The sequence below is a fragment of the Oryzias latipes genome, chromosome 4 (genome assembly GCF_002234675.1).
Source record: "Oryzias latipes chromosome 4, ASM223467v1".
Classification (NCBI taxonomy): domain Eukaryota; kingdom Metazoa; phylum Chordata; class Actinopteri; order Beloniformes; family Adrianichthyidae; genus Oryzias; species Oryzias latipes.
Window position 1 is genome coordinate 18475975 of NC_019862.2, and position 72089 is coordinate 18548063.

The window sequence follows — 72089 nt, forward strand, 5'->3', positions numbered from 1 at the left end:
GAGCTGATGAGCAGGACCTGGGTCATACCCGCTACACACCTGACTCTGAGAAAAGGGGCGGTGCCTAACAGGCTGGGGCACAAAACAAGCAAGCCGTAAGTGAGAGCAATATATTTAACTTTTGGTAGATTAGGATTTTTTATCCATTTAAAAAAAAACTAACAAAAAACTTGTATCTCTGACTAAAATAGTATCTTTGTTTTTCCTGGGACACCAGTGTGCAAAGTTGTGCTTACAGTTGTCATTTTAACAAGACAAAGTGATAGATAGAAAACAACACTGAGTAGAAATCACTGTTTTGGTAATACCACTGTAAATTGCCAGTGTCTCAACCCCCGACTCTCCCTATCTGACCAAGTGAATGTGAGCCACACCTTAGATCAACCTCCTAATGCCTCTAACTCTCCCTGTCGGCTCTGCAAACTGTTTTCCTGTTGCAAGAGCCAACCTGCCCCTCACACTTTGTTTTTCTCGCAGCCCGTGTGTTTCGATGTGTGTGAAAAGCATTGCTCGGTTAGGGCGTTGCTCTGGCTAGTTTACTCACAGAGCAAACAAATTTTTGGTGTGTTTTTTTAACCCAGAGAGCTGTGGCTGACACAGTGTCAACATGAGACTGGAAAACAAGCTTTTTCCTTTCTCGTTTATTGTGCTCCCCATTTCACTGTCTTAGTCTTTTCATAGAGGTCTTTGATTTGCAGCCAGCTTTTGTACGCATTCAACTCTTCCAGTTCCTCCCTCAACTTTACTTTTTGCTGTTTTTATACCAACCACAATCCTCTCTTTTCTTCCGACCTTTCAAGAATTAAGAAAGGAGTAACCACAGAAAGTTGCATTTAAAGGAAGTGACTGAGCCCAGCTTTACATAACTGTTAGCTGATTCTTGCTACCAATTAGTATCTGTAAGTCTTAAAGGATCCTGTTTGTGGGTTTGTTTGAGCCTGGCCAGGTGTGCTGGGTTTGAGCCAAAATCACAGGTTCAAACCACCAATCCCATTTCCTGTGTTACATTTTATTGTTATCATTTGCTTTGATGTATTTATCTTTCACTAGAATTGACCTTTCAATTTGCACAGTCTGCAAACACCATAGGGCTGATGCTACATAAAACGCTGAATACATGTTACCTAGGGCTACAAAATTAGAATAAAAACTTGAAATGTGATTTTGTGGTGTGTCTCTACAATCGTGAGCAAAACCCATAAAAAAACACATTAAAAAATGATATTATCACTTCATTCAAATAACGGAAAGGCACCTTTTAAAGAGCGGTATAATAAATTAACCGTTTTGGATGTCAACTATGGCTTTTGTGAACACTTTGCCATAACTTTCACTCTCTGTACAAAGATATACTTGACTCCAGGCCTTTCCTGTTATTTTGTCTCAATTTAAATTTCAGTGAAGTGACTTTTGATTTAGGAAGCAGCATAAACTTAATTGAGGCATAATATACACAGTGTGTGAAAAAAAAAGGTTTGCAATATGACAGTCCCTGCAGAAAACACACAAATGAGCACATGATCCTCCTTGAGAGTACTATTTTAAAACATATTTGATACATGAGTCAAAACAACATATACTTTGAGGGAAAATTAATAAAGAGAATATACCACAAGCCTTCTACCACCATAAAAATAATAATAAAATGTTGCAGGTTCTGTACTCACACAATAAATAAAACTACCTTCTAAACTGAGTTATAGGCTGGTGACCAAGTAAAACAGAGATGGAACAGTAGAGATGCAGGATGGGAAAGCTTTTCTTCTGGCATTTTTTTTCCAATGAGGCTGAGACACGTAAAATAAAAAAATAAAAAAAAAAGAAATAAGGATGAGTTTTAGAAAATTTCTGGAGTATTTCATAGAAAATGATAGGTTTCCTCTTTTTAAAATAAAGGTTGGACATGCAACATATACACTAGCATGATAACCACAGTGAAGGACTGTGTTTTTTGGACTTTGTATTTAATTTTTTGCAACTTCTCAGTTCTCATTCATTCAAAAATACAACTGATCTGCACTATGTACTCACACAGACTTCTCCTTTATGGTGCTGAAGTGAAAGGACACGCAATGGGACTAAAACACCGACAGACTCCTCAAAATAATTTAAATGGAACTAAATATATATATATAACAAGCGTTCACGGTTTGGCCTACCTCACCTACTGCTCATTTACAGTTTGCATGTTTTGTTTTGTTTTTTTCATTAATGCTATCTGGACTGTTTAAGTTCAAAAGCCAGCTGGGATACTATAGAAATGTATTTCAGATGTTGTACTGACTCTACCCTCTGCTATAAAAAGATATTACATTACAATCACATATACATCACATATACACATATACATCAGATAAGCATTTGGTTCGCTTTCCCTACATATTCCCTCTCCTTAATTATGCCATCACTATCCCCTTTGTAAAGTTTGAAAGGATGTTAGCTACAGTGTGCTTTTGTTTTGAAAAATTCCTTATACGACTGCAACATAGAGAATAGAAAACATGCATGTGCAATGAAGAGTTTGTTTCTGTACATGTTCATGCTCAATATTGTTGCACATTCCTGACATTTTCACCTATTCTTTAAGCAAAATCTTCTCAAATACAAAAAAAAAAAAATCTATTAATTTCTTTAAGGTGCCTTTGTTTGCCAGAGAAAAAGGTTTTAAATTTGGTTTAAATTACCATATTAAGACTTAAATGTTAGCATTTAATTTAATATTTTACTCAGCTGAAGTACTTTTACTGATCTGATGGTGTAACATTGCAGAATTGTGTTGTTTAAGAAAGAAAAAAGCCACAAAAGAAAGCAACTTTAAATTTATTTTGGGTTAGCAACAAAAACTTGTATTTTGCAAACTGGAACCAATAATTTAATAATTTGTGTCTCAGAGTGACAAATTAAAGTCGGAAAACTACGTTAATCCCCAGCAATATTTTGTAATTGCAGTGCAATAATTATATCCACTCTCTTTTTCCCCCGTAAAGATTTAAATTGAAATATGCAAGTAGAAATCCATTTGCCTCAACAAAGTGGCTGTTTCCCCCCCAAACCCCTCTGCACACTTAATGCAGGCTTAGACCCTAAATAGTGGTATGTTAAAACCTTGTTTAAGTGTTATGAGTTTCTGAATCATACCCTCACTACACACATGCTTGCACACACAGATTCTGGTGTTTTGACTGGTATGTCAGAGTTAAGAGATCAGTGAAGACCACCCTAGAAGAAGGGATAAGAAAGGAAAGTATTTGAGATATGTAGATTGAAAAGTGCATTTTTTCCAACATGCCCTACAAATAAGTTTTATAAACATTCAAAAGGTATAGAAATGAGAAAATAATGCATATTCATGATTTCAAACAAAATGCGTAAAAGGTTATATAAATATGTGAAAGCCATAAAAAGGTTCAGAAAGCCAAGGTCTTTCTACCTGTGGAATTTTAAAGAGTATTTTCCTTCTATAGAGCTCAGCTGATGTGATGAATGCGTTATTGAAAAAGTGGACATTAGAGATCAGGAGTGAGAGTTACCGAAGTGGAATAATAAAAGTAGAATCTTCCTTGACCTCCTCACCCTCCTGGAATAACATAAATCAGCTTTGAATATGTTTGTATTGTTCAAACCTTTAACTTTAGCTGTGAAAAGCAGCTTCATGTAAACCCGATTGTAAAATTCAGAGGATGTCTTTCACGTGAAGAAGTTTCCATGTTGAAGATATAAGTTCTGCTGTAAAGACAGAGGTTTTCTGGATCATCGATAAAGAATGTGCTAGACTTCCATAGAAAACAGCATGTGATGTTTTTTGTTTTGTTTCACCTGAGCTATCTTAAGCCTACTTCTGACATGCGCTCTCCTCTGTTTAGTCTCGACAAAGCTCGTCCTCGATCTGGTCAGGTGCCTTCCGGAAAACGTCCGCCCCTCCTTAAAACCACTTCAATGCGTGCACACACACAATCAAAGGGCTTGAAAAGGCTGGGATGCACTCAAGCATGGGCACACACTTGTTTGCATGATTCGGACGTGTTTATGTGCTCAGCTTCAGATAGTAACTAAAACATAAAGAAGGAAAAAGAAACCCCTCTTAGTTCATATGCCTGCAAATGTAGGGCTAAAAGCTAAAAAAAAAAAGTAGATGAGAATTCAAAAAACACTTTTTAATCAGGGTATTGAAAGTATAAAAAAACTTGTGGTACATTTAACTTCTCATTAGGTAACTCAAACATTCAAATATAAACTTTTACAGCTACATTTTCTTCATAGCTTGAAAGAACCTCTGTGAATAAAAGACAGGAATAAATACCAACGAAGTAGCGAATAAAATAAAATTAAAAATCAAAACACCTCTATGAGTTTTATTGCTTTGGGAATATCTTATGACCTGAATGTTCCAACATGAGACTTTTTGAGGACTGTGTGGCTCCATGTCAATAACATTTCAGTGTGATGTAGAATTGATTGAAGATCAATTCAATTTATTTTTTAAAGCACTTTTCAACCATCCATTTTCTTAAACCCACTATGTCCCTTTCGGGGTCACTGGGTTGCCGAAGTCTGTCCCAGCAGCTGCTCGGCGAAGGCGAGAAAAACCCCAGACAGGTTGCCAGTGTGTCGCAGGGCAGATTTAAAACAATGAAAAATAAATTTGTAAAACACGCAGGTTGCCATCAACCCTCCCGACCCCTTGCACCCAACAAAAAGAAAGATAAAATAACATGTAATTCAAAGTGTGAATAAAAATAAAAACCAATGTGGAAACCTGGCTTGAGGCTGATGTGAGGAAGCGATATTTTGGGGAACTGTCCACGCCAGTGACGGACCCAATTGTTATCACAGAGGACGTCACCGTGGGATACCACCTGATCAAGGCAAGCAACCATACCCGGAGTATCTCACTGCAACAACCCTGTTTCTTGAGAATGGTCGATGTGTGGTGGATTTACCTGAGAACAATACTGGAGTTAAAGCAGCTAAAGAGAGTAAAATACAGAAAAAGTAAGGTAGAAATAAACAAATAAGTAAATAGACAAACCCTAATAGAAAGATTAAAATAGATAGTCACAAAACAGCAAAAAAGAAGTAAAAAGAGATAAAATTGTTTAATTATGAAAAAAATGTTTCTATACTCTAGTTAAAAGTCAAATTAAAAAGGTAGATCTTGAGCCTTTTACAAACATTAATAGTCTCTGTGGCCCTGAGGCTTTTTGGGAGGCTGTTCCACAGGCGAGGTTCATAATAACTGAATGAGGCCTCGCCATCACTAGCTGCGGTCACATGTGCAAAATATCTTCGGATCAAAGATCGGATTAGAATTAAACTGTGTATATGGGCCCAGAAAAACTTCTTACGATTATAACAAACGTTTACATACGCCACTGTCGGTCGGAATAAATCATTTGGACATCCGCAGAACTCTATAAAATACTGGAAACAACTGTAGAAGAAGAAATATTGAGTTCCGTTGTAAACAAAGAAACCTGCAGCATAGAGCGAGATGATCTTCTAAAGAAGATTTTGTTATTGTTATGATTATTTTTAAGCGCCTGTTCGCTCATGCATTTTTTTTAAATCTGTGTGGTCAGTGCTTTTTTCGCGGCAGAGTAGGTTAACACGTGGTAACAATATTTAGCCTTGGATGAACTTAAAATCCATTAGGTCAATGCCGCAATGTGCATCTTGGTTGCACGAGGATGTGTGAGAATAACATCAGCCTTTATTTTGTCTGGACACCACTGGTAATACAAATCTATGGTATTGTTAACACGGTTTCTAAGCCAGCATTTCTGCTTTGACAATCCGCCTCCATTAGCTCACACAGCATCCCAGAGTCGCTCCTCTGCTCGCAGACAGAGTTCTACCGGGAGACAAGGTTCTTCTGAGTATCGCTCACACAGAGCAGCCGAACGGACTGCGGTCCAAAGCCTCCCCCAGAGCCCCCAGACCCCCTCCCCTGCCCGCAAACACGAAGCTACTAGTCCGGCTGCTGTGCTCCCGGACACAGGAGCAGCCAGTCCTGTTTGCACTCCAAAGCTTTCTCTGGAACGCCACACCGTCTATGCATGACATAAAACCAGAGCAGTAGTGACCCACGATCGGAATAAACTGTTTACATGCACCACGATCGGAATAACAATCGGCATAATACACCTATCTCGATCGGAAAGAAATTTTGATCCGAATGAGTCTGATCTGGGCAGAATATTCCGAACGGCGTGTTTACATGACGCATTTTTGTTCTGATCAGGTGTTCATTTCGATTGCTTTTGTCCATGTAACCGCAGCTATTGTTAGTTCTAACTTTAAGAAGAACAAAGGGACAGAGGACCTCAGGGTCCGCGAGGTCTCATACTGGAAAATTATATAAGATAGAAATGATGACCCAAAACAACAAAAACATTTATGAATCAAAAAAACAACAACTTTAAAACCAATCCTGGAAATTGGTCTAAGCCTATGACCAAGATAAATTATTAAATTATAGTAAAAACAATCTAATTCTTCCTTTGCAATCATTGTATCAAAACATCTGATCTTTTTTGCATTCATGTTCTTTTGCAACTATGTTAACTTTCAAATGCAAAAAGGGGCATGTGTAATCATGTCATATAATTGTCATCCAACCTAATCCCTGAAACCCTGCTTTGTTCAGTACCAGGTCACAGGGATGCTGTACCCTACCCCAGCAGTTGTATGGCAAAAGTGGGGTACACCCTAGACATCCATCACTAGGCAATTGACAACCACACACTCACATCCACACCTAATGGACAATAAGTTGGTAATTCACCTAAAAAGCCTGTTTTTGGACCACTGGATAAAAATCGAAAAGCTCGGACAAAACCGGCTCATGCAAAGGAGGAACATGTAAACTCCACACATAAAGAACCCAACCAGGATTTGAACCAGGGCCTGAAACGCTAACCACAACACCAACATGCACCCCCTAATCTCTTATTTTTTTTTATTTTTTACCATGTTCCACATTAAAAGACAACAGTTTTTTACAGAGCAATCCAAGAAAGATGATTTAAAAACAAGAAAATTATTTTAAATTTTACCTCATAAAAATAAATATAAAAACTCCTTATCTAAACTGTTTTGAGAAGAAAGATGACAAAATTGCAAAATTTTCTGCTCATTCTTTGCACCTGGCACTCCACTGTGTTAGCCTCAGTTTCCGGACGGAAAGATTTAGCTGTAAAATAACTGTAATAAAGTTAAACCTTTTCTTTTGAGACAAGTTACTTGAAAAGCTTATTGACAAGCACAAACACATGCATGCAAACACGCAGCTACACACACACAAGATCGAAATAGAAATGGGACAAAGAGAAAGTGCGGAATGTGTTTACGTGCTTTACAACAGATCTTAATGTTTGGGTAAACATCACAGATCTCTCCAACACCCCTCATCAACCTGCCAGTTTTCTCACACACAAACACACACACACATTCACACTTTCCAACTAGACCGCACGGAATGAGCCTCGTCAGGTGCAGAGTGTTGACAGTGGCCCTGGTGACAGATAGGGCTTTACACTCACATCCGTCTAGACTGACAGCTCTGACCTTATCCCTGACCCTGTGTATCAAAACAGACTCACGAGCATTTGTCTGTGAGCTGAGCTACAACTATTTGAGCAACTGGTTTCTGTGGATGAAGTGTTTCCCTCAAAGAGGCTACACCTTTACATACAGTAAGCATTCAAACATTCCCAACAATATTATGTCGGGGCAGTCGTTCCTTGTTTGAAATATCTAAATATCAGAATCAATAAGCTGCCTATTAGCCTTAGTCACAGCTGCCCTTACGGGTGGATTTGGGTTGTCTGCGAGTAAAAAATAGACAAATCTGTGCAGAGCCTGTAGGTGATCCCATGAGATGAAATTGTTCACGCACAATTTTTCCATGAGCATTCTCCAAGCATCAGGTTGTAGTGAACACTTAATCAACACCTTAGGCTAAGTAAGGGGGAAGTAGTGAGACACAGAAATGTCCTACAAATCCTCATTTTTTTCAGCCCAAAAGTGCTGTTCAAATGATAGCTGCACATTCTTTGGGCATGCCTAGCGTGCAGCCTGACTGTTAGAAAGATGGGCATCCTACAAGTTAAGGGCATCTTACTACACTGTACGACAGCATCCCCCATACGTCATAAGTGCTTGTAACTTCCATTATCCTTATGAATACTTCACAATACACTTACCATATGCACAACAATCGTAAGTTTCATTTTCATGACGTCGCTTAAGGGGGCTGCACAAGCCTCAAGGGAACTGCAAGACACAGCTGTTCTCCCTTTAACATGGGCCGCTCCTGTCTAAAACCCCCCACGGGCCCGGACAACCCAAAAAACCTGCAGCAACTATACAAGTCAACCTCTGTACAGATGCATGTGTCTAATGCTTTAGGTGTGAATTGGGGGTAAGGCATTGCCTACATTGTAGAGCGTTAAAGCTGAAGTGATGGAAAAAGTGTATGGTGTTGCCTTCTGTGATTTTTAATGCAAATCTTGCAGATACCCATGTTTTGTTGGATGTCCCCTCCTCTGAACAAAATTATTCAACTCTTAATTTGCTCCAATCTTTAAAAACACATAAATTAGCTTAATGTCCATGTTTTTGCTCACTGAAAGATTATGATGGAACATTTCATACACATGTGCCAGGGCTGCACAATATGAGGAAAACTCATAAATTGTGATATTACTGATCAACATTGCAATGACGATATAACTTGCGATACATGAACAAATAGTAAAATAACCAAAAACATAATTTCCATTTCATTGCAACAGTTGAATTTAAATAGGAGTCAACATAGCTTAAATTACACTCCAAATGACCTTCGTCTACATACAGTAGGAGGCGAGCATCTAACACAGAAGGGTCCATCCAATTGGTCAACAACGTGAAGGCGTCCATCCGATTGGACAAATGCATAAAGGGATTTATTTGATTTGTTAAATACTTTTTAAAAAAGTAAAATTTCGGCGTCTTTTGCAATATGCGTTTTGCACAGCTTGGTATCGCGATAACCATAAATTTGGGATTTATTGTGCAGGCCTAACATATACATATACAATTGTACCTAATGCCATTGCTCCATTCAAAAAATAAAGAATAAAAAAGTAAAAGAAACTCACTGGTGTTAAAATCTGCCTTTTTTTCTAACTGTTTTGTTTGCATGAAATGATGAAAGATTGACACATTTTGCTGTAATTATTCTAGTTTTTCTTGTTTCTCGATTGGAAATGTCAACTGTGCTGGGGGCATTTTCTGGTCTGTCTGTTGTGACAGCAATCAGTCAAACCACAAATGGTAAAGATAATGAGTGTGTGAGTACTGCTAAGCCTCTGCTATAAGGCAACAACCTACAGTATAGAAAACTCAAAGGCCTGCTTCAAGACACTTTGTCTCCAAAGTCAAAGCGCCTGTCATGCTTAGACTGTTTAGAGTTGTTGCCTGATTTCCAGCTTCTGTTTCCTGTTTTTGTTCCTTAGAGTAGTAACCTGAAGTGGTTGATCAACTTTAGGGAAGCCACCTCATAGTTTTCTGTCATCTTTGACCCCGAGGCAACTGTCAAACTTAGGGTGTGTCAGGATTGGGCGTTTTGAACTAGGATTAAAGGCTAAAATTAGGCCGAGCATACAGCGGACAGTTACAAGTCAGACTGAAGCTCAACTAAAACAATTATCCTTTCCTGTTTGGGTTCCATGCAGTATCATTTTGAATGAGTTGCCTTAAATGGAATGCCCACTTAGCAAAAAAAAAACCTTTAAAGGCAGATTTGAATGGAATGCACTGTTAACTGAAAGGATTAAAAAAAGATTTGCCTTTAACGGTTGGATGACAAGAAGAGAGCGCAGGAATGACTCGTCCAGGAGATTCTTCCGAGGCAAAGTGTTGCTCGCACACGAAATGTATGAGCATGAAGGTGCCCAACCTTGCCAGCTCTCTCTTCTCCCTTCTCTTTTCAGTTGCACACAAATGCACAACCCTGACTTCCTCCTGTTGTTGTGTGTTTTTTGTCAGTCTAATCTCTGCTCTAATCCTCACACTGCTGCCAGACAGACAGGCCCACCCAGGTGAATGAGACTGAACTCAGCTCCTAAGTGTGAGTGCGTGATTATGCATGTTTGTGCCGAAGACACAGCTGGTGAATGTCAAGGGATGTGACTCGATCACACTCAGGACATCAGTGTTCAAAATGAATTCATGACCAGTTACCCACCTTTGACATTACGACAGAGTGAACAGGATTATGTCGTGACCAACGTTAGTTTTGTTTTCCCACGCTTACTATGTCCACTCGTGTGTGACTCCTACATGGTGTAAATGTTATCACCTCTGATATTGCGTGTGGAGATGTCCCCCATTCAGAAACTAACACAGGAAGCACTAAGCAAAATGTCAAGGCTTGTTGTTTTTCGCATCTTGCTTACTAGGATTTGTGCATCTCAGCTGAAAAATACTTTCGACAGAAATATCACGGATGAAAAGTAAACAGTCGTATGCAGGGGAGCTCCAGAATCATCCCCTTGTAGACTAGCAGTAGCATGTTCCCAGCAGGATTGCGTGTCAGTGGTTGGTGACTACATCATCAAGCCTCCAGGATCAAAGATTTCAAAAAGACACATGGATTTATTTGTTTTTATATGACCAGACCTTAACTTTGATAAATACATGCTGAATTGCTGTAGGTGGTCTGGTGTGTTTGAATAAAACCAGGTTTTGTGTACTTAAGAGCATATCAGTGGAAGTCTTAACCTGAAAAGGTGCTGGATGAAGACAAGGAATAACGGGTATAACAGGGAGAGTTTTGTAAAAAAAATAAAAAATAAGCTTAATTCTCACTGACAACACAAAAAATGAAAGTCATATAAAATTAAAAAAAAAACTGCTTTTTATATAATCATTTTAAATACATTTAAACAATGCAATAATATCACAGGAACTAAATGGAATAAAACATAGTAAAAGTTTCCACAAAACAGAAAAAAGTACACGTTTTTGTTGATGTGGTGGCTAATCCTGTAACTTTGTTTTAGGTGTTTAGATTGAGCCTTCTAGAATTATTTGCTGAAATATAGAAATATGAAAAACAAATAACTTTTGCACATTTTGCACAACCTTTTAACAATTATTTCTGGGTATATTAATGGCATATACTTTTTTAGCGCTTTTCTTCTTTGAAGGCCTAAAGTGCTTTACAGTCAATATACATGGTGCAGACTGGTCAAGAAGTTTAAAAGCATCTAATCGGTCTGATTTCCTGCAGCACTAACTGGCTGCCACCTGCTTTAGCTGCTTGTTGCACCGTGGATCTTGTATGCTCTTTAAGACATCCTAAGAAATTACATACCTAATTATACCATGTCATGTGGTTATCTGGTGGTTTAGCATCCACTTTCATTTTAAAAACTGCACTATAAAATATAACTTTGAAGATTTTTCCCAATTTAATCCATGTTCTAGTCATTCCTAACTGACATTCAAAGCTAAGTTGCATTTTATGTTCAACTAAGACCTTCCGCTTTTATTCTATACACCGCATATGAAAAACCACTAATCCTTATTTATGCCCTGCCAAGCCTGTCATGTTCTAAGCTGCACTTGCATTATGGCCAGTGGCAGGTAAAGTGCAGTAAGCCTGACTGGATGTGGCAGCAATCAGAGACACTGATGGTTAAGAGTGTACTTCCAAAAAAGTAGGATAGGCCTACCTACTCTTACAAAATTACTGTTGACAGAAAAAAAACTTTATAAGGGGGCAGCAAAGAAGTTATCGTGAGAGTGGGGGTTATGTTGGCAGTAGTGGAGCTGAAGCAATTTTATTTATTTATATACACAGTACAGACCAAAAGTTTGGACAAACCTTCTCATTCAAAGAGTTGTCTTTATTTTCATGACTATGAAAATTGTAGTCACACTGAAGGCACCAAAACTGTGAATTAACACATGTGGAATTATATACATAACAAAAATGTGTGAAACAACTGAAAATATATCATATTCTAGGTTCTTCAACTGCTTTGCACACTCTTGATGAGTTTCAAGAGGTAGTCACCTGAAATATCTATCTATCTATCTATCTATCTATCTATCTATCTATCTATCTATCTATCTATCTATCTATCTATCTATCTATCTATCTATCTATCTATCTATCTATCTATCTATCTATCTATCTATCTATCTATCTATCTATCTATCTATCTATCTATCTATCTATCTATCTATCTATCTATATTATGCTAGCCGCAAGGAAGGAGGCCGAGGACTAGTGAGCGTAGAAGCCACTATCCAGGATGAAACATCCAAGATGCATGAGTACATCAAGCTCAAGGCCCCAACTGACATATACACACATACATACATAGTGGCTGGGAAGCTCAGAGTAGAGCCGCTGCTCCACCACATTGAGAGGAGCTAGTAGAGGTGGCTTGGGCATCTGGTTTAGACATTACCTGGACGCTTCCATGGGGAGGTGTTTTGGGCATGTCCCACTAGGTGAATGACCCGGGGAAGACCCAGGACAATTTTTAAGCAGCCAATTTTACTATTTTTATCATTTTGTTTTGTATTTATTTATCAATTTTTATCTTGTTTTATGAATTTATGATAGATTATTAATCATTTATATTAATATTCCTTATTTCAATGTTTAATTGTTTATTGTTTTTATCAATATGTTTACTTTTTAATTTTCATTTTTATCTTAATTTTTCCGGTGCTTCCTCAGTTGGATCCTCTCCCTCTTTGTCGGCTACTGTTCAGGCGCTGCAGCTCTAGATGGGGACCTGCATTGCCACTTAGCTGTGTTGAGGCTGGTCCCTACCTGCAATGCTGCATTTGGCTGGCTATGCAGCTATTCACAGAGAGGGAGGTTCCAAATATTAGCGTTTCCAACAACCAACATTTTCTTTTCGTGCTCAGCCTATTTCCCATTGTCTATCCCCATCACTTAGGCGGTGGGAGGTGGAAAAGGGGTTGGGGTTTCTATTTTAAATTTCGTGCTGGTTTTTATATTATTTATTTTGCTTCGTCATACTGTAAAGCACTTTGTGTTATGTTTTTATAGGAAAAGTGCTGTATAAATAAAGTTTGATATGATTGATTTGATTTGATGCTGGAGGGACTATGTCTCTCAGCTGGCCTAGGAATGTCTTTGGGTCCTCCCAAAGGAGCTGGAGGAAGTGGCCAGGGAGAGGGAAGTCTACTGCCTACCCATAAGGAAACAATAAAACACGTCATGCCTGCTTAAACGTTGCCTGGCCAAACAAGGTCTGTGTCAGGTGCTGGGGAACCAGAGCACCCTGATGGAAAGTGGGCTACTGGAACAAGAGACACTGGACTAGATGTGAGAATAAGGTTCTGTTGGAATGCTACTACACAAGTAATCCTATTCAGAGAGGTTACATGCAGAGAATGTGGAGTGAATGTATTCGAAACCCACAATCATGCCCAGAACACTAGGTCAGAGAGAAAGCTATACCACACTTGGGAACACAGCCCCAAAAACTACCGTTATGCTGAGCGAAGGTAGCAACTGACCTGAAAGACAAGATCATGTCTACAATTGACTGACAGGTTAGCAGTACAAGCCTGTGCTTCATAAAAATGAGTAAAAGCCACACCATGCATCAGAAATTCAGATAGCGAACAAGTTAGTAAGTCAACATTTTTCCGCCAGGAAAATTACTTAAGATTTTGTCAAAGGTACTTTATAGTATTTCAGAGAATCTCTGTGATTATTCACAAATAGAGAAAACTTACAAACTAAGAGAGACTGTCCATAGTAGATTATCTTTTATACAGTTTTTATGTTTTGCCTTTCTGGTTTTATGGCACTTATTTTCTTTTTCAGGCGTTAACAGCTTAAAATTTTGCAACCCTTGTGTAAAACTCTGGCCATGTGCATAATGAGGTGCACTTTGAAGTGCAGGGCGTTGGTCTTAAAAAGAAAAAGAAAAAAAAGAACAGAGGTGGAGAGAAAAGATTCAAAATAGAAAGAGGAAGAAGGAAAAAGATCTGGTGGAAGTTAAGGAACCCAGGAGAAAGATGAAGACAAGAAGAGGCAAAGTTTATAAAATAAAAATGATAGACAGGGAAAAGAGCATGAATTGGTGATGACAGAGAAGTTGAACTTTAAAGCCTCATATTTAAACATAAAAGCCTGAGAGAGAGGAGACGCTTCTGTTTGTAGGAGTGTGTTTGTGCGTGTGCTAGTATCAGGGGCAGACGGGGCAGGCGGGCTGCATGGTCTAACTTGCTGAAAAAGCACCTGAAGAAACAACACAAGGCTGGCATGATAACATCTACCCTGCCTGCCCGTCAAGGCCCGTGTGTGCGCAAGTTTGGGAGTGTATTCAAGCTTGACATGTTGTTTTGTCGTATACTGCATATTTGTAACATCTGGAACCCAGACGTTCTTTGAAATGTTGTCTTTTTGTATCTATACCGTGAACAAAATAAAGTACTAACACGCACTGAAAATAAACTCTGTGTTGCTTGTTGAAAAATTGCACACTTTTTTCCATGTCTTTTACAATATGTGCATAAATTGCACATTTTAATGATCTATTTCCAGAAGCGTAAGGATCACTGATGTAGTAGCGTAAACTGATTTTTAAGAGAATCTTAAATCTATCTACCATTATGGTATTTGCAATTGATCAATAATTTTAAACACTATCACCTACACCCTTGTCTCATGGAATCTTCAAAAGTAATATTACAAAATTTAAAGTTACAAGGTTAAAGTCGAAGTGAGCATACCGTCCAGCAAGTGAACGCCACGTGCAGCAGCAGTAGAGGAGACCGACTAATCTCAGTTTAAACTGTCTTGGATTTGAACAGGTAAACTGAATGTTTATCCATAACATTGCACGTTTGGAAGCTTTTTTGTTTGATTTATATGATAAAGTTATTAATTCTTCATTTATCGGTATCCGTGCAGCTGTCCACCTCCAATCCTTTTCACTGGCCCTAATACTCTGTCGTACCATTACTTTCTGAAAATCATATTTTTTTTTAGGATTGTCAGCAGAATGTTCATTTTTCACTTACAAAAACATACTTTGTGGGAATATTTTTCCTGCCAACATGCATTTCCAAATGCATTTTCTCATCCTTAGCTTCCATGAGCATAAATTATATCATCTATTTAAAAGAAAAAACACCAAAAAACAGCCTTAACCAAATACCTTCATAATTACAACCTAATTGTTTTCATTATTTGTTTTGAAAACCATTTCAACATTGAGCCACAAAAACAAACGCCATGCAACTTTTACACATCTGGTTTGTGCTTCTGTCATAGAACTTTAAAAAGTCATAAATCAAGAATGGTAATACAGAAAATATGAGTGATTTGTGTAATAAAGTGTACTTTCTAAAAAAGGTTTTACAAAAACTTTACTGAATCATTTGATTCAGTAAGTTAAGAAAGAAATGATAAAGTTTGGCCAGTAGAACAGATGTTACAGTGGACAATGTGATTTTTCGGTACGTGTTAGTTGATAGTACAGCTATCTGTTTGCAATATGCAGAGTAGTGTCAAACTGTCTGTAAAAAAAAATCAACTCTTTGCCACTTACTTGTATACTTGTATACTCAATACTTGTTCAGACTCTAAACGGCTGGACTAACAGTTTCTGCACAATAACACTCCTGCAACCAAAAAGTATGTCCAATCAATGGATTTTGGAAGCATAACTGTCTCAGAGCTAAGTCCTTTTATTTATATTCAGATGTTAATTTGTCTGTTTACAGATGGTTAAATAAAGGATGTATAGAATCAGTGCCAATTCAAAAGCAACACATTGTTTTTTCTCAGGATTTGGATCCAAGATGACAGATTTAATTAAAAGAAATGTCAGGAAGAATGTGGAAGTGTTTTTTTACTCTAGAAATCAAGCAGATGAAAAAGTAAAGCAGATAATCTTTGTATTTTGGTTTCTGGTTTTTGCTTTCTATGTCAGACACCAACAATAGGCAAAAAAAATCTTGACATGTTTCAAACAGAAGTTTTTATAGCATTTATTTTGACTTCCATAAGCAAAATCACCTAATTGCTGATTAAGAGAGTCGATCAGCAGTAGATTTTTGTCAACAAAACTCAAAAGTTAAACTGTCAATCTACTTAGTTGTACTTCATAACAATTAAATACAGTATTCTGTAAAAATAAAGCTCGATTGTCTTATTAGCATGATAAAGCACAGCCTTTTTATGTTGTCTCACAACAGGACAGCAAGAATATAGCTGAAGCAGGAGTTTTCACAGTTCACAGCCTTTTAAAATCCAGCTATTTGTTAAAAATGATTCCTGTTAAGCAATTGGTTCTGCCTCCATTGATTTAATGAAAAGACCCACATCATTTTACAAGCACATATTTATGGAAAATGTTGCTCAACAAAAGATTCTTGCTTTGTGTCTCCAATAACAATTGGATTTCTTGGGTCAACAATTCTTCACAATATTATTTCTGTGTTAATCAAACTTTTGGATTCACTAATACTAAATTAAAATTATTCATCAAAACTGGTAGAAATAAAGCCACTGTGGCTCATAAAAGAAAATAGACAAAATCTAAGCAAAAATCTTGAGGAAAAAAAGAAAGAACTGCGTAATAATGTCCAACTTTTATGTACATTACAGTATATCTCTACAGGAAATCTACAATATTATCAGCATAAACCGCTCATACTAGCTTCTAAGGCCAGTGAAAAAGGCTGATAATTTGATCTTGTCCTTCTAAATTCTTGACAAGAATATCTTACAACCACTTCCACAAATTTCAACTCAAATTTAATTATATGCAAAGATATTTTTTCTATACCTAGACGAACTGCACGTCTACTAGAAGAAATAAAACAAATTGAGATGATGCAAGGAACAATACTTTAATAGTTCTCTGAAATTTGAGTTAAGAAAAACGTGTGTGTAGGTTTTTTCTCTCTACCTAAAAGTGGCAAACTTACATCGGATACTCAATTGTAAACTTTGCTGCACTGCACAAACACATTACTAAAGAGCTGACATTTACAGGGATTCTGGTGTTTAGGAAAATGCAGCTACACGTCACGACACTTTTTTCTGATTTCACCTCTTGCTCTGTCTCTCAGGCTGAGATGGATTAGTAAAGTTCTGCTCTGTTTACCTCCACCTGTCAGCACTGTGTGTGCATGCGTGTTGCTGCGCACGAGTGTGTGTCCTGTGCACTGAGCCATGAGAAGCAACCGCAAAAACCCTGCATCATCGGTTCTGTCTAGGTGACAGCTAGGCAGTCCCACCCAGAACACACACACACACACTCATGTACACACACTTAAGGCGTCGCTTTTAGATATTTAAGCTGAGCGAATATGTCGAGGTCTCCAGGCCGATCAGCCGCACAGCACACAGAATATTAAAAAAAAAAAAAAAAAAAAAAAAAAAAAAAAAAAAAAAAAAAAAAATCGATGCCACGTCTCCTTTTCTGTTTCCACTTAAGTTGAGAGGAAAAGATATAGAGATGCAAAGATGGAGACCTAAAGAAGAATGAGCAGGGGAGCATGTTGTCTTGTTGTGTGGTCTCGTGTGAGTGTGAGGGAGCCTCACCTCCACGCCTCACTGCCATCCCTCCTTCCTCCCCCAGCTGCCAGAGCCTGCTGTGGCCTGTTAGCAGGAAGTGTTCTCCCACCTGACACACGTATAGACACAGAACTCAGACTTATTAACAAAATACCCCCTTTAAAATTTACAAAAAGCAATCATTTTTTTAAAAAAAACTTCGGAATTGAAGATGTCCCAAGAGTTTCTGATGCTTAGCTATGCTGGCGTAGCTCTAGGCTGATGAGGAAGGTCACATAATAATGCCTTCTGCACTTTGGTCCTCTTGTCATGTTTCATCGTTTTTTGCTAAAATTAGAACGTAATTTACTGTTCCAGTGTGTCAGCAGCACTTTGCTCCTTCCAATACAGGATAACAAAGGACCCATGGAGGCCACCTCAAAAGAGAACTTCATGACTTTCCAATTGAGTCACTGAAAGTAACTAGAGATGCTCCAACAAACCAATATGCTTTTTACTTCAATGTAAAAAAAATGTTAAAAGGAGTGCGTTCACTTCACTGGAAGCATGGTTCTAAAAACCTCTGAGCTTTGGTTAAACTGGATCTGATGTTATCCAATCCTGATCTCTGCCTTGACAAATTAAAAATAAAGTAATGGAGAGTGTACACCTTCATTTCTGGCACATTTAGTGATTACTAAATCCTGTTCAGCAAGCTGAAAAACCTTCTTAAAGCCTCCACGACTGTAACTGTGGAGGAGCTATAGGGTATTTAAAGCAAACTAATGTACAAATCGGCTAAATAGAAGCTATTGCCCTCACTAAAATGGACATACAGTGCTTATTTTATCTTCGATCATAGGACACACCCTGAGGAATGATCAAACTTGGCAAGGCCGCCCTTGGATGAGAGTGTAATGGCCAAAATGCTCAATGAATCCAAAGTTTAAACCAATGATTATACCTTCTGAACAGACAGGCAAAATAGATCAATGAGCCACATCCTTTTTTAACTTTTCTCAGTTTCATCATTAGTTTAATACAATGTTGCTATGTATTTTTATGCTAACCTTAACCCTAACCCTAACCTTTTGGTTACCGCCAAAAGCACACCATTTTTGACTTTGAAAAAGCATCTTTTTATTTATTGATACTTTTTTGTTTGTTTTTTGCCATCATTTTTCCTTTTTCTTATTTTCTTACATATAGAAATAAAAACAAAGACAAGAAACACATTTAAAAGGCTCAGGGGAATTGAATCAAATTGATTCTGGATATTATTGGTGATACCCAGCCCTAGTCGCTACCCAATACTAGCACATATACTTACAGTTGGAAGAGGCATGGTACAAAATGTCGAAGCGGAAAAAATCTTGTTCCAGGCTATTTCTTTCACTGCTCTTTTTTATAAGACTTGGTGTGATATAATTCTGGCCGGACATAAATCAATAATTTTTCCTTTATGATCAATTTTCAAACGGTTGGCACTTCCGTGAATTTAAAAGGATGGCACCCATACTACACCACCAAATCCAAGTCCCTGATTGATCAGCATTCAACTGGTTGAACTTTCGACGCTCGCTTAATGTATAACCCAAAAACTGACCTATAAACATGCGTAGTGACACATGAACAGGAGAGTTTTAAACGCAAAAGCACAACATAAAGATTTTTTTTTGCGTTTACATGGACTTTTACTTGGAAGTATTTGCTTGAATGCATGCTGCGGAAGCTGGTGTGAACCTAGCAGTAGATGCATTTAACAATAAAGATCTAGACAATACCAAACAAACAAATAAATAAATCACTGGAAACAAAAGAAACCCCAAAGTTTTGAAAAAAAATTGTAAGCAATTTAGGACTAGACAAGACACATGGAGAACAGAGAAAAAGACCGGTGCACAAGAAAGAGTGCAACAACAGTAGAAAGTTGATAAAAAGATGCAAGAAAGAGAGAGAGGGACAGAAAAATTATCATTTAATCTGCATATTTATTTTTTACCCCTGTAGCATGTCCATCATTAATATTTACCTAAACTATGAGTACTGCACTGTAACAGTTAGGTTGACTGACCTTTTTATTCATTTTTACAGTAATGTTTCCCTTGTGGGTTCAGAGAGGGGTGGCTTGTCTAAGTACCTGAATTAGAGATGGAGGAAGGGAGAGGTAATTAGAATCCAATGATTAACGTTCTAATGAGTTTATTCTCCAAGGGGATTAGCATGAAGGCTAATGGCTGCTGTGCTAAAAACATCCCAGAAAACGCAACACACAAGAGACAAAAACACAGGCGCAGGATTTGCGGATTCGGGTAAAGAAGAGGAAATAACAGTTTGATGTTGTTGTTGTTTATAGAGTTTTAGAGTTTACTGTTAAGTTGTATAACCTTGGTATGACCTCAGGCACAACAACAAAAAAACAACCCAAAAACCCAAAGGTTTAGGACAGAAGCAAACGAGAGCAGGGATTTGCAGGCATGACAGCCAGAAACTCTGTAAACCAAAATAAAGAACAAAAAAAGATATATATTAATGCGAAGAAAAGTTAAAGTAAGTGTACAAAATATCATTTACATAACAAGGATTTATAAAAAAGATCTTCTCAGAAAAATTGTACGCAATAAGAAAAAAACAAGATAAAACTATCTTAAGGTCGCAAAGAATAGGTATAAATATGTGTTATACTTAGTTGCCATGACTAAACAAAGCTCCCACATAGCACTGAATTAAATAAGAAAAGCTCATTTTAAAATCACTGCATGGTAGTTTATAGGACATACATGCAAAGGAGCCTTAATTAAAGTTTAAATATAACCAACAAAGAAATAGGAAAGATGAATGGAGATGCAGACAATTAATATAAATGGCTACAGTGAAACCTTGCAGTCATTTCAACCTGTGCAAATCCACCCCAAATGCTGAAGATTTTGTTCAAATAATGAAGAAATTGCTTGTGGTTTTTACACACACACACACGGTTTTTTGTGTGTGTTTGGGTGTGTGTGTGTGTGTGGGGGGTATAAACATCTTTGCATCTTACTTTCAATCATATGCTGCCTGCATCCAGCAGAACATTTGGAATGGGTCGATGACTGGGTTAGAAAAACAGATACAGAGGGTGAAAAAAAAGAGAGTAAAAGTATATATCCTTGTAACCAATTGGTTTTGGAGTGATAGGGAGAGTGACATTCGGGTTGGCTTAGCCCTTTTCTAAAGGAAAAGAGGAGATTAAGACAATCCTCAGTGAGCCACCTTCATTTCACCAAGGTGCTTAGGGAGCCAGGGAGCAAAGAGGATTGTGGGAGAGAGATGGGGCTTCTGGGATAGCGCCGTGTGGATTTTAGAAGGTATTAGTAGTAACGCACTCCACCTGAGAAAGACAGAACAGACTGGAGCACCGACACTGGACACTCTTTGGTGACTCACGCAGTAGCCTTGTCAGACTTTTAACCCACACGTGGAAAATTCTCCATTAAAATACAAATACAGTTGATAAATATAAATGTTTATGTTTGTATATTTATATATCCCAATAAATCCCACTTTGATTGCTTTGAATACAGAAATATTTTTTTTTGTGAACCTATAGTGACTCTTTAAACAAAGAAAGACCAAATGAACCACCTGATGAGTCACTGAAGATGTCTTTAATGAGCAAATGATACCTCAGTTAATTGATCTGTAATAAAGTGTAACTGAAAAGTTTATTAAACTTTAGCGTCTCAAAACAAATTCGTCTTTCCATCTATTTTCTGAAACCGCTGAATCCCTTTTGGTGTCACAGGGTTGCTGGAGCCTATCCCAGCTACTGTTGTGCAAACTCAGGGTACACCCTGGACAGGACACTGGTTTGCCACAGGAGTGCACACAATCAGATTCATAGATGAGGACAATTTAGAGACACTTACCATGTACGAAGCATGTGTTTTGGTCTGTGGGAGGAGTCCCCGGATAAAAACCAACACGATGGGACAACATGCAAACTCCACACTGAAGGGTCCAAGCCGGGATTCAAACCCCGGCCTTCTCACTGTGAGCTGGGAAGGCTATTCACTACAACACTTTGCACCCTCAAATAGTAGCACAAAATGAATTTCAACATGCTTAGAACTGTTTAAATATGTTTTAATGCAATATTTAAATAGTTTGTTGAGAATCTTCAGAGTTGATATGTCTCATTTGGTCAAATGTTTGGTTCTGTTCATGAATGCATCTAAAAACTAGGAGGTGTCCTAGTCCTTTCTTCTTTGACATTTTTTTTCTCTGTCAAATTGCACAACACATAATTTAAAAGGTTGACAGACCAAAAGCTTCAATAACTGTTATGAGAAACACTCAGTAGCTCCTCCTTTTTAACCATGGGCTTTTGAATTCTGTCATAATTCCAACTACTTTTAAATGAAACCCAATAGTCTAATGAAAAACTTTAATCTTGAAGGTAGTAAATTTAAAAGTAGATTAACAAACCGATGAAATTTATATGAAATTTCTTTCGTCTTGATTTTATATAATAAAAAGAAAATGTTTTAAGTGCATGTTGGTATCTAATTACCTGTAATCTTGACCCTTTCTATTTTACACAATAAAAATAGACAGGACTGCATGTTTGGAAATTAACTCTTGGTCAATATTATACTAGGAAAGGTGTAACGTTGCAAAGAAATCCCTGTGTTTGAGATCAGGCAAATAAACTATTGCAGATTTACAGTCAAATCCTGCAATTTACAGGATATTTGTGCAGCCTGGCATTTTGTGTTGCATGCAGAAAATATCACATTACATCCCAGATGCTCTGTAATCACATTGGATTTAACAGGCAAATCTAAAGCAGACAGCTGACTCAGAACTCTGATTACACTTTATTTTGCTGTATGTTGGGATTTTTATTTATTTTTTTATGCAGTGCTATGTTGTTCAGATGCAGCATAATCTCATCTGGGTTCTGCTGGTTTGTACCTTTGACTAAGACATTGAAGAATTAGGGAAAAGATTAAGGTGTGTGGGATAATCTGTGAGGTTGTGGTTTTTGTAAGGTGAAAACATGGATAAGCATGACTCTGAGCATCTTTCTGCAGATGTGAGTGGAAATGTGTAGGTTTGCACATATAAAAGTTTTATTTCGGGAGGTGATTTTGGATGTCTTCTGAATCAAGTTTCTGATTTACGTTTTGGCAGAAAGACACAAACTCCCTCTCTGGAGTTTACATGCTTATTAGGACAGATGCTCACTAGTACCCTGCCATTCTCCCCATGATATGTCATGTTGGTTAGATTAGTTGTCAGCCTCTTTGTTAAAAAGGAGATTTATGTGTTGGTGTTTGGCTTCAGTGTGCAACTGCGTGTATATATGACTGCATTAGGTTTGTGTGTGTGTGTGTCTGGGTGTGTGTGCAGCCTCGGGGTAAAGCAACACGACAGCTGCGAGAGGCCTTTTAAATGATCCACCCTTCCTACTTTTCTCTCCATCCATCCATCCTTTTTTCTTTAACATCCGAGTAATAGAAGCCCTCGGAAGGACCTTTTGATCATCAGTCATAAGTGTGAATATAAGATGCTGGAATCTTTACCTTCCATGAAGGAACATCCCTCTTTTTTTCCCCTGCTAAGTTTAAATTATCCAGACATTTTTACAATCATAATCATTTTTTTAATAAGTGCCATTTTCAATGTTTCATAAGCCAGAGGTTTGCTGCATGACAACTATAGCTTTAATTATTATATTTTTTTTGATAACATGCAAATTCAACAAAATCAGTTAACTTCAAAGTTAGAAGTTTTAAAAACTCTTTGAAAGTTTTTAACCATTAAGACGGTGGGTTTCGCTAATGTTAAACTGCTTTTTATAATACTACACGCAACATCTCTCAAAATCGCTGACCGAAATAGGCAGACTCAGCCAACTTTTTAAGTAAGTGCACTGTTTTTTTCCACGCAGGATAGTAAAACTTGTATTTCTTTTTTTAAATTTAAATTCTATTGAAGTAGAATAAAAAAAGAACCAATAAATAAAAAGTTGGAAACAGTAGGACATAGAACACTATCCAGGTAAAAAAAATAAATAAAAAAACTATTGAAGATCCATTGATCCATTTGCACTGCTACTACAGTGCAAATAGCCATTAAAAAGGCTGTACCTCTTACCTTAATAAATTAAATACTCCACATATTGTCAGTCTCATCAAGTCTGAATGAAAAGTGGTAAAAAAAATAAGCAAATTATTTTTTTCTTTTTTAGTGTTTGAATCTCTTAAAACCCCACATGTCATGTTTACATGTATTTTTCCTTCCTTAAAGATTTATTTTATCGCCAACACTCCACAGGTAAGTCATTTTTAAATGAATGAAGTGCAGGATAAATGACCAGGTATCATATAATACAGATAAATTACAACACTGAAAGAAAATTGGATTTAAATACAAATGTATGTTAAATACAGTAGCGACATCTCTAATAATTACTGATTTAAAACCATTTAAATCCATGTTTTGAGACCAGTTTTCTGCACTTTTTTTTATTCCCGGTTATATAACAGTAACAGGTGGGCATGAAAGGGGAGCCCACAGGGACAGTATGATGGATGGATGGAGGCCACGCTGATGCCAGCTTCTCTTTGAAAGGAAGAGGCAGCTGAAACAGACATTCCCCTCCCTTTAATTTGTGTGTGCTGAGGTTGCTACACTGCTTTGGCAGGGGTGGCACAACCATCTGCATGGTCAGGATGGCGTTTATGTGTGCGCCTGGGGGAAGACGGGCCTGGATAGATTGGTGATTGAGTGTTCAAGGCTGCCTGCGGTAAGTGAATGAAACACTGGTCCTGGCAGCACAACACACACACACACGCACGCACACACACACACGATGCTGAATGAATGACACATTAGGCTACAGTTGACCTGCTTGGAGACAGACTGGTCGCCATGTTTGTTTACAGCTTAGTCTATTTGTATACCAGCAGGCTGCTAGGCCTTTTTTTTTGGTAATCATTCTCATAATTATGAGGGATAAAACTGTTCATTTCATTCTCTTGGATGTGTGCCTGCAGGGTTGTGTTCTAGTACTGGATTTGAACGGTGTGACAAGTGTGTGTATCAAGGAGCCCCTCCATCTCTGTCTCTTCCAAGACCTTTCATGGTAAATAAATATTCTTTTTATAAAGTAACGTTTTTTGTTGCAACACTAAAAGTGTATGTGGGTAACGAGTGCAGAACCAGAAAAAATGTTTCAAAAGATGCTTATTTTAGTTTGTGTTTAAATCTGTATTCCTTCAACAGTGAACTTGATGCTGAACTTAACCTAGAGAGTTTTCAGATAACAATGTAGACTGTTAAGAGTGCATCTCCAAAATAATTCCAAAGTGCCTACATTTAAAAAACAAAAACAGAATCCAGTTTAATTTCTTTAGTTTGTTTAGCTGTTCTTAAAGAACAGATTAGACCACAGAACTTTTTAACAATTAAAGGAGGAAATGAGCACAACTGTCTTTTTTAAATGTGAAATACACTTTTTGTTGAAATAAAGAGACGGGTAAATTAGAAAATAAACATGTCCATGTTGTATGTTTTGCAAAGGTAACAGGGTAACTTGCTATGCAGTTTGCAAAGTTTTTGTATAAATCCTTGCATTAAAAAACTTGACATTTTGGTTTATTTGGGGTTCTAAGTTTTCATTGAAATGAATGCAAAACTGTGAGGGTAATATGGGGTCTATTTATGCAAATGTTTAAAGACTAACTCTGATGGCAATAGTGTTTTTGGTGTTTCTAACATGTCCTTGTGCCATTTTCTCATGATGGATGACATATGTAAAGAAAATGAAGCTCAAAGTAGCATTCCTATTCCGCTCTATTCTAATGTACTCGACTAGATCAGGGGTCAGAATGCAACCTGAGGCTCTGAAGCAACATGCAGCTCTTTTCTCCCTGCATTGTGGCTCTTCAGGTTTTGCTGGTAAGAGTAATAAAAAAGTCAAAGTTGTTATTTGTAGAAAAATTATACACTGTTAAATTTAATAATTGTAAATATTTAAAAGCTATATTTTGTAAACAATATACTTAATGATCAGAAATCATGGTTCTAAAAATGAAATGGGACTTTGCGGACCTTGCTGGGTTTCGGTCAGTAAGAAACTGGACCAAATGGCTCTTTTAGTGATAAAGCTTGCAGATCCCAAGACTATATCCATGTGCATCTTCGTTTTCCTCGTCCAAACTGGCACCTGGCTCAAAACTGTACGGCTTGCTTTTTGTTTTGTTTTGGGGGCTGTAAACTAGTGGGCGAGTATGTAAACAGAGAGCTCTCAGCAATAGCTTCAAAAATTGTTTCAAATTAAAGGCAAAACCATTTTTTCTGTTATTGCTTTTTCCTGAATGTGTCTTTACCTGGGATTGACTAAAATCGAAACTATAGAGACACTACTACATTAAGAAAAAAATGGGAGGAGATTTTTAAAGAAACTTTCACCTACATTCAAATCCTATTTATTCTGAAGACTTAACCTCAGAAATTTTAGGTGAGGGGAAAGGGGGGGTCGGGGTTGCTTTGCGCCAATGGTCGTGAAGCAACTGCGACCCCTACTACTGTCGCTCTGCAGAAATTAGAAAATGATTTTGGCTAAGAGCAGCATAATAATTATTTAATTTAGGGAATGCTTTTAAAATAGATCAAAAGATGATTGGAGTGGGTCTTTAATTAACCAGCTTGAGTTAAAATACGTTACAGGTTCAATCCTGCAGATTTGGCATAGACTACAAGCATATTTTGAGCATTTACAGACAACCTCTTTAAGAAGGCCACTTTAGGTGGATGAGATGTTCTGAGGAAGATATGTTGCCTTTTTATCTTTCTTTTCATTTTTATTTTATTTTATTTTTACAAATGTTGGTCTTTCTTTGACAAGAGTCTTTCTTTGCCTCTCACCAATTAATCTTTAAAGATGCAATTTATTTGTCTACAAAGACATAAGATGGAACTAAAAATCTGCCAAGACTGATCCCAGAAAATTTGTTTTTGCTTTGGTCCTTTTTTATAACCAAAATATAAGAAACACCAGGATCGAAAAACAGATTTATGTTGTCTACAAACTTAAAACAGTCAATTTGAGCACTTTTCTTACTGCTTGACTTCAATGTTTCTTTCATCTTTGCACCCTCTCTATTTCTCCTTTCACTTCTCTTTCAGAGACACAGAGAAACTGCAGAGCAGTAACAGCAACAGTATCTGCTGTAATCACACTTATCTGTCTGCAGGCTATTGACTCTGGTTAACTGAGACCTGCTGTGTGTGTCGGTTCTGTTTCTGTGTGTTTGGCTGTCTGAGGTTTACCTGCAATAGAAAGAAATTTAACTTCAGCAACAATTTTCTTTGATTTGACTTGCTTTTTTGTGTCTATGTCGTATGTAGACACTTGTAGAACTTCTTTGCAACTTTCTGTTAACTTTCTTCTGACTGGGAAACTGAAAAGATCAACACTGAAACCTGTTTAGCTGCTTTAAATACAAACATAAAAAGTTCCAGTTTCAACTTAATTTTTCACATCAAGGTGCAATAGACTAAACATATTATTTTTGTTGGCAGCAATCTCTTGTGTCTTTCTGTCTCTCTTACCTCCTCTCAGTCACCTTTCCACTGCTCCTTTCTGGATAACTCATCTTGCCCCTCACAGCTTCCTACCCGCCCTCCCTCTTCTCCTACCTGCCAGCTGCTGCTCAGGGCCTCCTGGCTCCTACAGTCCTCCCTCGGACAAAAGAATAGCTGAAACCCCAAAAAAAGAAAACAAAAAAGGAAAATGAAAGACGACTATGAGCTCCTTTGTTCCCCACATCCCTCTGCATCATTACCTTGCTCCCTTCATGTTGTCTATCTCTTTGCCCCCGAGGGAGTCTCTGGAGACTCTGGTGCCGCTGTCTTGTCCAACTCCAATACATCTAAACTTCAAACAATGAGCAACCAAACTACAAGATTTAAAAAAAAAACCCTGAAACCCAAAAAGTCTTCCAAAGGAACATACTTTAAGAACCCGTTTTCTTTGTGACACTAGCTTCTAACCTCAAATCAAATCATTTTAGTGGGTTTCTTCAGCTACTTTCTTATTTTTTCCATCAATATCCAAACATTACAAATATTGCTTACATTTCTTGATGTAAAAGAATTAATATTTGATGATTTTAGTAACTAAAATCAGGTCACTGATCATTTCAGTGACCTGATTTTAGTTTTGTCCTGCAGAGTATGAAAAGCTTAAAGGAGCTCTTTTAAATCGGTTTACCTTCTCCCCTATTGCTTTTATTTATTTATTTGGTTTTTCAAAATGTATGAACTACTGTCCTTAAACTTTACCCCTACATTGCAAAAAACATAATAAAAAAATTTGTTAGTATAAATTACGCACAACAGCTCTGTTTTTTTTCCTGTTTCTCCATCTTAATCAGGGGCAGATTTAATTTAACTGCCCAGTAATTGAAACACTTGTTCAACTTTGTTAAAATGATGGAGATATTTAACATCGGGACAAGCCTGTTCAGCCTGTTTGAGACTGTGTGTAAGGCTGAAGATCCATCACCTCGTATGAATATGCTTGTTACATAAACACTAAAGAAAGATTTTTAAATTATAGAAAAATCTTGAAATTCCTTGTCATTAGATGCTAAATTATTAAACGTTTTTCCCTAAATATGTCACATTTTGTGAATATACCCGGTCTTTGAAAAAAAAAAAGAATAAATAAATCAATAAATTAAATAATTCATATGTTTCAAAACTCTGTTTAAAAAGTAAAAGTTCCTAACCCTTTCTTTAAATTGATGGCTTTAATAGATATAATTTGGTAAAATTATACAATTGTTATCTTCTTTGACATACATAATTAACACTGTGATTTTTATTGTATTGCAATCAGTTTCAGTCCCTTTCTGAGTGAACGTCTCTTATGTTCTCAGCCCTGACACATTCGAAAAGAGGTGGGTGTACTTCAGCTTTTCAGTGTTGTCATGTTGCAGTTTCTCTCTGTCTATAGTTACAGAGTTCCTCTCAATAACCTATTGCCCTCAAGGACATTAATAATAAAGGAGGAACTAATTTTGAATTTGACACCGAGGATTACTGGCCTTTAGCTTTACAAAATACCTCCTCCATCAATTATTAAGAGCAAATCCAATAAGGGAGCACAGGCTGCAAGAGCAAACCGTTGGAGGGGCAGAATGAAAGGCCGATGTGGAAACATACTGATTCATAAAGAGAAGAACAGGCGAGTAAAGGCAGTGCAAACAAGTACAGTAAAAGAAGTTTGTTTTTGAGTCCCATGGTGCTGAGATCATTTTTTGATAAACAAAGATGGGTGATGGGACTTGTAGGACCACACAGACTGGAAACTTAAGCTTCAACCTCCAGTTTGAAAAAGAAAACCAGATTATAACTGAATGTCTAAGCAAATATTTCTTGTAAAACTTTGATTTTACTTTTTTATCAGACAAATGTAGGAATACATATTGTTTGGCTTCTGACCTATAGTCTGTCTCAGGACTTTCAGACATATTTACATGTTATGTTGTTAAACTTTTAAAATATAAAGAAATGTGGCAGTTTTAAAAAGTCCTTTAAGACAAAACTTTCTTAATATTAAGTGTAAGTCATTTCTTAAAATATATATATACATATATAAATCTGATGGCAGTGGTTTTAAAAAGTGTTTGTGTAGAGGTATATAGGAAAAGCCATTTAAAGCTTACAGGTGTAAATTCGCTCTCCAACACCTATGATTGCCTGGTGATTACCAGATTGGGAAAACTGAGAGGCTCAAGGATCTATAAATGAAATAAGTATCAAATGTCACTTGGATTGACGTCTAAAATCAGATGTGGCATCAAATGGCTGCCTTATGGTACTCTATCCCTCTGCCTGGTCCATATCCAAGCACGCCTGACAAGGCATCCATTCAATCGGAGAACATCATCAAGATTTTAGCATATTGCTTAGATAGTTTCACTTTTTTTAGCCTGATTCTTGTCATCACATACCTTTGTTAATACTTTAACTAGTCTTTTTTTTTTTTTTGCTTTTTATTGTGGTTTAACTTTGTTTCTATTTGTCTCATAAGGACATGCATGGTTGTTTTGTAGATTGAATGTCAACTTTGGGTGTGTTCTGCCTTGGTGTTAGCTGGGCTAAGCACCAACCCTTCAACATATAGAGTGGAGGAAAAAAGTATTTGATCCTTTGCTGATTTTGTAGGTTTATCTACTTAAAAAGAAAATGACAGTCTGTCATCCTAATGGTAGGTTCATTTAAAAAGTGAAAGATAGAAAACCACTAAGAAAAATCAACTTATAATTTTTATAATTTACATAAACTTATTTGTGTTTATTGAGGGAAATTATTTCAAAGTATTTGAACTTACTTGGCAGAAAGACTTGGTGGCAAAGCCCTTAAGCAGACGTTTCTTGTAGTTGATGAGCAGGTATCTGCACATATCCGGAGGAGTTTTGGTCCACTCTTCTTTGGAAATGACTTCTAAACAAAGATTTGGTTTTCTTCTTCTTCATTGGTTTTCTATAGGTCCATAGACTGGCTGGGCCACTCCATCAGCCTTGCTTTGACTGTTTGTTTTGGGTCATTATCCTGTTGGAAGACCCATCTCCTGGTGGAAAGAAAGAGGTTCTCACTGAAGATTTGACATGGTTCCCATGGACAAGGTAAAGTAGTTCTATGCCCTGTGCAGGAAAACGCCTTCAAAGCATAATATTTCCACCTCTTCCTTCAAACACACAGGTTGAGTTGTTGCCAAAGAGCTCAATTGGTCTCATCTGACCACAGCACTTTCTCTCAGTCACTCTTGAAATCATGAAGATGTTCACTGGCAAACTTCATATGGGCTGGCACATGTGCCTTCTTAGGCAGTAGCATTTTGCAAACACTGCATGATGTTTAACCACTGCAGCATAAAGTATTACCAATGGTTTTCTTGGTGACTGTGGTTCCGGCTGCTTTGAAATCATCAACTAACTCCTGCAGAGATGTTTTAGGTCGATTTCTCACTGTTCCCATGATCATGGAAACCCCAACAGGGGAGATCTTGTTTGGAGCCCCAGACCTGTAGGTGGATTGATGGTCATGTTCCACGAACAGTTGTCACCTTAATTTCTGAATTTCTTGCTGATGGTTCTGTAGTCCATTCTAGTCTTGTGCTGGTCTACAATCTTCTCCCTTAAATCCACTGAAAGCTCTTTAGTCTTTCCCATGATAGAGAGTTTGCAGTCTGACTGACTGATTCTGTGAACAGGTGTCTTTCACAGGTGAATAATTCAAACAGGTGTCCTCAATTCAGGTTGATTGGGAGAGTCTGAGTGAACTAGAACTCTTAATAATTACAAGACGATTAAATACTTATTTACTTCAATGAAATGCAAAAAAGTTGATATAATTTCAATAAAGCTGATTTCTTGATTTTCTCTTTTTGCAAAATTGACAAGACAAGACACATTTATTTTACTGTAGGGTTCAAATGTAAGTAAAGTCTATTAGAAATTAAACTGTGAGGTCAAAACTCAAACAATTCAAGTTATAACAGGCAAATATCTGCTTGTTGAGCATCTTTAATTAATCAAAAATAGCCTTGATTTACCATTTTCTTAAAAAACTGAAAATGCTAAAGTGAGTTTATGGGGAGTTGTGTTTAACCTGGAAGTTTTTAACCAACTTTACTTCTCTTTAAATAGCATGCCGCCCTTTCCTTCAATATCTGCCCCTACCAACTTCTCTGATGGTTGTGAAACTCCTTGAAGCAGCACACTGGAGAAGCTAAATGTGATCTGCATGGGACTGGTGCGTGAGTATGATGTGGTGTGAGGATTACTGGAGCTAATACCAGGTGTTAGAGGGCAATCACCCTACCTACACACACACACACACACACATACACAAAAAGGAACGCGTCACAGCTCGTCTCTAAGCACCTCAGCACACAGATAAAACAAACAACATCCAGGCATGACCATGTGACTCAGTGTGCACGCCCACACAATCAGGTATGCACAAACACACACACGCTTTTGGGCTCGCAGAAACACATTTAAAGGGGAAAAACGTGTATACATCATCATCCGTTTGCATATACACACACACGCAGCACAGTACATTCACTGAACTGGATGGCTGCCTAAGCTGCTAATTACAGCTGTGTGTGTGAACTCTCACTCTCACTGACGAAACAACCCAATATTAAAGACATGAGAGAGAAAGAGACAGAGAGAGGGTAGTTCCCCTTTAATCCATATTTAATGGCTTATTATGGTGCAGCTTGTGGTTGTGTTCTGCTTGTGTTTTCATTGCACTGCTTAAAAAGGATATTTACTTCTCTCTAAATAGTTTTTGTGAGTGAAAAGTGAGCATTTCTGGAGAGATACATCCTGTGACCTCAATGTCTTTAATGATCCTAAAAGTATCCAAAGATAGAAGAGCTCAAACACCTTTATAGACTTGAGTTGCAAAGAAATTACTGATCTAAATTAAGATAATTAAAGTAAGCTTAAATCTTTATCACTGGAACTGTTCCCAGCAACACAAAATAACACACACTCTTTGAACTCTTAAGCTACGTTCACACCACCTTCGGCAACGCTCGCTCAGGCAACCACTTCCATTAAAAAGTCTATGTTCATGCGCCTAAATGGTCTTCCGCGTTCAAAACTCATGTTCACTTTGGCAACTCTGCACTTGTATTCCCTCATTCCCCCACCCCCTCTATTTTTAATTTTTTCTGTTCCTCAAACCCCCCCCCCCCCCGTTTCACATTTTCCTTTCTCTCTTCCCTCTGTTTAAAGAAAAAATAAAATATACATTTAAAACATAAAATGTAACAAATAAATAAATAAAATAATTAACAAAAAAAGGGTTTTATACAAATATACACCCTGGTTATCTGATGATATAATACCTCTTTTTGTAATAGTAAAACTTGTCCGACGCAAAAGGCTTTCAGCTCTCGTCTGTTTGCTCAGTTGTTGGACTGAACAAGTTAGAAAAAAAACAAAAACAACTCGTGTTACCTGTTATCGGGCTTTGAGTGCAAAATGCATGTCTATTGAACTCGCTTTGAAAGCTAAACTCGGTCGACTGACTCGGATTTGGCAGTGACTTATGGAGCGTCTCTTTTAATTCACAGAAGTGCCAAGCATTTAAAAATGGATCAAATTGATTGGAATTTAGAATTGCGATTTGTGACCGGCTGGAATTACATGACACTAAGTCTTTCATATATTGTAATAGAGCTGTGAAAAAAAAGCCAGTGGCAACTTTGATGTTTGCACAACTTCAACATTTCCCTCCAAACTTCTTCTAACTGTAGGTGGCGGGCATGCGCTAGGAAACTGTAGAAAAAGCCCCTACCGGCTTATCCAGAGGGAACACCATGGGCATATATGCCAGTTCTTGAACATGTGTCAAATGTCTGTTGTGTACATGGCTTTGGACCATTTACGCAATGACATGAACTAACTATCTGAAGCTGATAAAAGCAACACTTATCTTTTGTAAAGCGTTGCATATCAGCGCAAAGCTGCTTTTCCCTGCACCAGAATCCACTGGAATTATGTTAACTGCCTATACAGTCGAAGCTTCTAGTAATACAGAATGTCAACACTGGAGCCAAAGCTCTGCTGTTAAAGGGTTAATAATAACATTTGTGTATCTTGTCATGGTGAGGAACACTTGATATGTTTGCATTTTAAATTTTCTGCCATCTTTTGTCTTTCTCTTAAAAGTTTCTGGTGCTTGTTTAAATTCAGCGCTTACTTTGGTGGATTAACATTCTCTTCGGTCACATGATAAGATCACTTTCTGGTTCCTCCCCACTTTCTGATTGGTTAACAGTGCTTTTAGTCACACCCTTGTGGCTATAGTGCTGTTCCTTCTCTTTTTGGAAACATTTGAAACAAAATTTATTACAAAGTGATTTTTTTCTCAGCATAGAAAAAAAATATATCCTGCAATGGACAGTCTTGTGTAGAGATTTGTGTGTGCAGCAAAAATTTACGAACATTTGTGGATTTTTTTCAAACACGCAAGTATGTTTTTTATGCAGATTCTTAAGTTGTTTGTTTTGCAGAGGTGAAACAAGAACACGTTTCAAATATCTTGCTTCTGACTCAGCATCAAAGTCTTTGGAGATAAATCATGTGCATGACCATCAATCTACACATGTGACTGAAGCAGTGACTTTGAAGTGTAGTCACATGCGTGACTTTCACGTTGTGTTTGTGTCACACACAGATGCACACCTACAATCTAATATTTACCAACATACCGGTATTTCGGTGCCAGTTTTGTATGATAATGTTAGACTGTAAAGCACTTTTAGCCTTTGAAGAAGCAAGAATAGCTTTAATAAATAAATATTAGTCATTTTGTTATGAGTGCTGTGGTCTGACAATTTTTTTTCTTGACAGGTCAAAATGACACTCAGGAGGAAAACGAGTCTGGCTTAAAGGCAAAGCAATTGGTTATTGTGTCTCCTATGCATCTAGATTTGTTGTTTCTGTACAGGAGATACTGCATAGAAGAGATTGATTGACAAGATCAACAGCCAATCAGGACGCAGAACACAGTGCACTGTTTAAAAATGAAAAATAAAGTTGCACTGAAAAAAAAACCATGAATCAACGAAATGTGAAAGGTGATCCATAATATATTGGATCACTGTACTGGTAAGAATTTATTACGTATGAGTGATGCTGTATGTTCCTCCTACACCACACTCTGGTAAGTTATTGTAAGTACTGGTCACTTACTGACCACTGCTTGAATCCATAAGTACCCATGTAATAAACACACAAACTACTGTATTGCTGAATTTTTTCATTTATAACAGTAAGGCTGCACACAGGGAATATGGAAGGGGAGCACACTTATTCCATGAACATGATAACGGGCGCAGGACTTTTATCCAAAAACGAAAAATACCCCACACTTACTTAGTTTTGCGTGTTGTATATGTGCTCACTTCCACCTGTCGCCCGCAGAATGCTTGTATAAAAAAACATTGTGTGAATATTTTGCTCTCCGAGCAGTCCACAACTTTGACTTTTTCTGTGGGGCATCTGTGTGCCCCTTACAGGTTTGGTCACTTTTCACTTTTCACATATTGCTGGATATGTGCTTTTCACTGAACAGCCCATATCCACCCCTAAGGGGAGTTGTGACTATGGCTAAAGTTGTAATACTGTAATAATTTGAGTTACCTGCCCTCAAACTTAGTTTATTATTTTTAAATGACTTTGTCAATGTTCTGATTATCTGCTAAATAAGTTTTTTTTGCTCTCCTTTAGGATAGGTTTGGCACTTAAGTGATCCAACCAAGCCTTCACCTTATCTCAGACCTATGAAAATTTACCAACTCTCCTGCTCCTTATCCTGTGGTCCTCCTCAGAACTATCTTATTTATTAGGAAAAACACGTTTCACTGTTTATGCACATTTTACAGGCTTTTGTTTAAATCTTACTGTCAACAAATCTTTCTACTTTTTTGCCGGCTCCCATAGGGGTCGGCACAGTTAATAATCTGCCTCCATCTAAAGCAGGAGAGGGCAAATTTTTGACTCTTGGGCTACAAAGGGTTCTAGAACTTGAACAGATATGTGGCATCTTCTGGTAATCCGACTCATAAGAGAAAGAAATACCTTAATATCTGGGGAATAATATGCTTGCATTTTAAATGAAAATTAATTGATAAGTTTTAAAGCAGAAGATTTTTGGGTTATTTTCAAAACTATGGCTTTTGTTCTCATTTATTTGCCAATTGCACTGATGGGTTGATGTCTTTCAGGTTAAAACGTAAACTTAGATATATGTTTATATATATACGTTCATGTGGTGTTGAAATGATCGGAAAAATGAAATCAGAAAGACAACAAAATCTTCCAAAAGCACATGAATGCAGAATAAATTTCTACACCTAAACAATCATTGGTGTCTTTAGCGTACCATTTATGGATACATCAGAACTACAGGGGGGGGGGGGGAAGAAAAAGGCATATCAATATAATTTATTCAAGTTTAGCAGGAAAGATTAAATAGTTTAACTGGCCGCATATGGCCCCTGGGCCGCTGTTTGCCCACCCCTGATCTAAGGTTACCTTCTTCCTCCTCCTCACCTACACCAACTATCCTCATATACTTTTATTACATTGATGATTTTCCTCTTTAGTGTTCTTCTTGGCCTCTTTTCTGGTAGCTCCAACCTCAGCATCTTTTTACCAACACAATTACTGTCCCAGTTCATCACCTCTTTCTGTCAGCCTTAAGTACCTAAGGTCATCCACCTTCTTCACTTGTACCTTCACTGTTTCACTTTAGTCCCTCTCAGTTACACACAGATACTCTCTCTTGCTGCAACTGCTCTTCATTTCTCTACTTTCCAGAGCAAACCTCCACCTCCACCTGCTCTCACTACAGATCACAATGTCATCTTCAAATAGCTTGATCCACTGAGAAAGGTTCCTGTCTAACCTCATCTGCCAGTCTGTCCATCACCACCACAAACTAGAAGGATCTCAAAGCAGATCTTTGGTGCAGCCCTACTCCTCTGTTGCACCTATGGCACATCCCATCTCTGTCTAACATCTCTCTTACATGTTCTACACAACTTCACTACCTCCCCAGACCTTCTGACAAAAATCCCCAACTCCTCTTTTTGTACACTGTCATAGACTGTCTCCAGATCAGGAGTGTCCAAACGTTTTGCATAGTGGGCCAGATTTGGTGAGGTAATTCTTTGCATTCTTTAAACCCATATAATTATATTAATACTAATAATATTAATAACCCAAATAATAACATTAAATATGAATAAAGTAATTTATGAAAATTTTGTTGCAATGGGATGCTTTTTGTTACTTCGCACAGAACAGAAATACATCTAAATGTGTTTCCCACAACTACAGTGAAACTGTGATTTAAAAACCTGAAATAAAGTGTAAAAAAACTGTTTGGAAAAAAAAACGTGTCAATATTAAATCTGGGCTCACATGAAAAGTAACATGTTACTGACTTTTTCAAAAATAGAAACCACAGACACAATTGTTTTGTAGTTCACAAAAAAAGGAAAAAAAATATCTTAATTTTTACTTGTTATGGCGACTTTTGCTGTCAACTTTCCGTTTCAGTATTTTCAGGGGACATTTTAGAGGTGAGCTAGAAAGTAACAGAAAGGACAACAATGGATTAAGATAAAATTTAGCCAATCACTACCAAAAAATCATACAATTCAAGCAGATTTTTAAAAGTGGTTGGGGCCGCATATTGTTTATTTTACAATGGTGGAAATTTTTAGCTGTGCCACATTTGGCCCATGGGCCAGTCTCTGGACATGCCTGCTTTACATCTACAAAAAACAGTGGATCTCCAAAGCAAGTATCACGTCTGTGATTTTCTTTTTTGGCGCAAAACCTATGACCTCATCTAATAGCTTCCACTACTCTTTGTCATAACTTTCATTGTGCAACTTATCATTGTTTCTCTGTAGTTTCCACAACATTACAAGTTTCTCTTATTCTTAAGAATGGGAACCAGGGCACACTTCTTCTAAATTTCTTAGGAATCCTCTCACAGCCCAGTCAAAAACTCTACTGTCACCGCTTTAAAATACTTCTATATCGTCACTTTTCTACCTCACTGTCAACAAAAGTGGCCTTTAATAAAACACAAAATGGATAGGTGAGGGAACAGATGTTAAAAATGTTTGACAAAAGTGTGTCATGTAGGGGTACAGTCCTCTGATCTGTTTCCCAAAAAGTTCAATATCATTTGATATGTTTATACATCAGCAATTAAATTAAATACACGTAGTTTTAATGCAGTTCAAGTCATTTTAAGATATGCTCCAACAAGGAAAACCAACTTTAAATGCATCTTTTAGCCAGAGGGACTCATGTAACATATCATTTAAAAAGGTTTGCACGATGAGATGTCTTCCTTCCTCTCTCTGATGTTCCATACTGTGTGTTTGTGTGCAAGCATGCATGTCCCCCAATTATTCCCATTTTCTCTGTTCACATGCTTCTAAAGGTTTCTGACTTAGTGAATGTATGTGTGTGCTTGTTGGGGGGTTGAACCAACAATAATGTTGGCCTGAGGTGATGACAGAGAAGGAAGGTAACAGTCGTAGAGTTCCAGATGACTGCATGAGACTGATGGCTCAGACTGATATAATACAGTAATTACCAGACTGAAGAGGTTATCTGTAGTTATGACAGAAGTAACAAGACTCCCACTTGTAGAGACTGCTAGATAGACAGGACGGACGTTCCTAGAAACACCTGCCCCCTGTTAGCCGTTGTTTCTTCCTTCTTTCTTTTCTTCTTGTAATCGTTTTTTGTGAATTCATCAGATATTGACATTTTCTCTGCAGTATGTAAAATTAAAAGAATACAATCATTTGGTCATTAACTTACTATCATAGACTCCCTTTTACTTCTCATTGCATATTTTTTATTATTGTTTCTAATTTACCTTTTTTTCACCCAATGATCAGAAACAAGGCTTTTTTCCCCCTTAAGGACTGTTTTTATCTAGTTAGTCACACTCCAATCATCATAGATCTATTGATTTTCAGTGTTCTCAACTGTGTTTAAGTAGATGTTCATCAGAAATCCCCCCCACGTTGTTGGCAAGGAGCAATACCACCCTCCCTTCCAGTTGCTGAGAGCTCTCTGTTTACAGGCTCTCCTGCTAGCTTGCAGCCCTTTTCACCCCCAACCTAACATTAGAGGTTCAACAAAATTGGCGAACAATATCAGAGCCATCCACCTGTACAGTTTTGAACCAGATGCCAGTTCACACGAGGAAAACGAAGACTTACGTGGATTCTAAGAGTGGATGTAACAGAATGAAGTGGAGCAGGGAGCTTGTGACCCATCCAGTCTATCCTCTACATCACAACTATTCTCTTTTTCAATTGAATTTTTTGTCTGCTCCTGTTTCACAATGATCTAAATAAAGAAATACTCAGAAATGCAATTTTTAGCGTAATTTTTTTAATATATGCCTTCCATCATCAGAAAATGCCACAAAAACACCAAAAAACAAGATTTTCATCCGAGTGAGTCTTTTAACTAATAGTTTTTGAACCCTTGTAAATTAATATATACTTCATGTCATGGCCTGGCAGCTACTCCCTCCTCCCCCCTCCTTCCTGTGTTGCACGCGACCAGCTGGATCCACTCACCTCATCTACACCTTCCTTCATAAGCTCCTCCTGGATCATCAGCCGGTGCCAGTTCGTTGTTCCTCCTATGGTGCATAGTCTGGTCAGCTCATGTTTTTGTCTCAAGTCTAGTAGACTCAAGCTCATGATTTTTCTCGCTCTGCCTCAGGACGTTAACTTTCTGGATCCTCACCTGGTCGCAGTCCTCCTACGCTGCAGTCACGCCGAACCCAGAAACCTCCTGCCAGCCGCCTTGGTTCAAGCTTCGCCACGCCGTCTCAAGAAGCCTCCAGCCAGCGCCTCGCCTCGTCGTGGTTCAAGCCTCGCTCCCACCGCTGTTTTCCCCTCAAGGAGATTCCAGTTCAAGATCCCTCCAGCCTGCTCACGCTCACTCTTACTGGAAGGAAGCTCTGTCAAGTTCCGGTTTAAATTAAACCTCTGAATTCTACCCGTTGTGTCAGTCTCCTTCCGGGTTCCAGCATCTGGGTCATTTTTGAACTCACGTTCGTATCATGACACTTCAGCAGTTTTTAGTTATGCTTTTTTTTGTTAAAAGCAAAAAAAAAAAAATTCCGCCAAAAATTATTACAGCTTTGCATTTTGTAATTATTTTTCCAACATTTGCTTTAGTGAAAAGGTTACTTTTAGATTTGTATGACCTGAACAGTGGAGCATAGGATTTAAGTCCAGCCAGAAGAATAAGAAAATACCTTTTTAGGTTTAGCTTCCACCCAGTTCAGCTTCTCTAATGAACTTGCTTCTCTGGCATCATCATGGCAGCTTTCTATATACACAAATGTTGTACGTTGCAGAGATACAACATGCAATCACCCACAGGAATGTATTTTTCCTATAGTGAAGAGTAATTTTTCACACTGTTGAACATCAGAAAAACAAACCTCAAAACATGTCGGTGTCACAGGAATTTTTCAACTCCACAAAAGTGCAAACTGCCAATTAAGGATCAAACCTTTTATGTCAGCCTGAGTCCAGCTGCTGAGACTGTGTATTTGTGTGATGGCCTGTGCATGTGTGTGTGCTTATGAGGAAACAGTGGGGATGAAGCTCTGTCAGCAGGTGGGATTAGACGCAGAGCAGCTTCAAGAACAACCTTTTCAGTTTTTCCCATCAAAGAATCCCAGCAGAGGCTTGCGCGGTACGTGCAAACATGCGAAAACAACCCTCCTGCACTGTAAGACACTGCGTCAAATCAGTGCTCACGCTGGGCACAACACACCTGTCGGCATTTGTGTGTTTGCATCAGTCAAATACACGAGTGTGAGCCGTCCTTCCAGCAGCAGGGTTTTAGCGCGTCCATTTAGAGATCAGTGGTTTCTCAGGGCGATAATACAGCAAACTCCACTCCCTCCCTCCCACCCAAACCAAACTAAATACACCTGAAAACACTAACACAGGTGTGTGTCTGTGAGTGACAAGGGGTTGGTGAGGAAAGGGGAGGAGAACGGGTGTGGAGGGGAGGGGAAAGTGAACAAACAAGCACTTGCTCTAATATACAAACACAAAACCTTAGTCTCATATCTCATATTCTGTCTCCAACAAACCCACACAGACACACAATCTCACACACATTGATCCAGGGCTTGCAGGCACAGGATTACAGCTCTCAGGTGCAGCTTAACTTCCATGTGAAATGTGAGTTTCCTCGGACTAAACTTTCAGACTAATTCAGTAATTACAGCTGTTAAGAGTGAGGTCCTAAGACAGTCTTTCTCTGATGCTGTCTGTCTCACAAAACCTGTCTAACAGCTCCCTTTCTGTCTGTAGATAATCATGTCTATCTGAACTAAAACACATCTACATCTCTCACTTGGTTTTTATTATTTTGTCCGTTCTTATTGGTTTTTTGTTGTTTTTTTTCCAAAAACACTTGCTCTAATGGGCAGCTTTATCTTAAAACAGTTTGGAAACCCAGACTTGTGTACTTACTGGGAAATGTTTTGTTCACATGAACCTGCTGTGTGGTGATGCATGACCCGCCAGTTACTTCAACAAAGAATGTGGACAAGGCACAAAGAAGGGCAACACTGGATTGGGGATTTTGTGTTCTTTTTTTTTTACATGTGGCTTTTCAAGTTTGGCCACGTGTTTAAAATAGTTGATATTTCTACAAATTAAAAAAAAGACCTGATAGTCTTTTTGTCAACCACTCGACAGACTGAAGTGGCTCCAGTTTAGCTTTATGCAGTAGTTGTCTTGGCGCAATAAGATAAAAAGGATAATCCAGCCTTTTTTATTTGGCTATTCTATGCATAATCTGACTAAGAGTGTATTCAGAATGGACACATCTGGTTCGCTTAAAGTGAACCAAAGTTCGGTTTCCCCGATAATCCGGAACAAATTTTCAGTCGAAATACACAAAAAATGGACCCTGTGGACACTGAGTTTCCTCAGTCTGACTAGGCTCCATGCTCAGAGCAGAACAACTGGACCAAAATGACCACCATAGCCAGGCATTACGGGATGTAAACAGAAAGATAGCAACCAATGAGCCACAGACAAATGTAAAGCAATAAGACACAGCAACTTATTGAAACTTGGTCGAATGAATGCAGGCTCATTTAAATAAATCGTAACATTTGCTTCTCACACTGTTTTCCTGACAATCTATATACCATAAACATTTATCAGCATACCTTCTTAGCCATCTTCTTGCTAGTAACCACCTTGCAGCATGCCTCCGCCATACCAAAGTAGTAAGTACCAAAGTATTCTTTCTCCCATTGCTTTTCCCTGACCTCGTAATTACTGGCCAATGACTGACGTGATCTTCAGTAACGTGGTTTTGTTTACAAGCTTTTTTTTCACAGCAGAAATCGCTGGTTGAATTCAGTCTGAATACAGATCAAACGTAAGGTTCAGAACTCAATCCATATCAAATTAACCCTTGTGCTGTCTTAGATGACCCCACCCTTACATTGACGTGTTCTCCCTACCATGACAAAGGTGGATAAAGGTGGAAAGATTTCATGTAATCCATGGACACCAGTGGAGATCACAAATCATTGAAGAAAAAAGGTTCAGAGCACTGTCTAGTGGGTCTAGATGACCCAAATCCCAATGTTAAAGTGTCTAGGATAGCACAAGGGTTACGCGGATTCCTTCCGTACCAATGGACTTTTCCAGTCTGAATACATCCTAACAAGAACAAAAATATATATAACACAACAGTTGAGACACTAAAATTGATTATTTTAGCTCATCAGTTTTTCAAATGAAGGCACAGTGAACCAAGTCCAACGTGCGTTAAAGCATGTCCTTAATCACCTGGATGTGGATCAAATGTCAAAGCCAGCTTTTATGTGATCATGACATCTGTGCCCAAAGACAGGTGTGACTCAAAGGCCTATATAGGAAAATGATGATTTAGCATCTACACTGCCCCATGTCAAGTCACAGTTCAATGCCAAATGTGGACCAATAAATCGTGCACATCTGGGGCACTTTGGTCTGAGTCGTCCAATTTATCGGCCTGTCTTTGTGTTTTAAATTAGCGTTTTTTATACCTGTAAACTTTGATAACTAAAAAGAGGTATTTTCCCTCCTTATCAGCTGAAGGTATTGCATGGCCTCTGATCACCCTTTTTTCTCTTGTGCATGTGTGTGTCTGTGTGTGGAGCCTGATAATTATCAGGTCACACAGGGTTTAGTGTTGGCCTGGTAGAAACCTGGGACCACAGTAGTTGCTGTGGCAACATAATATGTAGAACATACTCAGGGTTTTAAGCACCGCCTGCACAGGGCTTACCTGATGTCTCCTTTTGAGAAAGTCCGTAGGTTGATTTCTGGCCAATCAGGTTTAAATGACATTTACTAATTACTTTTACGGTTTAGTCATGCCTTATGTGTTTACTGCAAATATAATACATGGCAAAAAGGAATGTGACAGTCCAGGGCTTTTGAAAATAACTGATGGCTTGTCTAACTTTATCTGATGTGTAAAAGGTCACAAACTGTGGCATCAGGAGATGTGGGTAGGTCGTAAAACTTATACTAGAGTGTAGAGCAAAGTTTAGAGCAAATAGAGTATAGTTTTGTCACGTCATGTGGCCTTTTTTTCTGCACACTTCAAAGAACAAAATATCCTGACATATCAGAATAGTAAAAAGAATTGCAAAATATTTTTTTAGAAAGTTGACAAACTGCATAAAGTAGCACAGTAATTTCTATTGAAAAAATTGAAATGAAAAATGAATAAAGGTGTTCAGATATGATATGAAATTGCAATAATAGTAAAAATTGAAACGTCTGCAGAGTGCCTTAATTAATGGTTTCTTTTCTTAAGTGGCAAAACTTTTTTGCATTTTTTAATAGAAAGTGTGTAAAAATGTTGAGAATTTTATTGATTGTCCTACATTTCTTTTGCATTGTTGCTCTGCCTCTTTAGTGTTGCGACATTAGCCAATGCATGATATAAAAAAGGACTGTAAATGTCAATTTTCCATTCTGTAAAACCACAGCCATTGTGGTCCACCTATTAACACCAGGTAGTGGCAGTTAGCTTCAGCAAGAGTCAATGAACTGACAATGAACATGATAAACAATTTTATTTATTGATATTTTTAATTTACAAAAAAAATTTTTCCTCTTTTGTTATTTTCTTTGATTAAAAAGGTTTATAGGACCAGTGTTGGTCTATTTCTATTAGTAGAAGTTCAATATATATATAAATATTTATAGCCTAAGCGGTTGGTGAATTGAAAATCTTCCTGCTAATATCAAGTTGTCCATGATATTTTCCAAAACTACAAGGATGTGTGGTGTAGATGTGTTACTATCATGAGCCATAAAAAAATGAAAAACTGCACCAATCAGGACAAAAGTGAGGTAAGCTATGATATTATCCAGCTGTGCAAAGTGCTCTGTGATTTTTTCTAAACCTGCATTAGATAATAACTCCATTCTGCTCCACAAGTCAGACTACAGTAACTGATTGAGCTTGAACTGAGCTCATGCAAGACACTAAACAAAAGTGTAAGTTAGCCCGCACTGTTTGTGTTTTTGCAGCAGCTTCGCGGTTTGTGCATGTGCACAGTATGTGTGTTTATGTAATTGATTTCATTCACGTGCACCGCCTGCATTCATGCCCAGTTAAGGTAAGTGCACGGACTTCGTAAATGTTGTGTGAATGCATATGTGAGGGTGTTTGTGTATGAAATCAGATGAGCTCATTGTAGCACCATGAATGGTAATCATCATACGCTCTCCTCTCAGCATCCATGTGTAACCTACTGAAACCCAAACAAAAGATAAAGTGGGATCCACACTCTTACTCACACACAAACATGCACACAGACTCTGTATGATAGGAAATGCCCAATTGTGGAACTTGAACCCTCATGTTTCACCAGCAGGTGAGCTCATGTTTTGGCCCAAATACAGGCAAGGGGTGTGCTGATGGTGGGGAAGCAAAATACCAAAAAAAAAATTAAAAAACACATGGGAGGGGTAGGGCTGTGATCTAATGGTCCCTTTTTCTGCTGATTCTTTACTGCATAGTACACAACTGTAACATGCATGAAAAATGTGCAGCAATTGATTTTCTTCGATATGTTTTGCTTTCACTTGTAGGTTTATGAACACGGGATTGGGACTTTTTTTTGTTTACCTCAGGTATTAGTTAAAGGGAAATTTAATCCTAAACATTGCAATCATATTGAGTAAAAAATGAACAATATGCAGATTTACCCTATGAAATTCTGATTCTAGCAGCTGGCTTTGCTACAGCAGCCTATGACCCTGAAAAGGGATTCACTAGGTTCAGAAGATGGATGGATGGGTGGACATATTTTAATTAAAAGCACATTTTGGACTTTTTGTGAAATATTTTTGAAACTAACAAAAAAAAAAAAATAATGATAAAGAATGATAAAACTTTGTGGCATTTTAATGGAATTGTTTAAAAGTGTTTGTCCTCTTTGCTGTTTTTTTGTCCAAAATATATGTCTGACTTTAAAGAAGTGTATGTCACCACTTTAATCTTAACAGGAGTGAAGATGAACTAGACCTTGACATTTTATTTGTTACTTGAAAAAAAAAAGGTACATCACATTTATCAGAAAAGGAAGCTCTGCTTACTTTGGCTTCAAAAAAAGATGAATTCTTATAGTAGACTGAAAATCATAATTAAAAATGTAAATAAAATATTTTTTGAAAATATAATTCTATTAATGTTTATCTAGTTTAATATGTCACAACTCTATATCTTCCTTGTTTTATTTCTGTTCACTTTTTGTTTCTACTCATATTCAAGTAATATTATAACTCTAACTAAAACATGAAAGGCAGTTATGTCTGGAAAATTTTAGTTCATTTTTTTGTCTCTTTGCTTGTTTACACTTTCAGGGATTGCTTTATGTTTATTAGTTTTAAACTTTTTTCCAGCATTTTAATTTTTGCTTAGCTGAAGATTAGAGAAAAGCACTGGGGTGAGGTAAAATGACTGAGGGAAGACTGTGGGGAAAAAAAAGAGACGGGGTGGAGGGCAGTCACCTGTGGTGTGGGAATGGAGCAGTACTCTCCACAGGGGTTGGTTGCCCCCCCCCCCCCCTCCCCCCACACACACACCTACACACTCTGGTTTTATTACTTTATTCCCCCTTGAACCTCCTTTTTTTAACCTTTTCGTGTCTTTTGGATACAGCTGCAGAATGGGAGCCTTGAGGGATGGATGATAGGGATAGAGTGTCAGGAAAGTAAAGAGACAAAGAAAAGACAGAGCAGGAGGGATGAACAATGAAAAATATGAATGAAACAGGGGCTTAACAACTAAACTTTAACAAAAAAAAGAACTAATGACAGTCTTTCATGTCATTATTATGTAGAACAACTTATTCCACAGTAATAGCACATGCTATTTACACGAATAAGCTAAAATGTATTGATTTATGCCAAGTTTAAAAAAATTGTATTACTGTCAATGTTATGTAATTTGGTGTGGAACACTATAAAAACTGCAATACAAGTCATTATCTTTGTCTTTACTCTGTCCATGTAAAAACCCCATTAAATCAGAAAATATATTACTTAAATGTTTCTTTTAATAATCCCCACTTTTTGCAATGATTCTGGTAAAAAAAACAACAACAACAATTTAGTTGACGACAAGTGTTCCAGTGCCGACCTTTGTCCCCAAGGCAGCTGCTTCCAGATGACCCCCGGCAGAGAGCTGTCACTGGACATCTGCATCACGCGCACATGCTTTCCTGTGACTTCGCATGGACTCACGAGTGTGGTGGCCTCTTTTCTGCTTGGTTGGGATCCTGTCACAAGTATTTGAGCCATCTCATGGCGACACAGGCTTTGACAAGCACCAACACTAACTGCAAGAGATGGACAGAAGATGGGAATGTGAGTGTATGCTGCTGATGGTAATGATGAGAAAGGGTTGATGCACCGTGAGTCAGGTGCACCTCACCAAGCAACCACAGGGGGTTTGTTACAAAAGCAAGGTCAGTCCTTCCCCATCCCCATGAAAATAAAAATGTTTCAAAAGTTGGTTTAAAAAAACTGATGTCTCTGACAAAAAATTGTCCTCACACTGGATGTTTACAAAGCAGATTCTATAGCTTGTTCATTGGGTAAACTCAATAAAAAAGGTTGAGAAATACTAGGTTACATGACCACCTATGGTTTTCCACTACCACAAACAAACACTGATGTCAGTTTACTTTGGAAGCCAAATTTTCTAATTTCTTACCTAAATCACACATTGTACCATCTATAAAAATCTATATATCTGAGTTAATGCGTAACATTCAGCTAAATTTGAGATCACTTTTTGTAAAGTTAAGGAAAAGCAATGCCTGCAATGTTGCTTTGAAAGGGATTTCTTAAAATGTACAATAAAAGTTCATCAATAAAATTATTTTCTTAGAAGCTAGGTGGTTGGAACTGTTTTTGAAAGTCCTGTCTGTGCTTCCAAAAACACACATGAAGTCGTTCAATGGCCTTTAACCCTTGTGCTATCTTAGATGACCCCACCCTTACATTGACGTGTTCTCCCTACCTAGGTGGATGAAGGTGGAAAGATTTCATGTAATCCATGAATACCAGTGAAGATCACACATCCACACGGCAATTATCCAAGCCGTCCTGACCACATCCATCACGGTCTGGTTTGGATCAGCAACTACACACGACAGGAACAGACTACAGAGAATCATCAGATCTGCTGAAAGGATTACTGGTTCCACTCTTCCCTACATTCAGGACCTGCACTGGTCAAGGGTCAGGAAGCGGAATGGCAGAATTGCAAAGGACACCTCTCATCCCGGACATTGCCTTTTCAGCCTTCTCCCGTCAGGGCGGCGTTTTAGGACTATGCGCACCAAAACCACTCGCCACAAGGACAGCTTCTTCCCCCGAGCTGTCACTCTAATGAACTCCTGACTCCAGACCACTCAAGAACACTGAATAAAACCACAGAAACTGTGACACCAGAACTACTGTTGCATTTTTACTGTTGAACTTTTTATTTTGTAATGTTTAAAAATACCTATATCTACCTCAGAGTACTTTCTTTTTTATTATTTATCCTCTCCTGTCTTAGACCTTTAAACTTTCTTCATATCTTTCTAGTTTGCACGAGAGCACAAGACACCAAAGCCAAATTCCTTGTACATGCACTATACTTGGCCAATAAAGCTGATTCTGATTCTGATTCATGGACTTTACTTTGTGCACTGGTGCACAGTCATGTTGGAAGAGGAAGGGGCTGCCCCAAACTGTTCCCACAAAGTTAGGAGCATGGAATTCTCCAAAATGAAGAAGCATTCAGATTTCCTTTCACTGGAACTAAGGGGGCCAAGCCCACGTCCTAAAAAAAACTCACACCTCCTCCACCAAATTCACACTTGGCGCAATGTAGTCCCAAATGTACTGTTCTCCTTACAACCTCCAAAACAAGACTTGTTCATCATCTGTTCATCTGACAGACGGAAAAGCGTGATTCATCACTACAGAGAAGGCATCAACACTGCTCTAGAGTCCAGTGGCAGCGCGCTTTACACCACTGTATCCAACGCTTTTGCATTGTACTTGGTGATGTGTGGCTTGGATGCAGCTGCTCGGCCATGGACACCCATTCCATGAAGCTCTCTAGTCTCTGAATTTAGGCTAATCTGAAGGTCACATGAAGTTTGGAGCTCTGTAGCAATTGACTGTGCAGAAAGTCGGTGACCTCTTTGCACTAGGCGCTTCAGCATCTACTGACCGCTGTCTGTCAGTTTACATGGCCTACCACTTTATGGCTGAATTACTGTTGTTCCCAAACTCTTCCATTTTGTCATGATAGAGCTGACAGTTGACTGTGGAATATTTAGGAGTGAGGAAATTTCGACTGAATTTGTTGCACGAGTGCCACCCTAAAACACTACCACGCTGGAATTCACTGAGATTGAGAAAGTGGCCCATTCTTTCATAAATGTTTGTGAAAACAGTCTGAATGCTCTGAGTGCTTGATTTTATACACCTGTGGCCAGGCCAAGTTATTAGGAAACCTGATTCTGATCATTTGGATAGGTCAGAGAGTACTTTTGGTAATATACATTAGTGTACTTTGTAGATTTATGTATTTCACATTTACAAAGACACTTTACTTAGTGAGCATCCAAAGAGCACCTGGGAGAAATGACAAAAAACAAAGGAAATCTATGTTTGACATACAAGCAACTATTAAGGGCTAGAGGCGAAAAGAGTAAAAAAGGTGTACTTGAGTGAAAAATATGTTTCATTGCTTAAATATTACTTAACCCTTGTGCTAGCTTAGATGACCCCACCCTTACATTGACGTGTTCTCTCTACCATGACAAAGGTGGATAAAGGTGGAAAGATTTCATGTAATCCATGGACACCAGTGAGGTTCACAAATCATTGAAGAAAAAAGGTTCAGCACACTGTCTAGTGGGTCTAGATGACCCAACTTCCAATGTTAAAGTGCCTAGGATAGCACAAGGGTTAAATACAACCAAAAGCTGTTGAAAGTTTGTAAACTAAAGGTAAAGATTGTCTCCAAAACTCATCAAACTAATTCGGTACTGCTTCATTGTCTTCACAATTATTTTGTGAGATAACTGAGATATAATGAGATGTCATAGGAAAGATGTCCTTATAAAGCAAGAGGGCTTTCTATCATAAAGTAGTTTATATGTCTTGTTCTGGTTTTTGGTTCTTTGATTAAAGCATTGTTTTGTTTTTTTTAGATGGGAGAATTCTGGTGATGTTACATACAGGTCTGAATGTCTCTTGTGGTGATACGTGGTGTGTGCCAATTAACCAAGAGAATAGCTTAAATAAAACAGGGAGCAGGGTTGAGACATGGGGGACCCCACAGATCAAGAGAATTTGGTCTGAGGTACAGTTATTGATATCATACTTCCTGTCTTTACGACATGACTTAAACTATTCAAGGGCTGCACTGCAGATGCATTCTCAGTCCTCTAGTCTCTGCAGTGGGATCATAGTCAACTGAGTCAAAACCAGCACTGAGATCGATCAAAACCTAAAACAGAGTTTCCCTACCTCTGTATTTAAATGAATATAATTTTTTTCACCCATTTATTTTCGGCTGTTTAGTGGCGGCGCTTAAAACACAACTCTAAAACTCTCAAAACAATTGCTAAGTAGGAGATATTTATTGAGCTTGTGATAAACTTTATCAAGGACTCAAACAAATGGCAAGTTTGGAGTGAGCCTTCTTTTTTTTTCAGTACTGCGGCATCAAGACTGCTCTTAATTAGGAGTGGTTTGAAGAGCCTTACCTTAGGAAATGTCTCAGACTGCTGCAGGTCCTTGACCATATGAGGGAATTGCCATAGCAAAGCAAAACTGAAGATGAGATCTCGTTTCTGTCACATTTACGTCTCCTAGACATAAATGAGAACTGTTTGAGACTAAACTGCTTTTCTCATTCTTCTCAAACATTTCTCCTGAGAAATAAGTCTCACAGTGAGCACTGTTTGAGATCTCAAAATTCTCTCACAACTGTCTCTTCTCCAGATCTCAATTGAGAGAAAAATGAGCCATATTATGTTGCGCTCAAGTATGTCTCAATTTGATATCCTTACTTCAAATTCCTATCTCAGTTATGTCTCAGTGAAAGACATCAATGGTTCTGTCTCTCGTTGCTCAATAATTTAGATCTTGTTTTAGCCTTTTTTTTATTGTCTCAGCAAAAAGAAAAATTAGAGTAGTACAAGCCCTAAAATGAGTCTCATGATGACACCATTACAGTTCATCTCTAGAAAATAATATTTTTTATTTTATTTATGTTCAACTTAAAAAAGTTGTTTATTGCTTACATATTTATATAACTTAATTACAATTTCAAGAAAAAAAAGTTAAATCATTAAGACGGTCATGTCCTCAAAAGACATATTTTTGAAACTTTTTAAAAAACATGAAATTTCAAGACAACGTTGCAGTGTCGATTTAATAAACTCTTTTTTTGACTGCTTAGATAAACATAAATGAACAAGAATGTATGTTGGGTTAATGATGCTAGGTTTAGTTAAACACAAACACACGCATGCACTGGCACACATGCATACACGCACAAGTGCATATACGCACACTTATATGTTGGTGGGTATAAAACATTTAACACATTGATGTCTGAACTAAATAAAGGACATTTGGGATCATATTTGGATCACCTTAAAGTGAACAAAAAATAGATTTTACATTTGAAACAAACAAATAAAATACACAAATAAAAATAATCAAATTAATAAATCAACTTTAGGGCGGTACAGATTTATGGGGTTCAGTTTGAGTTAATTTATCTTTGTCTTTAAAAATCACCCTTCATGCAGCCTTACAAGCTGAAAATATTTTCTGTTTTCTTGATTTTAGTCTGCATCATATTGAACAAACAGAAGCCTGGAGTAACCCGATTTGAATTTTAAACTGTATCACAGCCTCACTTGACACAGATTTCTGATTGGCTGATCACGGTGGGAGGGAAAACTCTGTGGTTGACGTCACCAACGGGCCGGAATCTGCAAGCGGGAGAAGTGCAGAGAACGAGAGACTTTTGACGACCGTTTGTCGTATTTTTTCTTCGTTTTAACAATCCGTGGGATGAATCTCCAACATTTTTTTTGCTTGTCTGGAAAAGATTCAAGTAAAATCTTTGAAGTTTGCACGGTAAGTTTGCGATTTCTTCCCTCCAACTCTGAACTCAGTTGAATGCTAAAGGTGTTTTAAGCTAGCTCCGCCAGTAATGCAGACGTCTGGGCTACTCGCGGTGGCTTTGGCTGTATAAGTAATTATTACTTTTTACAAAGGTTTACTTGTGCTTTTTGTAATAAAAAATAGAGACATTGAAGAGTTATTTGCAGTGCAGAGTTTACAGAATGAGCCTCGATATTTTTCCAAACGCGTGAGTGCTCAGTAACTGTTGGAAGACATTTTGCTCTTCAGTTAAGGGTCTGCAGGGTTCGTCCCATCACAGTGTGACGACACCACAGTCCATTATTCCAAACTTCAAAATGTGCAGTTTCACTGTATGTTCAATTTTTACGCTGTAAAAAGCTTTTATCTTGTTTAAAAGATCATCTTGCAGACGTTTGGCCTGGCATGCCATCTTTTGAAACTGGTTATGGACATGTGTTTAAAGTAAAGTCATCATTAACTGCTCACATGTCTAGAAAGCATAATCTGAAAATGTAAGTATGCATATTAGGGAAACATGTTCTCAGCCCTCTGTCAGTGGTGGAGATGTTTAGAGAGCACAGATGTAGCTAAGGCTAATGCTCAACTAACAAATGTCAACACTGATATGTACGAGGATTTTAGTGAATCATAAATCATATTTAAAAACCTTTCCAGATCTTACTTTGTGCTGTATAAAATGTGTGTACATGATGTTTTTTTCCCCTCTCTGATTCAAGGTGATCTAAATACACGTGAAAATGAGTGAATCAGAACCCATGTTCCTCCACACTGCCATTATGGAGGTCCTACCAGAGCCACAAAAGACATCCTGGAAGAACACTTGCAGTCCATTGGAATAAATGGAGTTGTATGAGGATCTACGATTCATAGAAGAGGCTGACTTGCTGCCAGCTTTGAGACCTGTTCAAGCCCGGAAACGTCTTGCTCTTTGGAAATTGAAATGTGAGTCTCAAACATTACAAATGAGTTTTTGTAATGCACAGAAGTGGATATGAATATGAATGGGTAACACACTGAGAGTACAGTGTAAACTTAATACACTTATACTGTTTTTGTTTTTTGTTGCAGACCAAACGCCAGAGAACAGCACATCATCATCTGTTGAGACCTCACCAACACAATCATCATCACTTTTGTTATAGTCACCGAGGAGTTCGTCATCCACATCTTCCAGAAGCCGAGGACTGTACATACATTGACTGGGAGGACAGCTTTGAAATTCCATGGAGTAAGTTTTCTGAGGAATTTGTGCAGTCTTTGGAAAGAGACCTGGCCCAAGACTAAGGAAGGAAATGGTTTGCACTCTTGTTGCAGAAATGATGAAAGCAAGACGTTTTTCCAAACTCTAAAAGGCTGCAGATGATGCGGGGAGAGCAGAGTGGCTGCTCAGAAGAGATGAGATGTTAAAGAGATGCTCTTTCTTCTGCTCTGCTACTTTGAGGAGGATGCCATGTTCTTGTAGAAGATGCAGACGAGGTCCAGCTGCAGCAGGTGCCGTTGACTCCAACTGTTATTGTATGTGGTAAGTAAAGTTTCCAGTGTTAAATTATTCTAAAGGTTTTGTCTTTGTACACTGTACATGAGTGACATGTTTACTTAATCCATTGTTCTGTCTTTAGGACAGTCTTGCTTTTCCCCAAGGAGGTTCATGCTCATTTGGAACCGCTCCATCGTACACAACAACATTGCAGCACTGTGCCTGATGTTCAGAAGCTACTTCTGCTTTAACAGTCATTATCCAACTGAGCTGGCTTCAACCCTGGAGTTTCTGCAAAGGTACATATTTATGAGTGCTGTCATGCGATTCATTTTTGGGTGTGGTTAGTTAATCATGACCTGCAGTTAATTATTCTTATTAATCTTGTATTAATCTAACTCAGGGCTGCTCATCCCTGGTCCTTGAGATCTACCAGCCTGCCTGATTTCCAGCTGATTACCTGGACCAGGTGTGTTCATTCAATCAGTATGTGGAGACATCTGGTTGAGCTGATCAACAGCTAGCAGGGCTTGGGGATCTGGAAAACAGTCAGGGTGATGGATCCCAAGGACCAGGAATGAGCAGCCCTGGCTAACCTAAAATGTAGCTTTGGAAATCCTTATTTTGGGGTAATTTGATTTAGATAGTAAGATTGTGTCACATTAAAAGAAATAAAATACAATTTAAAGGGTGGCTTTATGAAGTTTTCCAAGTATAACAGACTTTTTTCCAATCTTTACTTTTGTACCACTAAGGGATAATTCTTCAGTCTCAAACAGAACAAAGACCTAAGCCAAAGTGCTCTAATTTAAAAAACTAATGGAAATATTCTGAACAATCCAAAAAATATTGACCACAAAATTCTTAATGATACCATAATATATATTCGTTGAAATATCTTATTCCACAGTTTGCTGTCTGACACGATCAGCCCTCAGCGTCCCAATTAAGACATGGGTATTATTTTTCCCTTGTTAAGAGCCAACCATGCAAAATGTGACTTGATCATTTCTTAAATGTTTGATCTGGACTGTATCATGAAAAATGAAATGAAACAGATTTGAACCTTATTTGTTAAATAGTTAATGCCCATAGAATGCTGCATTTCAATTCTTTTAACTGAAACAGATGTCCTCTCAAGCGACGTGTGGCTGCTTTTAGGGATGACAGAAACGTAATCTTATGGTAGCATTATGCAGCTGCTTTTATAAAACTACAGTTTGCTTCTAGCTTGAAGTGTTATCTTTGTTTGTTATGTGCGGTCTATTATCAATTTGTTCATGCCAGATTTTAATGTTCTTGTCTTACAGCTTATGTCCTGAGATGTGCCACTCTACCTGGTTGGGAACAAATTGAAGAGGCCAAGCTCAAGAAAGCCGTTGTCAACAAATGTAGGGCAGAGCAGGTTCTAAGGCCACTGCTATGATCTACAGTATGCGGACTGGTTTCTCTTCCATCTTTTTTCTTATTTTTTATCTTAATTTGGTTCTCAAATTGGTCCATGGATTTGGTAGGCTGCAAGTTTAGGAGAATGTTTTTATCAGGTACTTTTTTATGTGGTTACATAATCTTGTTTTTTTCCTTGTACCTCAGCAGTGATGTCAGTGTGTTTGTTGTTTAAAATATGGAAGTTTTCTTTACCATCATGTCAGCCACATTTAGTACGCCACAGTTCATGTACTTAATGCATTTAATATTTTAAAAAGTGTTTAATACTGCTACCACAATTCAAATGCTGTACTGATGATGGTGCTGCCCAAATAAAGTGTAAAGCATTTACATTTCTAGTATTGTTTTTACTGTTACTGTATATCAGTGGTCTCCCATCCTGGTCCTTGAAGGTCACTGTTATGGATGTTTTAGCTGTTTTCCTGCTCCAACAGATCTGCTGCAGTGGTTGAATTGCCTCCTCAAGTTCTGCAGGAGGTGGTTAATCACCTGTTGATTCACATCTGGGGAGCAAAGAAACATCTAAACCCTACTGGATGGTGGCCCTGAGGACCAGGATTGGCTACCACTGCTATAAAAATAACTTCTCTTTTCTTTCTCAAATACATCTCAAATATCATTCTCATTAACGGCTTTGGTAAGACATTTAAGAGAAATGATTAAGACATGAAAGAGACATCAGACAGACAACGATGAGATCTCTTTTAGGACTCATTCTTCTCAGATTTGTCTCATGAACGTCTTAGGTTCGTCTCTCCCACTTCTTAATTATTGCTCTAACAGTTGTCTCAACTCAACCTCATTTGTCTCAGTGATGTCTTTTCTCATTATAGCTTAACTCTTGCTCCTAAGGGACCCTTAGGAGCAAGAGTTAAAAAGCAAATGATCACAGAATGATACGAATATGAGACGCTCAAACTGATCTCAAGAGACGAGATCAAGCAACATATGAGCAACAGATTTTTCCTATGGGTGTGCTAACTGCTCAACACAGGTTTTAGACTTACCTGGATGGATGATACCATGATCAAGCATGTGAGGCTCTGTCATTGCACTCTGACTGTTCTGCACCTTGAAAATTCCCCAAATGTGTGAATCTCAACTGCGCAATTTGTGGTAGTGGGTGACTCCGTTTGTGCTCTCCCGTGTTTTTTATTTTATTTCTTTTTAAGAAGCTTAGTAGCAATGTGATAGAGAGTCTGCCTTGAGACTGGATGGCCATGAGTTCAAATCCACAGCTGAGTCATATCAAAGACTCTGAAAAATGGGACCCAATGCCTCCCTGTTTGGCACTCAGCATTAAGGTGTTGGATTGGGGGGTTAAAACCACCAGATGGTTCCCAAGCCCGGCTGGTCCCCCAGGGGTCGGGTCAAATGTGGAGGGCAAATTTCACACACCGAGGTGTCACACACCTAGCAGTTACAAATCTAGTGATAATCGCACCAAGACACCATGTGGATGAACTTAGAACAGAGATGGTTTCTTTGACTGTTTTTTTTTTCCAGCAACAAGTGTTAAGGATTCTAGCTCTAGCTGTCTTTGGCTCCAAAGGCTTTATTTGTTTAGGACATGTTAAGAGATTAAGATTAAGATTTTTTTCAAAAACTGTCATAAACTTGTTGCACTCGAACATGAAAATGAGTTCTGACGAAAAAGAGTAGGATGTTTTATTAACCTATTTACATGTAGCTAACAGGACACAGGAGTTGATTTAATAGAAACACATTGTCCTTGTTTTACACAAAATCCAGTTGAACACAATTAACACTCCTTTGTATGTGTCATTATAAATCTGGGGCATCATCCCATCGTAATTACCTTTTTTTTTTACCGTGACCGCATCCCCATATTTCCACAGTTTCTTTTGCTAAGTTCTAAGGATACTACTTAACAAGATTGAGACACATGCAGGCCAAAGTGGGCCAAAGAGATGATGCTAAGAAACACATGTCAAACTCAACACCTGCAGGCTGAACATGGCCTGTGATATTATCATGTTAGACCCACGTGATAATATCTGATCACTTTTAAAGCTGACCCACATGTGCAACTAATGCACAGCAAGTCCCACAATGCACTGTCAACACATTTGAAAGCCCAAAAGAGTGTCTAAGTCTTTGAAGATAAACAAATTACCAACACGCAAGTCATTTTACTAACGAAAACTTCAAAAGTAAGATGATCATTTAACCCTTGTGCTATCTTAGATGACCCCACCCTTACATTGATGTGTTCTCCCTTTCATGACAAAGGTAGATTAAGGTGGAAAGATTTCATGTAATCTATGGACACCAGTGAGGTTCACAAATCATTGAAGAAAAAAGGTTCAGAGCACTGTCTAGTGGGTCTAGATGACCCACTAGACAGTGGAAAAGGGGTGTCAAAGGGGTGCCTAGGATAGCACAAGGGTTAATTCTGAAGACTACCTGGGCTCAAAGCTTAAGTCCTAAAATTGATGAACTTGTTTATAAGATGACATGCCAAGGATCTAATTCGGAGCAGCAAAATTACATTTAATGCACTTTTTTTAGTGCTGCTGCAAGAAATATCAATTTTAATAAAATAGTAGATTTTGTCTCTAGTTTTCCACAAAAAAAAGTAGTCAGTTAAAAGCGAATCCAGAAAAGTTGAAGAAAAAGCTTCAGAGAAAAAAATGCATTGGATTTTCCTTGTATTTAATGTGAAATGATGTTGTTTTCAGGTGCAAACTGTTTTATAAGCTTTGACAGTTCTAGTTTAAGGAGCAATGATTGTTGATCAGCGGGAACATTTTTAATTGGACAAGACAATGGACATTTCTCAAAAAATAGTGAAAGCACCTAATTTTTTATGACTAATATTGCTAAGTTTTGCATGCTTTGTCAATGTTAGTTGAATTCAGACTACAAGGTCATACCCAAGTTCTTATTAAACATTGAATCAGTCCGGTGCTGATCTTGTACAATGTTTTTATTTTATTTTGGCTAATAGTGTATTTGAGTTTGACACCCCTTTTCTAATGAAAAATGGAATCAACTGGCAGAGAGTACAATTGTTTCTCCTCATGTCCCAAATGTCTTCTGCAAAGAAGCTGCAACTCTGACAGAGTTTCCAGCAATCTTCTCTAATCTGCTGAAACAATGTGCTGAGGTGTAAGTGAGTGCATGTTAGTAGTGCAAGGTAGGGCAGGGTTTCCTACCACTGTGATTGGGGTTAGAGGTCATTGGGGAACCAGGGAGCTGTCATGCTCCATTAGGTTGTGCTGTGGGACAGAACTAAAACCAAACTAAGAAAGGCTATTTTTTTTTCTTCCTAGTCTACTTGACCACCCTATTCTGCACTCATCTGGACACTTACAGTGCAGTGAATGCATGACCACACAGCCACACACACACAGGCTTGTACTGTAATCGAATGCTTCGTTAGGTTTTAGAGAAAAACTTTGAGGATTCCATATTAGTGGTGACAACCAGGACCACACATGAGTGAAAAGGATTAACTCAGTCGTATGCTTGCAGTAAAAATGGTATTTTAATTAAATCTTAAAACAATAATTGAATAATTATCAAATCTTAGATATATATATATATATATATATATATATATATATATATATATATATATATATATATATATATATAAAAAATTACAACATTCTAACATGACTTATACAGAAACAATCCCTATTCAATTTTATCACTAACCTTAAGGTTGTGGCCAAGACTTACATCAGTAACCCTTGTGCTATCCTAGGCACTAGGCACTTTAATGTTGGGAGTTGGGTCATCTAGACCCACTAGACAGTGCTCTGAACCTTTTTTCTTTAATGATTTGTGAACCTCACTGGTGTCCATGGATTACATGAAATCTTTCCTCCTTTATCCACCTTTGTCATGGCAGGGAGAACACGTCAATGTAAGGGTGGGTTCATCTAAGATAGCACAAAGGTCTAAGGAAACGTGTAACCCTAATCCAGTGCCTCCCTATAATTTTTTGCCAGGCCCCCCCTAGGAAAAAGAAAATGTTGTGCGCCCCCCTAACCCCCCACACACACTCGCGCGGTGACAATATATTATGTTAGTATCTATAAAAATTGTGTAAGTATACATAAAATTGTATCTTTTAACATTAACAAAAGAAAAATGCAACATAAACCCACTTTTCAAAAAAAATATTACCTCCATTTTGCCACACAAAAACTGTGCTATTGTCTAAAACAGAAAAGTAGCTTAAAGTGCCTGAAATAAAAAATTTGTAATCCTTTATCTAAACTAGAAACATTTTTGACCAACCGAACCATTTGATGCTGAGAAAATGTTTTAATTCAATAAATATTAAATGTAAATTGGTCTGAAACATTAACAAAGCAGAATCAATATATTTAACGTTTTTAGTCTGAAATAGGTAAAAAAAAAACGTTGTGCTAATTTTTTTTCTAAATGATGGATTGTTTATTTATGATCTCATAAAGTCCAGCTGTTTTCCTGCATTACCTACTGTCTTTATGTCAAATACTGATACCAACTAAATGACAGGCAGACAAAGAAAACATTTATGGAAATAAAGACACGTCATCAAAATGTCTACAATAGTTCATAAAGAATGATATTATTAGCATGAGTTGAGAAATCTAAAGGCACCGAAGATCCTGGTGCTGCGCAATCCAGGCTGGGCTTGCAGCTCTCCGCGTGCGCCATTCCACCTGGCAGCCTGAGCCCACTACCCCTCCCCTTTCTATCTCACACACGCAGCCGCATGTGACAGGACACAGGAGCAGCTGCAGGGACGGCAATTCACAGTTTTCAGGCTGTTCCAAACTCTGTGATATGACAGATAATAGTAAATCAATAGTGGTGCAGATTTTATTCCAAGCACTGACCCGCTGTCACCACAGCCCCCCGTTAAATTTGCGCCCCGGACAATTGCCTGTATTACCTGTGCCTAAAGCCGCCCCTCTATTTGTGAAGCACTGCCCTAATCCGCCCTTCCCAGGCTGGTGGCAAAAAGTGTGTCTCTTCAACTGCAAAACTGACACTAGAGGTGCAGTCTGAGATTCACCTATTAGAGCTATAAGTCTGAAAAGAACGCCTGAGACATTTTCTGACATTTAGCATTGAAGCAAAGTTTATTAAACTTGCTTCCTATGTGCTTTGTTTTCCTTTGGCTGCTCTTTTAAACCTCTCTTTTAGCACGTCTGAACTTCCCTTGGCTTGGAAACGCGCAAAAGTTATACCTTTTCACAAAGGAGGGAATCCCAATGGTATGACCAATTATAAACCAATTTCAATCATTAACAGTATTGTCAAAGTATATGAAAAATGATGTTCAATCATCTTTTGGAATACATATCACTTAATAATATTTTATCTCCTTTCCAATCCGCTCTTCAAAAGCACTTCTCAACTACTTCAGCCTTGTTAAAATTTACCAATGATATTTTCTCTGGTTTTGATAACATGTTAACTGGCGCCTTATTTATCGATCTTACCAAAGCTTTTGACATAGTGGATCACTATCTGTTATTGGACAAACTTCAATTTCATTGGCCTTGATAGATCCTCTCTCCTTTGGTTCAACTCATTCCTTCATCATCGTCAGAAGTGTGTTCTTTGTAAAGGTTAAATTGGGATTTAAAAAATCAGTCATTGAATATATTTAGATACCCTGCTCATCCAAGGTAATGAAGTGAAAGCAGGTGATTAAAACTGCTTACAAAATTGAACGCATGGTTCTTTATTCAAATTAAGAAAGAAAATAATAATAAAAACACTGTTTTCTTTCACTGAATTGAATTGAGGTGAGCTTAAAACCTTGCATGACGTAGCTCACTGAGATCATTCATCTGCACTTAGATCTTGTATGAATAGTAGTTGTTTACTCCTAGTTTTCTCTCTAGGGAGTTCTCTCACCTTTCTTTTCAGTTTCCTTCTGTATGAAATCTGCAAACTGATCTTTGGATGGTTTATTCATGTTATCCTTCCCATGTGTTTGGTATTGTTGAGTCTATTTCTGTTTTTTTTTCACTCCTTGCACCCAAATCAAGCATTGTTCTATGTTTTTTTTTCTGCTTGTGGGTTTGAAACTTGTAATATAACTTGAGGACTACTATCCAGAATACGATGCATGAAGTCATGACTCTATTATGTAACGAACAAAGAGTGATGTTAATCATTGAACCAGGCAGAGGGGAAGTCAGATTGGAGAAGATTTGTACCAGTATTTAGTCTCTGTGTTAACCGTGACCACCTGACAGGTGTTACCATGTTGCCTTGACAACAAGTTTTTTTTTTTTTTACCTGAAAGTAAACGCTGTTATGCATCAAACAGCAACATTCTTTAGAGTTTTTGGTTTTAATTCAAAGAAAAAGTAAGGCCTCATGTAGTCTTAGACCAGTCAAGAGCTTTGTGTGCAGGATGTCACAAGATCTCAAAATTGAAGAGTGAAGCTTACAAAAAGGTAAAAAAAAAAAGTAAACAGAGTGCTGTAATTTTGAGCAATTAGACCTAGAGACCAACAAGAAGTGATAGCACTGATCGAAGAAGGAAAAAAAAACAGTTGCCGGGTTAGGAGTCAGGAGTCTAATAATACTTTTCAGTAACAAATCTCTTGGACATCATTTTTTTTCAGGGTCAAACATTGATAATGACCAGTACACCCCTGAGGTTTCTTCTTTTTTTTTCCGGCATCTGTTTTTTTAGAATTTTTTTCCTAACTGAGAAGGAAGGTCTAAGGCAGGGGTCGGGACATTTTTTTTTGTTATCTGGTTCTTTTGATAGCCACATCTGGCTCGCAGACAAATCTTTAATTATACAAAAAAAAATGTCATTAGACTAGTCCTTCTCGGGCGCGATGCATTGCCAGTTTGTACTAGCCTGAAACCTGTGAATTGCCATCTTTGAGAAAGAAAAGGGGAGGGTAGTGGGCTCACGCAGCAAGCTGAAACGGGGCACTGATTAGAACACGCTGGCCGTCACATACCACACTGCAGTGTGTGAGTTTTGCTGTACTGACAATGTTTGTCTCCACGTATGCATGTGAGCAGTCTTTCTCACATCTAAAGAACAGCAAGACCAACCTACGATCACGTTTAACAGATGGAAGTCTCAACGCCTGCATGATGCTTAAACTCACCATGTATCAACCAGACAAGACCATCGGCAAAACCATGCAGCACCAGAAGTCACATTAATGGTAAGAAATACTCATCATTTATTAGCAACAGCATAATGTAGCATCCCTTTCCCACACTGTGGCACAGAGACTTAACGTCTTTTAAGGTTCCTATTTTGGTTACTGCAGGCTGTAACCAACGCTGTACAACTTATTCTGCATCTCCTGAATCTCTCCCGCCGAGAGCGCTCCCCCCAACTTTTTTTTACCCTGCTCCCGCACCAGCCCTCCAATATATCCTTATTAAGCCCATAGCTGAACACCATTGGTCCAAACTCCCCAACGACAGGCTGAGCCACAGAACTGAGGGCTAACCAGCATCTCTGCTTGATGCGTTCAATGAACTCCGGAACTTAGAACGCGACCCAACAGCCACCCAATCCAACTCAGTCCGCTACAATAACAATGTTATTAAAAATAATCCACAGACTTATGGTACTTTAAAACTGTTGAAATTACATAAAATACACACATTAACTTGTATTTTTCGTTTTGAACATATTGTATGGCCCTCACGAAATTACATTTAAAGATGTGTGGTGTTCATGGCTCTCTCGACCAAAAAGGTTCCCGACCCCTGGTCTAAGGGCAGGGATCCCCAGCTTAGTTTAGTCTGTTTAGTTTAGCCATTACCTATCGGATTCTATGACTTCTATTTCATTATGATTTCATTTTTATTATACAATTACGGGTATGAAGCCCATTGAGACAACTATTGTGGTAATATTGGGCTTTATAAATGAAATTGAATTGAATTGACTCAAATCACACTGAAATTAGAATCAACTTGTTCTGACAATGAAACTGGAATAAACAACATTTAAATAAAACTAAACTTTACCAAACTGAGTGGGACCATATAAGTTAAATGTAGGACTGGCACATGAGAAGTCAGGGTTCAATTCCCAGGGAGCTCAATGAGCTTTATTCAGTGTGGGCTCTTGGGCAAGACCAAATTATGTAGCCACAAGGGGGCGCAAGTCTGGATCTCACTGTGCCGGAAAAAAATACTGGGTTGTGTCAGGAAGGACATCCGACCTACAAATCTCTGCCAAACCATCTTGGCCAATGAGTGAAAGCTGATTTAGTGTGGCAACTCCTGTTTAGGGATCTGCCTAAACCATACTGTAAGTGGACTTGTTTATGTTGCTTTTAACAGTCTTGTGGAAATAACATTACTTTCAAAACGGCTGGGTAGCTCGGTTGGTAAGGTAAAGGGCTGCCACGAAGGAATCTAGGGTTTCAGGTAAACAATGGTACTGGGGGCAATTACCACACCAATGGCGAGCAATTAACATCACCCATTGGGGGTCCTTGGGCAAGATCCTTAACGCTACTGCCTCCCGAGCGCGGTTCAGCTGCAGCTCACTGCTCCCCCAGGGGATGGGTCAAATGCGGAGAAGAATTTCCCATTGTGGGATAAATAAATAAATTTTATTAAAACTATTCTAAGCAATGAAATGTGATGCTTGAAATCTGGGTTTGGGCTGCCTTTGAATCCCTTTAAATTAGAATCAATGCAGATAAATATGACATCTCCAAGTACAAATAGTTCAGTGAGAGGTTTCCTGCCAAAATAATGCACATTTTGCCAGGTGAAACGCTCCTTAACACTTCACTTTCTTTTAGAAGGTAAAAACAATTTCAGCACTGAATTACCAGTCAGTGTTAAAAAACTAAGCAGATTTTATGAATCTACATATCGTGGAGTTGTTGATTGACATTTATGCTTGAGAAGTACTTTTTAAGGGTTTAAAAAGGAACTGCTTTACCTCTTCTTCATGGGGAAATGAATAGATGCTCAATTAAATGGACTTCACCAGTGCTGGTTCAGAGCAGTCATATTTGTTTGTTTTTAAATAAAACTGATTAAATGAACCCTCAGCCACACTAGGCTTCCCAATGTGCTGCATTTACAGACTAAATGTGTGTAGGAAATTATAACATTATTTATAAGAGTGTTTATTAGAGATGTTTAAAGTTATTGTGCCACCCAGAAGTTGTTCCTGGACCAGATGTGGCCTGTGGCCGCCATTCAAATGTCCTTGGTTTACAAGCTTGCAGTCATTATGTCATGTTAGGTGTTTAAGATCTTTAGGGTTATGAGAAGAAGAGGGTTGTGTAGCTTAGCATGTGACAGAAAGAAATGGAAAATGGGGTATAAAGGGGGGGGGGGGGGGGGGGGGGTTACAAAAGATCCAGCAGTTGGACCAAAGAATAAAGATCAGAATTTGGAACTAAAGTGATTGCAACCACTGTGGATCTATCTTTTATGGAAAAAAAAAAAAATCTGACAGTGCTGTTATGCACAAATGAAAATTAAGGGGACAAACCACTACAATAAAATAACTTTAGACACATCCTTTGTAATCAGAACATGATTTTTACAATTTGCAGTAAAAATATAGTAAGACTGTCAAAACAACAAGCAAATTTTGATTTTTTTTTTGCAGAAAAATGTTCTTATATATCCTAAATTGAAGAAAAAAAACATATAGACCCTTCATGTTTTTGACGCTTTTTGACACCTTTTTATAACAGACATATTTAGAAGTGACATTAGTCTTAAACCAAATTTGACGTATTATATGTGTGACCTCTTCTAGCCCCTCATATGACTCCATTCAAAGAACAACAGACGGCTCGGGGGATCAGGACTGGATAACAAGGTCTTTCATTTTTTACCAATGCAACAATTGGATTTTATGTCTATATTTTCCACCTATGTGTGTTGTACCATATTTTTTAATTTGTAGAGCGTGTGACAGGTTTGTCCTTTCTGTCCCAATTCAACTTTTCACCTTCTACTTGCAGACTGTTTCCTTGACAGAGAGTGCTCTCAGCTGTCTGCAGCCTATTTATCAGTGCAACAGGGTGGATGACTTTATGTCTGCCAACTCTGCAAAGAGGTGCATGTGATGACTGAGGAGACGGTGACCCAGGCAGCAGATCAGTGCAGGTGTGTGTGCAGAGAAACACAGGCAGGCAGACTTTTATCTTTCATTCCATCTATCTGAGTCAAACTCTGATCGATTAGCTGAGGGAGTATATTTACTATTAATAATTGGAGGAGATTGGTGTCTTTTTTAAGTGAAGTCTTGCTAAGGTTGTGATTTGTGTACCTGGAAGATCTGCAGGATCAGGTCTGAACCAAAGCTGCACGCATATGGTCCGCTCAGAAGAGACTGCAGTGCAGAGGTGTGAGCATTTTGCTGCAGCCATACATATCAATTAATTTTAAGAACTTTGACATGTTTCTAGGTTGGGTTGAGTGCGTGTTTGCAGTTCGTGTGTGTGTCTTCGTGTGGGTGTGGGATATTAATCTTTCTTACGTTAACCTCTACGTCACTGTCAACATTCACATACTTTTGCACTTGCGAAAAATGTTGCCATGTTGAGCAACTTTTTGCCTGTCGATAAGGAGACACAGAGGCCACCTGTGAGAGCTGCAAGATATGTTGGGATTTCCAGCAAATCTATGTGAACTAGCTGGTGAGGGCTGCTCCTGCGCAAGTACTGCGTGTTTGGCCCCAGTCTGGTGGAAAAAAACCTGCCTAACCTGTCCCCTCTCCTCTTCCCTGCTGTGTCTGTGTGTGTGTTTGTGTGTGTGGGCTACTTACCTCACCAGATGCTTTTGGAAAAACATCCGAACATTCATCAAAACAGCAAAACAGCAATGACGATAAGATTTCATTGTTTTTGTATGACTGCTCTGTTTTGGAGCGTGTTCTCCCCCTTCAAGACGCAAGCAAGGGATTCCTTCATGTGCATGCCAAGGGAAGGGAGCGACAAGAAACGGGACATGCAAACTAAAAGCAGGCTGCAACTAGTTCCAAAGCCATATGATGCCATCAAGTTTCTGTCTCTGATTGGAGCTTCCCTGCACCTGAGATAAGGAAAAACAGGATTCTGTTTGTTTAAATGTGTGTCTGCCTTTTTAAGGTGCAACTTTAATGGCTTTGACTTTTTCCACAATAAAACATTTTAGAGTTTATTGCCCACTAAAAAAATGACACGAGAAAGATGTTACCAGTGCATTTTCATAGCATTGGCCACAAGCTAACTTTTTACAACCTTAAACCATAAATAGTTTTTTTTTAAGTTATATTTGACACAAAATTAGTTCTCCTGATGATAATGTTTTTCAGAAGTACATATAAATGTATTCTCCAAATGAACAGATCTACCAGGAGGTGGTTGTTAAATGATCAAAGAAGGGGAAAATTTTCAGACAAAAGCTCACTATACTAAAAGTATCAAATAATACACCGCACTTCAGTCAAACTAATATTAATACAACTTGGAGTGATGCTGAAACGCATACTCTTTTTGAAAATTGGATTAAAAAAAAGTGAAATATAACAACTTAGTTTTCTGTAATTTTAACAAAAAAACAACAAAAGAAGACAAAACTCCCGAATCATCTCTTAAGCTATGTTCACATTGCTCTCGACACTACCCAGTCAAGTGACCACTACCGATGACAAGTCTATGTGCATGTAAATGTACATAGATTTCAGGGATCCGTGTTCAAAACTCTTGCCTTCATACGTAGCTATGCACATTTTTAAGAAAGTTTTCAGGCTCTATGTAGGCGGGTCGCAAGTTAAACCAGGTTGAACTTTGGCTAATCAGGGACTTGAATTTGGTAGTGACACATGGAGGGCAATCCTTTTCATTCTCGGAAAAGCCAACCATTTAAAAATTGATCATGGAGGAGAAATTAATAATTGTGGTTTTGGACGGAATTATATGACACTAAGCCTTTCATATATTGAAATAGAGCTGATTCACAAGATTTGCACCACTTCAAAATTTCTCACCAAGCCTCTTCCAACAGTAAGTGACGGACATGCTCTAGTTCCAAGTAGCGACAGCCCAGTGTGAATACTATGGGCGAAATGTGATTCAGGAATACGCGTCACCTGTCCAGTGAGCAATCATTTCATACTTAAAAAGGTCAGACAATAACTATAAACTTGTTAACTTTTTGAGAATTCTATATTTCTATTAAAACAGGGTCTTGTAATGCACTAGCTGTGTTAATTAAAAAAGGTAAGCATTTTTACAAACATCTTGTATCTTATTCTTAAATAATTCAATGATGACAGACTGTTTTCAGTGAATAATTATATTTTTTTTAAATTAGAAATATTTTTTTCCCTATAAATCTATGTGAAGCCATGGTTCATTTAAGAAAGCTATAAACTTAAGAGTGTGACAGTGTTAGGTTCCAGGCCTAAGACTTTAAAATGTTTAAGTCTTTCATCCCTCCCTCCATCCCAGTTTCATTTTTTAATGTGCTAGACTTAAGCAGTAGATATGTTGTCAGAGGCAATGGAGCAGCATTTGTGTGGCACTGGCGTGTAATTCCGCCATCACTCGACTCCCGCAGTTTGTTTTCTGGCTGGTTAATGATTAAAGCTGATAAAACAAACCTCTAAATATAAAGTTGAGGAATCATTAGAACCATGTAAATATTCCCCTCCAATCCCCTTAAACTAATCCTCACCATGGCCAATGACACTATTCATTAGAAAATCATCAGCTTTGCAACATTCCAGGATTTTTGACTTCAGTCATCTGCACATGTGTGTGTGTGTAGGGAGGGTTGTGTGTGTGTGTGTAGGGAGGGTTGTGTGTGTATATGTTCATTCTGATTTCTAAAGTGTGTGAAACAGTCTTTTTTACATGTCTGCACAGGTAAGAAATTCACCTTGTAGAAGTTTAAACGGCTTACATAGGCAAATCACTACAGTGGTTTTCTTTTTGGTGTAACATCATGGTCTAATTCAGTTATGAAAAGATTGCATCAAAGATTGTTCATGACCTCTATACAGGTTTGTAATCCATGAAAATTACAGAGGCCTTTTTTGACCAACGCAATTACACCAGATTTTGTTTGGTGACCAGTTTAGTTTTATCATTGTTGGCCGTTTCTTTCTTAATAATTGTGTAAAATAACAATAAATTAAATTAAAAATATGTATATTAAATGTTATTCAAGACTTTTTCGGAATTGGACAAAATTCTGCAGTATAGGATCGTAGCCTTACGTCTTCATTATGTCCTCAGAGGTCCTGCTTGCTAAAAGGTGATGCAGTCAAAGGCTGGGCCACCCTGAGGACTGAAGGTGTAAAAATATCAATTATTTTTGAATTTTGCATTTGATATTTCATATATTTTAACTGTTCTAAAGGTTAGTAAAACATTTTTAATCATCACTCTGACATCTTGACAGTTGGTTAGCATTTAGCTGCCGTCTCACTTCTAAATTAAAAAATAGTTAATTGGCAATATTGAATTGATTTTTAATGTCCAACTTTAGGAGTAAAACAAATATGTTTTGGGTTAATGTTAGTTGGATGGGTTCATTTTAAAATTCTCAGGACCTTCAGAACTTGTATCAGCTTTTCTAAATGTCCCCAGATGTCTGCTTAGTAATAGTCAAGTTCCAAAAATCTGCCTTTTAGACAATTTTTCTGAATAAAATTTTTTCTTTAGCCATTGACTGTATGAGACCTGGACTAAGTGACCCCTTCCCCCTTGTGTTCCAAATAGGAAGTACCTGCTGGTTCCAAGAAGCCAAAATCCCATAGAGTGAAATTGAGAAATAAACAGCTATTGCTATGTTCTGTCTTATATTTTCCATTATATTTTTACTGTAGTGCATTTTATTCAAGTTGTAAACTAACCAATCAGATGCCTCAATAAAAGTATGTGGTCTCAAGTTAAAAATTAGAAACGTTTCATCTACAGAATTGGCCTGCTTTCAAGTTAAAGGGCTGTGGACTTTCAACAAGCTCAGCCCTGATTGGCGAGAGTAGTTGCTATAGAAAAGTTGAATCAAAATTAGCAACTGAATTGACTTAATTTCGTTGGAGCCGGAAGTAAGTCTTTTTCAATGGGTGACATCAAACGTACTCAATGCAGGTATCTTATACGGTCAATGTCTTTAGCACAGTAAAATGTATTTTAGTCTCAATTATTTTTGATCAAATATATTAACCTATTTAGCCATTTTAAACCTGCCAAGACAGTATGTCAGATGCAAAAAAAAAGAACTTTTTTATAAACTAAATGAATTTCACACACAATGACAATGAAAGAGACACAGTCATCTCCGTCACCTAACTGCTCCAAATGAAACAAGATCCAATGTACACAAAGTAACACAAACATGACCACTGGTGCAATGGTGTGGAAAAACCCAACTATACTTTCCATAGCATCTATCTTTTATAATTTGAACATCTTTATATGGCGGTTTTACTGAAAAGTTAACAGCATTCTAAGAAACTGAATGAATTTGGTTTGTTTAACAAGTAAATGTGGTTAGCAGTTAAGCATATTCAACTAAAAACTTATATTGTTTAAAAAAACAACATTAAGTGTGTTCAGAAAAACACATATGTAAACACTTGCATGTATCTGACTTGTCTTGAAGTTCCAGATCATGTTTTACAATTTGGAAACATTTCTAGCGTTGACCAACTGAACCACTTACAAAGAGAACGAGGTCCATTTAATTGTAAGAATTGGCTGGTGAAATATTTAAATGTTTTTCTGTTTTGCAAAGCAAACTATATTAAAGTTTTTTTCCTTTAAAACAAAGACATGAGTTTGTGACAAACTTATTTAACAAGATACCTGCCAGCAAGATGGGGGAGAGGGCCTTCATTACAGACCAAGCAGTGGGTATCAGTGATCTTTCCCCCAGGTGTGTGTGTGTGTGGGTAGCCATAAGAGCAATGAGGCACCCTTCTGCGCAGCCGGTTTGAGGAAAGATTATCATGACAAATTGGATAAACATCTCGTCTGTGACAGGATGCTGATGGAGGGTCCGCCTGCCCACACACACACTCGCACTCACACATCTAGGACGGTTGGTTTGTTTAGTCACAGACGAACCGTGCGTATTTGCGTTTGTGTGAACCCAGCCTAAAGGCAGGTAACAACAGGTCTTCCTCCGCAAACAGAGAATGCAGGTTCTCAGGTGTATCTGCCAGCTCTGCCTCAAATACTTCTTGCGTGAAGTGTTACTCAACGAGGAGTTAAAACTGACCTCACCTGTGTTTCCATCTTACATAAGTTTACTTTAAATTTCTCACGCTAGCATAGTAAATATGTTTTAAAAAAGTGTAAATACCATGAAAATGGTTTAAGATGCAGCTAATAATGATGTTTTGTTGAACTTTCTTAAATCTACAAAAACACATTAGCTTGTTAAGCTTTACTGGTTATCAGAAATAGGGTACTGGGAGTGCTGTAATAGGTCAGGTTTTGGGCCACCGTCAACTTCTTTCCAATATAATTTCCAGGGACTAAAGTCTCATCTGCAGCCTGGCTTGTTAAACTACTCTGAGTAGGTTTGAGTTGCATTTGCCAAAACTACACCTTCTGAGACTAAGCTATATGTAAAGGTCTTTCTGCAGTGTCATCAGCATAAACTGCGAAAATCCTGTGTTGATTGAAAATATGCAAAGCAAGGATCCCGACTCCAAAGAAGTGCAATCAAAATAAGTATAAATTATGAAGCTAGATACACAGAGAGTTTAGCATTTCCACTTTGATCATTTCTAATGACCCTTGATAAGTTCAAGGATTTTACATGTTGTCTTTACAACTCATCTCTTTTAATCATTCCATTTCCACTCAGCTCCACGGGGTTCATGCTGTCATATTTGCAGGATTTTCAAGGCCAGTTTTGTCTTAATTAAACTAACACTAAATCTAAAGTTCAAACTGATGACATGGACCCAGTGAGATGCACTGAAACACTTCAGAGTATGTTTATGTTTTTTTTTTTTTGTGTTGGGGTGGCACTGAGAGGTCACAGGCTGTGCAGTTTGCCTTGCCACCCTTGACTCTTTGAATTTAGGACCGTTATCCACAGAGGTTTTAAGTTAGATCAAACATTACATCTAACATTTCAGAACATTTTAACAAGTTAGACCATCCAACCAGCAGGGTGTTCCCCTTAAAATTGAAAAGCTAGGAGGGAATAAAAACTTTCAGGGTCAAATCTTTCTTAATCACCTTTTTCTAAGATCAACTGTTAAGGTTTTAGTCACTAAGTTAAAAAAATATGTATTGTAGTAAACTCTTCTTTAGCAACCAAAATTTCCCTGTACACAAAATATCAACAACACCAGGGGGGTATTCCAGGAAGCATGTTTAAACTACCCTGACTAACCTTGAATTCCGGCTGAAATCCGCCTGAACTTGCTTACTCGGGGTATGTCGGTTCCAAAAGACCGGATATGAGTTGGCGTAATTATGCTCGACTTGGTAACCCTGGGTTAATGCACGTGTGCGGCATGTACATAAAGACATTCTCAATGGATCGCCGATTTACGGAGTCACCATGGAAACGGGTGGAGAAAAAAAGAGAGCGCGACACTTCAGTGAGACGGAGTTGGAGATTTAAATGACGGCGTATGAAGATTATACGTCCATCAAGAAGTAATACGGCTGCATTAGCAAAAGAAAGAGTTTCTGTTTGTAGTAGAAGAACAGACAAAGTAAACACACGAGTTTCTGATCTTATTTCCATTTTCCTTGTGACGCATATGTATATAACTTAAATGAATTACTTCTATTGGTAACAAGTAATTGAGTTAAATTTATTCAACCTCATTTCTATAAAACTCAGTAATTTTTTGTACAACTCAAATTTACGTTTTATCTAACTAAATGTCACATTACTCCAATTCAATTTATCTTTTTTCCATCTTAATTATGATTCTTGAACTCTCATGTGTCTAAGATTGAGCCGGCAGATATGCTCATTTTTTTGACAATTAAAAGGACGAGGAAAAAGAATTCTCTGTCATTATGATTACATACAAAGAAGGTAGGAGTGCTATATAAACTCATCATCCTCTCCTTCACACTCACTCATGGTGCAGAGACGTAGGCATAGTAGGACAAAGTAACTCGGCAAAACACGGTAAAACACAGTAAAATAGCTAAACAACTAAACACATTTGGTCAAAAACCTACGGTGGCCCAGAAGGGTCACAACACAACACATTAACTTTATACACAACACACTAACTTTACACACAACACATTAACTTTACACACAACACATTAACTTTATACACAACAAACTAACTTTACACACAACAAACTAACTTTACACACAACACATTAACTTAACACACAACACAATAACTCACAACACAACACAATAGCTCACAACACAACACATTAACTCACAACACAACACATTAACTCACAACACAACATAATAACTCACAACACAACACATTAACTCACAACACAACACATTAACTCACAACACAACACATTAACTCATGGCCCAGAAGGGTCACAACACAACACATTAACTTACCTCACAACACATTAACTCACAACGGAAGTAAAGCAGCAATTGAAGTGCTTTTATTCTGAAATTTCTACTGGGCTGAGCAGCTAACTACCTAACAGAAAGTAATGTCACAGTGAGCTGTGGAGGGAGCATGTTATTGCTACAAGAGAAGCTAGCAGCAGTGTTGCAAGAAACTTTGTCTTTACTACGGTTCTCCTTCCTCTAAACACACACAATATGAACGCACACTCCTCCCTCCGCTCTGACACCCCCCTCTGTCGCTGCACGCGCGCTCCTCTCCTCTCCTTTTTTCCGCTCAGTCTTCTCACACAGGCACGTGCAGTCCCCAATACACACGCACACACAGGACGGAGCGGAAAAAAGGAGAGGAGAGGAGCGCGCGTGCAGCTCCCTCCACAGCTCACTGTGACATTACCTCAAACTTATCGTGGGAGCTAGCATAACCTGCTTTCTGGAATACCCCCCGGAGAATTTCTTTGTGTTGATATTTTGTGACCCATCTAAAAAACAACAGTAATTCTAACTAGAAATAGAACAATACCTTACCCAGAGAAGCCTTTAATCACCAATTCACCGCTTTTTTCCCCTCAAACCTTGTGCTGTATGCTGTTTGTGTGGAACTAAGTAAGACGGTATTTTCTGGAGTATAAGTCACATCAGAGTAAAATTAGAGGAGCCAAAAAATGTAAAGATAAAGAAGAAAAAAAACATAAATA

General features: G+C 38.0%; 2 long non-coding RNA genes and 1 pseudogene across 5 annotated transcripts; all 3 read left to right on the forward strand.

Moving 5' to 3' along the window:
• The first annotated feature begins 23840 nt into the window (after positions 1-23840).
• On the forward strand, positions 23841-38749 carry LOC105353954. Of its 2 annotated transcripts, none has more exons than XR_002289994.1 (5): positions 23841-24347; positions 24598-24686; positions 30104-30240; positions 31264-31369; positions 38709-38749. It is a non-coding gene; the product is annotated as an uncharacterized LOC105353954 (long non-coding RNA). The 2 variants fall into 2 exon arrangements; XR_908658.2 differs by lacking the exon at positions 38709-38749 and adding an exon at positions 33991-35253.
• Positions 38750-50546: 11797 nt separating this feature from the next.
• LOC111947368 lies at positions 50547-54197 on the forward strand. Of its 3 annotated transcripts, XR_002873186.1 has the most exons (7): positions 50547-50909; positions 51656-51881; positions 52008-52167; positions 52254-52461; positions 52559-52715; positions 52820-52885; positions 53727-54197. It is a non-coding gene; the product is annotated as an uncharacterized LOC111947368 (long non-coding RNA). The 3 variants fall into 3 exon arrangements; XR_002873184.1 differs by lacking the exon at positions 52820-52885 and having other exon boundaries at positions 50550-50909; XR_002873185.1 differs by lacking the exon at positions 52820-52885 and having other exon boundaries at positions 50554-50909; positions 52381-52461.
• A 667-nt stretch (positions 54198-54864) lies between these two features.
• Positions 54865-55013, forward strand: LOC111947417 (annotated as a pseudogene).
• The last annotated feature ends 17076 nt before the right edge of the window (positions 55014-72089 follow it).